Source organism: Hakea prostrata, chromosome 5 (assembly GCF_041222555.1).
Source record: "Hakea prostrata isolate BN-2017 chromosome 5, UWA_Hpros_2, whole genome shotgun sequence".
Classification (NCBI taxonomy): domain Eukaryota; kingdom Viridiplantae; phylum Streptophyta; class Magnoliopsida; order Proteales; family Proteaceae; genus Hakea; species Hakea prostrata.
The window spans coordinates 38889779-38961867 of NC_142604.1; the positions used below are offsets into that span (position 1 = coordinate 38889779).

Below are 72089 nucleotides of genomic sequence, written 5' to 3' on the forward strand. Positions count from 1 at the left end.
ATATCTATACATCTCTTCTGCTATCCAAGTACGAGTTTCTTTAAAGAATTCGTTAACAACATTCTGCTTCCAAACATCTAAGACACTGTCCCACTTTTGAGGGTCATGGTATCCTAGGTTTAATAATCTGTCTCTTCCTGTAATGGAATCTAATCCTAATCTTACTGGTGATTCTACAGGCATCTCCCTTCCTCGAGGCCTGATTATATCTCCTGGTCCAATCTTTTCAAGGTCATAATCTAGTTTTTCTATCTTTAATCTGGGTCTGTCTCCAAATCTCATATCTGAATTGGTTGGTCTGTATGGCTGGTTAGGATCATACGGGGCTCCTTGCATATTCATACCTATAAGGTTATCTAATTCTTCACCAATATCTTCTAAATAGGAAGGAATTTGATTAGTACCTTCATCTTGTTTATCCATTCTAACTCTTATACTAGCATTGGATGATTCAGGAATTGATTCTGTCTCATCCCTTTCAGCTATCTCATCTTCAAAGGAGTATCTTCTAGTATCGTTTTCAAAGACAATGCCACGTCTTTTGAGAACTTCTTCTGCCATCAATCTCATTCTTTCATCTCCTCTTTTTAAAGCTCTTTCTCGATTTCGGAGAGTTTCCGTTTTCTTTGTCCATCAAAATCTACTCGAATTCGATCTTATGCTACTACTATCTTCATCCCTTCTATCTGTAGACATTCTCTGTTGGGTTTCTAGATAGTTATGGAATCTAAGCAAGGTGTTACCTTGGGAATCTTGGTATAAGGTATTCTCTGTAGGAGTAATTACTTTATTATCTTTTTGGTGGATGAGTTGTGTAACATCCCATTCTAATCCTGCCAATTTGATTGGGTCAATCATGGCTGGTTTCTGCAAAGATATATGTTTTGATGCTATTCCTTGGATAACATCATCTATCTGGACGTTAAACTTAATTGTAGAATCATTGGAGGTTTTTCCCATAAATCCTACACAAACTAAAAGGTTATGTCCAACATAGCTTTCATAACCCTTTGTCATGATCTTTAACCTTATCTCGGGCATCTTTAATATCTTTCATAAAATCTGGGGCAATATAGAATAATCCTATATTGTTAAGATTGGACAAGAAGATGAACTTATTACATCTTGGTGTCATAGTAATTGGCATTAAAGGATTGTATAAAATATATTATGTATACGCATATATGTATTTAGTGGGCTTCTATGGGTTTATGGGCCCGCTCTATTATCTTACCCAGGGCTGCTTTAAGGTGCTAATTAATATTAGTACCTCCGGATTCAGAAAATCATGCCGATCATTTCCTCGTTTTCAGTTCAGTCTAGTTCTACTATTGTGGGACCCACAAACGATGTCTGACCTCGTCCAACATATCAATTAGAATCTAGCCTCATTTAAGCAATTCTTTAACTACAATCGAACCATTTGATTAAACCATCATAATCCTTTAATAATCTTCAAGACTGTGACACATTCACACACAATAATAAAATAATAATATAAAAAGATGCGGTGCATTACAATATATATGTAACTCCATCAAATAATACAACTAAGGATATATTTGTCATTTACTCTAACCAATTCATGGTTCTAAAGTAAAACGGGGGATTGCCAACTTGGCATAGTTTCAAGTTGTTTGTGCTTTTCACCAATGTATCTTGAAGTGTCCATAAGAAAAAAAGGGAAAATTTCAAGGACAGCCCAAAATGTATGTCGAAAAGTATAGACAACCTAGAATTATGCCAAATTAGCATAGACACCCTAGAATTATGCCAAATTAGCATAGACATTCCTATGCATAATAGTACATCCCGTTAGTACCTCAAGAAATTGCATAATAGTACATTCCATTAGTATTTTCGGTCAAGTCATGGTTAAATTTCCTATATTATTGTGAAGTTACCATTTAGCCTAATAAAAATTGGGAGCTTATTGTGAAGGAGGAAAGAAGATGACAATGTTTAAGAGGCTAAAATGATGATTTCACAATAAGCTCCTTCTTTTTAATCCTTTTTGTTTTTTGGGTTAAAATGGTAACTTCACAATAACATAGGGGTAGTTTAGGAATTGGATAATTATTTAATAATTTCTTCACGAAAAATGTGAATGGAATGTACTATTATGCAATTTCAAGTAATATTTTGAAGTTTTTATGCCAATTTGGCATAATTTTTTAGTTTTGCTGCAAATCAATAATTTATTAACTAAAGAAATCAAGAAAAACCCTCTTAGTTGAGATTCTATTAGGATTTGAAACAAAGAAAGGTGGCGTCAACCACCAAGTACGAGACATCTTCAACTTGCGAGGGCCAAATGTCAAAAAACCCCAAGGAGCTTATCATCCCTGAAATCCATTTGGTAAATAAAGAAAATGCTAGTGCCAGTGTATAAATATTGAAGATTTCTACCTATGATAAAATGTGCATCGAATGGAAATATTGATTGCCAATGTTGTGTGTAGAGGTTGTTGTGATCTTTAGTTAATATGGAAATGTGGGTTGCATAGTGAGGTGATTGAGATTTTTACTCAGAAGTTATGCCTTTTGATATTATCTCTTTGGGGGTTATGAACATTCATAGTCAAATATTATTATAAGAGTTTTTTACATGAGCCCCCTCCATTTTCATGGAAAATAAACCGCACCCCCTCTAAAATCAAAACCTTGCAAATACCCCCTCCATCATTAACCCCGTTACTTAAGACTGTTAAATAATTTTAACATGACCATATTACCCTCAAATATGGTAACGTTGAACTTCTTATTTTAAGAATTTTTTACATGAGCCCCCTCCATTTTCATGGGAAACAAGGCGCACCCCCTCTAAAATAAAAAACCTTGCAAATACCCCCTCCACCGTTAACCCCGTTACTTAGGACTGTAAACTAATTTTAATATGACTATATTACCCTCAAATATGGTAATGTTTGAACTTCTTATTTTCAAAGCCATACTACCTCACTCCTCACAGTTACTCACGATTCCTCATAATCTATCATCACCACTGCCAATCAACGACCACAATTACCACCGGAGGAACATTTGAGGAGAAGCAATGTGTACTTCACTTGCATTTTTTTTATTCTCCTTAAGATGAGGTATGCATTGCTTCTCTTCAAATGTTGCTCCAGTGATAATCTTGGGCGTTGATTGGCAGTGGTGATGACAGATTACAAGGTATCATGAGTAACTGTGAGGAGTGAGGTGGTATGGCTTTGAAAATAAGAAGTTCAAATGTTATTATATTTGAGGGTAATATGGTCATATTAAAATTATTTAACAGTCCTAAGTAACGGGGTTAACGGTGGAGGGGGTATTTGCAAGGTTTTTTATTTTAGAGGGCACCGCCTTGTTTCCCATGAAAATGGAGAGGGCTCATGTAAAAAGCTCTTGAAATGAAGTTCAAACGTTACAATATTTGAGGGTAATATGGTCATATTAAATTTATTTAATAGTCCTAAGTAACGGGGTTAACAATGGAGGGGGTATTTACAAGGTTTTGATTTTAGAGGGGGTGCAATTTGTTTTCCATGAAAATAGAGGAGGCACATGTAATAAACTCTTATTATAAAACTTCCATTTGGATGCCTATTAATAAATAATGCACACTGTTAAAACCTTACTAAAAAGAATCTAGTGGAAAAAAAGTTTAGTAAAGAAAAAAGAGTATACATTTATAAATAATATGTATTATTAGATGTCTCGTTAAAACCTTACAGGGAAAACCCAGTAGAACAAAACCATGGTGAAGGAAAAAGTGCAACATGCATTCTACTCCTCTTAATAAAAACATTTAGTTTACACATCTTAATCTCCTATGCCAGTTTCTCAAAATTTGAATAAATGATATCTTTGTAAATAAATCAACTAAATTATCACTTGAACAAATTTGTTGAATATCAATTTTATTATTTTGTTGAAGATCATGAGTGAAGAAGAATTTTGGTGAAATATGTTTTTTCTATTTCATTTTATATATCAAAATAGATGCATAATATTGTTCTAACGTTTTTATATTGGAGAAAAACTAGATCTTACTAATATAATTACGAAAGGGATAATTCACTGTTGCCCCCTTGTACTTTGATTTTATTACTACTTTATCCCCTGTACTTTTTAAAATTACTATTCCAACCTTTAACTTTGTCAACAATTACTAATACCCCCTTACCGTTAAGCTCCATCAGTTTACTGATGATGTGGCATCTATATATTTTTCCAAAATCCCAAAAATAACCCTGCAATTATCTTTTTGCTTATTTGTTCTTTTTTCAAGTTATAATATTACCCTTAATAGGAAAAAATTAACTTTAATTTCACTTTTCTTTTTTAAAAAGAAACCACCAAATAAAGGAAAGATGTGATTTTTTTTTCTCTAAAAATAAATCACCAAATAAAGGAAAGATGTAATTAAATAGAAACTAAAATATTAAGAAATATCAAATTTAATTCAAAGCTGAAATTTGAAAATCACCTAATATATGCTGACCATTATGTATGTTACCAAATTTTCTATCAATTAGATCTTATATGCTAATTTGTTTGTAAAACTTCCATCATGGTGATTATGAAAAATTTAAGTGGAATGTGAAAGTTTCAACAATCATAAGTATGTGGTCCCACCAAATCCAAAACTAATTCTAAAATATAAGATTTTAAGGATATAATAGACATGCAATATAGTTTCTGTAAATGAGGGTAATGCCATATTTTTTACTTCTTAATTTTAAGGGCAAAATAGACATTTCATATTTGATGTTAATAGTCACTTAACACCTTAGAAGTGAGGGGGGCAATAGTAATTTCACAAAGAAGGGGGTTTGATTAGTAATAAAACAAAAGTATAAGGGGGCAATAGTAATTATCCCTTACAGAAAATATTATATTCATTCGTGTACTATTAACAAAATGCCTATGTGTCTTAATTACACTAAAATATGATACGTCAGAGCTAAAAAGTTTATATCTTCATCGTGGTTGAAAACTTAAAATGGGTCTTCATTTATGGAGTAATTTAGCATAACTTTAGTGTCCATGCTTATTGGACATACATTTTTGATGAATCCGGATCTTCTCCTCGTCGGGGGAGCACATGGCTTCCTGACCACAAACATCAGTGGGTCCCACTGGTGAATTTTTTTTTTTTCAAAAAGTATTTTTCACCGTGGGCCCCACTGATGTGTGTGGTTAGGAAGCGTGGGGGAGCACTTTGTACTCCCCGTACGGGTCGCTGATCCGGACTCATTTTTGATATATCCTTGAAATTCTCCCACAAAAAACGACAATAAAAGAAAAAACAAAAGAAAAAAGAAGAAAAGAAAAAGGACTGGGCCGAATTATTTTTTCTTTTTTTTTTGAAATTTTAATCAAAGGTTGGGCCCGAATTCGATATACTCCTCTGCACGCAATGCTGTGGTGGCTCTTTACTTGTAAAAATACCCTTTATTTTCAAGTTTATCTCCCTCGGTTGCTCATGTTCTTCGAGAACCTTTCTTGCTTACACCGTCTCCAACATTAATTTTCGTCGATCGCAGGAATTTCCTGCGCTCTCCAATAGTTAACCCTAATCGGTAAGCTCGGTCTATTTTTTCTGACTTCTGATCGAACTGTCATGCCTTGCCTTTGCTGCTCTTTCTTTCTGTCTTTCGATTTATTTGATTGATTTCTTCGGTGACTATTGCTCTGTAGGATTTCGGAAAAGGTTGATAAGGCTATTGCGTCAACCGCAGGATTTCAGAATTGAACTGTCTGCAAGCAAGTTGAAGTGGTTGGTTTTACTAACTCTTTGTTCTATGTTTCTTTATTAAGGTTATTGAGTACAGTACCTTAAACGTTGATTCGTTTGAATGGAATGAATTGCTTTATCTACAACCTTGAACAAATGCTCTTTGGTATTTTAATACATTTAGGTGGTGAGTTTAATCTTGGAAACAAATGTGGTTTCAATCAATTGAAGGCTTGCTTCCGAACATAATCTGCCTCTAGGGTTTGGAATACGGTTTAATAGGTTGACTAAGGAAAAAGCATGCACGCTTTTAATTGAAGGTTTCGGCAAATCATTGAATTTCTTAGTTTGGACATGATTCTTGTTCTTTATTACCATTCTGTGAATTTCTGCACTGTTTGAAAACTGAAGAGATATGAGAATTTTTGGCTTTTATCGTTTCCCATGTTTTTAGCAAAACCCTGCAGCGAAGGATCTGGTTTCTGTGGTCCAAAGACCAAGGATTTATCTTTCCTCTCCCATCCAATCCCCATCCCCAATGAAAAAAAAAAATCCTGAGACTTGAAAGGATTCCATGTGGTAGGATGACGCTTTTGTGGGTGATTGCATATATACGAATCTGATCGGGAATATTCTGGTTGCTTAACAATGGCAGTGGTCTGCTAAATTTGAGTATGGTTGTCAGATAGAGATATTTTCATACTTTAAGAGACAATGCTTTGAGTTATAATGCAAAGAGAAAGGATTTTCCCTTGCAAATTATAACAGAAATGAAATCTGTCGAAGAAGATGCAATACCTGAAAATGCAGATTTGGTGAACTAGGGGGAAAACTAAAGAATCTAATTAAATGATTGAGTAACATTCTGCCAAGTCGTAGGTATCTAGGCGATGCCTAGGTGTCCAAGCGGTCAGTTTGTTGTTGGTCTCTCCAATGCCATTTCTGCCTTACCATGTGCCAAATCTTACATGATTCAAAAAGATTGTGATTGATATGGTTGGCTAGGTGTGACAGTAAACATCATCACTTCCATTTAGTATTGTAAGTTCGCAACGTCTTGAGGTCTATTGTAATTACTTCAGGGCCGTTGAATATAAATATTAAATTTTTTGAGGAAGGTAAATAAAGGCTCAAAGTTGTAAAATAAGGGGTGTTATTTCAGTAAGCTCCTTAGCACAGTCTTCATAGGAATATAAGTCTCTCTTGAATTCAGTTGAGATTTATTCAATCTCTATACCTCAATCTGCTCCCGAAGATGCTATTGTTTCTAGCTAGCCCACTTTTGCTTGTGCATGCTTACAATGGTTGTTGTCTTACGTAATACTGACTAGTAATAGCCAGCGTGAGGACCAGAATAAGAGATTTCAGTGTATCAGGGTTGCTTTCAAAGAAAACCATTGCTAGTTAGCATTCTGCAATTTTTTGATCTTCTAGTTGGCTCCTGTTTGAGGAAGTTAGTCCGTCCCATGCAATTAATCCCAATGATGGCCCAACCCATGCATATCAACCCTATGTTGTTTCCTAATAAAAGAAGGCCTTCTTGGTGCTTCATCTGCATCACGGCCTCTTGTCACCAGTCCCCTTCTTTTCTTCAGCTTGCATTGTCTTTCTATATTGAATCCTTGTAAGTTAGCTTATTGGAATCTGAACAACTTCCAATTAGCTTATTGGAATCTGAACAACTTCCAATTAGCTTATTGTAATCTGAAAAAATTCCAACTGTGCCTAACAAATAGTGTGTATCTCTTCTATATTCTTTGCTTTGGGTGGCTATATTCTATACGATCTGATTCCAAATAGCAGAATGAAAATGTTATCTAACATTCCTTGTCAAAATACTTGCACATGCCTTATATAGGCAATAGGTTACATCAAATTCTAATGAAATGCCACGAAAAGCAAACACAAATCCAAATGAAAAGCAAACGTAATAATGCATGTATTATGTCATTGCTTGCATCATTGTGCAATACAAGTACTGTATCTTATACAATATAGAGACAATTCCTCGGATACTTATAATCTGTATTATAATCCCAATCAAAACGTAATCGTATGCAGTTTGGCCATCTAGAAGATGGTCATGGTCCACCATGTAGTCATGCCACATGTTAAGTAGGTAATCGATATTTGGGTCCTGGAGAAGTTGATTTTGTTCCCAAGCATCATCGATTCCCATTAAACAATTTGGGATACTTCAAGGATCAATGTTGCTATATTCTATCATATGGTGTTGGAATGGTAGCATCATCGATTCCCATTAAACAATTTGGGATACTTCAAGGATCAATGTTGTTATATTCTATCATATGGTGTTGGAATGCCTACCATTCTTCAATCTCGTTCATATGGGCATGATAGAGATCATAATCCAAGGTCGTGTGTACGAAATGTTTAGCATGATAGGCCAGATATTAGTTATCATCAGGGGGAATTGGTTCTATAAGAAAAGTGGATATGGTCAGGATCTCGGTGGAATACAACAATAGCAAATTCATCGGTCTGAGATTCAAGTGATGTGTGCAATATTCCGGAGACTGGAATTCTTCAAGCAGTTTGGCCAGATATCGTTGATTTGGGCAGACAGGACCTTAAGGAGGACCATAGCCGTTGCGGTTGTGGATATAATGGCTAATAGTTTGGGTAGGGAAACAGAGGGCTATCTTGTAGACAACAAAAAGGTTCCAAAAGAACACATAATATTCTTTGTCGAAACCCCAAAGTTTTTCAATAGTTAACAAGGTAAGGTAAATGGTTAACAAGGTAAGGTAAGGGTAGGAAGGATGGCATTTGAACCATTTGCAGGAGAGACCATATTCAGAGATCAAATCGAAATGATGTCTTTGTAAATGGATTCAGTTCTGCTGATTATAGTGCGACAGGAGATGTTGCTATAAATGGAATGGTGGAAGGTTGGACAAAGGTGGGTTGAGGTCAATGGATTCTTCGCAGTCAGAGTCATCGGGTTAAGGAGGGAGGGGGATCTCTGGAGGTCTGGAAGAAGAGGCACAAGGGGTAATTGGGAAGCACAACGGGAGGATGGGCTGGATTTCTGGTGGTGGTTTTAAGGTCCTGGATAAAAAATCTTCTAGAACATCCGTTTTACTTTTGATGTGTTTGACTGTGAATGATCACTTGCTAAACTAGTGTGCCTATCTGAGTAGTTGTGATTTAGGAAGCATCTTTTGGTTGAATTGGACCATGTTTGGAAAGGCTGTCATATCCATTTCAATCTGAAAGGTGTAGCCAATGAGATGGAACCAGAAATTTTCAATATCGCGTTTGACGGCGAGGATTTCTTTAAAATGTGCTTTGGAAGGATTTTTCTGTTGTACTGAATAGGCTGCTTTTGTATCCACAGACTTGTCGCTTTCCGTGAAGTTCTTCCAAGAGAACTGTTGACCATAGGTTATTGCGTGCATTTGTCTGCAATATCCGAGTACCTGTAAAGGGGATTGCCAAAGGGTGTAGGGATTGTGCAATCTGCTTGATTTTCTTGACAACATTAGTGTGCTATTTTGTCCAAGGTGGAGCATTCTTCTTGAACTGGCCATAGAGGAACTGAGTGTACCGGCCTTGCGGGGAATGAACTCTGTCATGTAATTGATGATCCTTAGAAATTTAAGGAGTTGAGGGAGGGTGAGGACATCTGGGAAATCAAGAAGAAATTTGCTGATTTGGGGCTGGAGAACGTAGGAACTCTTGCTGATGGTAACACAAAGGAAGTTAATTGATGGAGCTGCCAAGGTGAGCTTTGTAGGAGATAAGATGACATCAGCTTCCTTTGTAATGTTGTAAAACTGTTCTAGCAACTGCGTGTGTTCTGCAGGGGAATCTGAGAATAGTAAGATGTCATCAATATAGATCAAAGCATTGGCCTCAATTGGAGCTTACAACTTCATCATTGCATTTTGGAATAGTTAGGGAGCTGTTTTGAGACCAAACAGCATGACCGTCCACTGAAGATGTTGACCAGGAATGCAAAATGTTGTTTTGTACCTATCTTCAGGATGAATGCCTGATTGCCAAAATCTTCTTCTAAGATCAAATTTGCTGAAGACCTTGGTTGATGTGAGTTGTGCCAAAAAAGTAGGCATGTGTGGCAATGGGAACTTGTTGTCTCAAGAAAGGCATTTAGTGGTTGATAATTGATCACAAGCCTCATTTCCCTCTTGTTTGTCCAGCCCTTTTATTCACATGCCCACTGAGAAGAAGTAGGTTCTACCAAATTCTTGGACCAATAACCATTGTATTTCTTGTCTGGCTAGGGCAAGATGTTTCGGGTTCATCCTATAGTGGCTGGCCATGGTAGGATTGGCATCTTAATGAAATTCTCAGGATTTTGCCAGAGGTGGTGTGAACATTTGAGGAGGAATTTGGTGTGGTTGGTGGTACGACAATCTACGAGGAGTTATTGGCAAATGGTGCCAACAGGGATGGCAGAGAAGAGTTGAGGGACAACGGTCTAGGGGAGTAATTGTCTTTTGTAGGTGAGATGTGTTTGACCACATCTGAGGGAGGGTAAATGGCTAAGAGTATTAAAACCAATGACGAGGTCTTTGCCTGGTAGTGTGGAACCAAGGACTGGGTGATGAAGGACCAAGGTGGGAAATATATTTATTTTGATGGGTTTCTTGTTAACTAGAGTAATTGAAAAGTGTTCTCCCTAAGAATATCAAAACCAATGAGGAGGTCTTTGCTGTAGTGTGGAACCAAGGATTGGGTGATAGAGGACCAAGGTGGGAAATATCTTTATTTTGATGGGTTTCTTGTTAACTAGAGTAATTGAAAAGTGTTCTCCATTGGCTGCCAAAAGAGGTTGGTTGCAAGGTTCTCACTGATCGGAAGGGAGGATATGGGGAGCGATTATGGTGAATGATGCACCAATATCATGGTGAATTAAGCAAAGGGAGGATATGGGGAGCTATTATGGTGAATGATGCACCAATATCATGGTGAATTAAGCAATAACCTTGGTGGGTTTTGCCCTGCATAATTCCTGTATGACAACTAGGGCTAACGGAAGGGTTACAGTGTTGAGATTTTGTGGGTTTCAGTTTCAGAGAATTGGAGAGGGGGATGTTAGGAGCATCAGATTGGGTAATATCATACCTGACTGGTCATCAGATGACCATGAATCTTCGTCATCCAGTGCATCAAATTCATCATTGGGGAGATCTAACATAGAGAGGTTTGCCTCATCTTCATTGTCACTGAGGCTATACAGAGATTTGACATCTGCATCCATGCCTTCCAAAGAATTTGATTCCAGTAGGAACTGATGAGCCATCTGGGCCACCTTTTCTTTCTTTCTCTTGAGATTTGATTGCGGGCATTTTTTCGTAAAGTGCCCTTTCTGGCCACTGACATATCAACGATATGAAGTTTTTCCCTGGAATTTATTTTATCTGAGAAACTTCCAATTTTTTTGGGGTTGACGCTTGAACTCAGATCTGGATCTGAAGTGCTTGCTTGGGGAAATCTTTTCTGAAATGTAACTTCTTCTTGGTTAGACGAGTACAATTGGAGTGTTTGCACTTGATCTGAAGGTGAGATGTATTACATGAAGAGCCAAGCTTTGCAGTAATTTTTTCCCATTGCTGATTGAATGTATGCTGACGGCATAATTTGTCCAAGGAGGACAAAATGGCTTGGTAGAGTTGGACTTTTACCAACTCCAATCTAATTTTGGTATTCGCTATTGAGGACATTGGTATTACATGGCATCCTTTGTCAGATTCTTCAAGTCTTCTTCTTGCATCTGGCGCCCCTGTCTCAGAGGAGCATTCTCTCATTGTTGGGTGGTACAAACTTCTCAGACATGAATTGCTTCCTCAGTCATGGTCCTAGTCTTCCGATGAACCTTGCATGGAAGTTGTTACTGTTCATCCTACCATGATCATGCAGACTCGGCGAGCAGTGAGCTTGGTGATTACCTGATCCACTTCTTATCATCAAGAAAGGACTTACAAGCAATCAAGGAAGACATTTGGTCCTTCCGCTCAAGAATCATTGCTTTGATGCTCATTGTTTGGGAACTGTCAACTAGTTTTTTTTTTTTTTTGAGTGATGATTGGCTTTGAATGTCTTTGAACTTATGGATGTTTGTTTCCTCGTTTCTGAACTTCAAAGCTGTGGCTAGAACTTCAAGCGTCTCCAGTGGTCAAGCAGCCTCTGGTGTAATGTTAACAGTTTCACCTTGTATCTGTAGAATAATAGGAGAGGTATTCTTTTTTTAAGCATAAATAAGCAGTACAAAGGAGAAGGTATTTCAGGAAGAATAACAAAAGGAGATTGAGGAAGTATAGCAGTTGCTCATAGGACTGATAAAAACTAGGAGAGTATATCAGAATCAGCCAGAAGTGCTAAAACTTAAGCAGGGTGTCTCATTGGCACCTTTTTATCTGAAAAAGATCCAAAATTTAATATTACTCAGTTGGATGCTGGTTTTTTCCCCCCTTTTTTTGGGGGGGTGGGGGTGGGTGGGAGTGGAGGGGGTTGAGGGTGAAAGGCATGTGACATATACGTTTTTGTATATTCCTAACTCAATTCATATCTGGAGTCCTACTCAATTTCATAACCTGTTTCAGTAAACAAACAATAAATAAGCCTGGTTAATGAGTACCCTAATATAATTCAAACCCTTCTAATTAGTAATCTAAGACGCTCAACTAAATTCCTGCATTATTAGGCCCTTTTCAGACATACAAAGAAGTTAAAAGCCTAATTAAGCCATTGGACTGCCACTAACCCCTGTTGGCTGTCCCAGGCTTGTGCCTGGGCTTCCAAATTTGATAATGTCAACCCATCCACTCCAGGACTCTCAAGAAATTATGTAGCTTATGGAAGTTGACGTTCTGATAAAAAACAGAATACCGATTCTGATTGATACCATGTTTGTTAAATTGGTAACGCGACCGTGGTATTTGAGGGCTCCCCTAAGCGTGATGGTGTTGCGTTAGTGGAGAAAGTGTTCTAATATACATTTTTATGTGGTACAACTATCATATTAGAACTTATATAATACTATATATAGGATAAACAAATGTTAAAGTGATGTATCCCAGGGTTTGGGGATAGATTTTAGGATCTTCTAATTTGGAACCAGCACACAAATTGGGTTTATAGGGTGTCTCAGCCAAGGTAGAATAGGGGTTTAAGCCTGCTGGTTTTGCAGATCAGAGTGCCTTCTATTGTGGTTTCTACAACTAGAGTAGGGTCTGATTGACAAATCTCAGTAAAATTTTGATTTTTGGAAAATTCTGCAGTTCAAGGAAGAAGATGAATTGCTGGTTTTTGTTAAACTTCAGAGATAAGGCTGAAATGGGGAAGATAAGATTAGGACTGTGTTCAGTTTAAGGGCGACCCAAAGGGAAGGGAAAAGGGTTCAATTGGGGCTGGGAATATGGTTTTCCTATTAGGGTTAGGACTGTAAACGTGGGAAGAAGAAGAAGAGGATGGGAGATGGCTTCTAGGGCTTAGGGAAGGGCTGGAATTTGCAGAAAACTAAGGGGGAGGGGTGAGAGGGTATTTGTGATGGGATTGGGGCTACTCCTAAGGTCTGAAACTAAAGGGGAGGGCTTGGGATGGCTGCGGACAGCAAGGGGAGAAGGCTGGGGTTGGGGATGGGGTTACACTTGTGAATTGAAAGAATTTCAGAAAGCTCTTTGTAGAATGCTTGAATCAGTGATTGAAGACCTTGTGGTTGAAGAAACAATGCACAAATCCAGCTGCAAGGTGTCCTCTAAGGATCCCTCGACTTTCACAAGCCAATCTCAAACTCAATTTTCATTCAATGATCTAAACTAAAAAGAATTTACACTCAAAAAGTTATTTGTAGCGTGAAACAAAGGACTTTGACTCATATTGGGATACCCTGACTATTAGGGTCCTATCACAACTTAACTTGGACTCTGAAACACTTATTGAAAATAATCTAATTACTTCACGATCTCAGCCCTTGGATCTGAGATCTCACTTAAACACTTTAAATCACCTAATGCTAATTAGATAACTTTAGATCTGAGCAACCAAATTACAAACAAACTAAACCCAAAAAGAAAATAATTCTTCCTAATTTAAGTTATCCTTGAAAGTAGGACTTCTAAAAAGGAAACAATTCTTTCCTAAATTAACGCAACTTTATGATTCTTTCCAATTGGAACTTCAAAACAAATGATTTGACTCTCAGGACTTCTAAATAGACTAATGTATTGGATTTCGGTCTTCATTATAGCTCGATCCAGGGGTAGGAATTGACCATTCCAAGGTTATTAAAGCGGCAAAGCGACCAAAGCGATTAGGGCTCCGTCTTGGCAATTAGGCGACTAAACGGCGCTTAGGCGGCAATAAAGCGACCAAAGCGGTTTAGTCAATATTTTTAATATTACTACTTTTAAATTACTTTTTAATACAAATACTTTTTATAATAAACTAAAGTACTAAACAAACATTCAACAATCACATTCATAAAAATGCAAATAAAAAAAATTCAAGAATCACAATTATGAAAAATTATCCAAAAAAAGATTAAAAACATAACTTCATCTCATCAAGCATCATAAGATTCATAACAATAATTATGTAATATGTACTATACCAGTAATCAATGTGAAAAATGAAAATGAAAGTAGTAATTTTACATTCTTACTTACTTCTATGATAGTGTGACGCCAAATAAGTGTCTTGTACTCTTGTGCATAGATCAGTAATTAGAATTGATGTATCCATTTTTTCCTTTTTTTAACCAAACAATGTTGACATGATAAATTAATAGATCTCATTATTCCGATTTTCAAGTCATTGTTTATTTAATGATTCATTGATTATCAATGTTGAATATGGCTCAAGCTTCACATTCTGTTGCCGACAGGCACTTTGGGCCTCGATTCCGAAATGGCTCACATATTTAAATTTATATACGGCATTGTAGAATAAATTATGATTAAAAAAAGAAAAAAGAATATGCACAAATTACAAAATGTAAAAAAAGCGGTTATTTTAGCATCTAGGCGGCAATATGGCGCAAAAGGCGGCAAAGCGATAGTGCCTAAGCAAAAAAGCGGCAAGAAATCAGCCCGTTAGTTAAGCGGCAACAATTTAAGCGGTTAAAAAACCGCTTTGCCGCCTAGGCGGACGCTTTGATAACCATGGACCATTCTACCCCTGGGATAGATTCGTCCTCCCTGACTCACAATTTGGCTTGGGCCTTTTTTTTTTGGGGGAGGGGTCCAACCCAGTAATACATAAAGAGTCATAATAATGCAAGTGATGTAAGCAAGCCGACCCCCCGGCTGAACCAGCTATTTGGGCCCTATAACCAAGCCCATTGACGCATCAAGTGGTCTGGGCTTACCCTACCAGGGGTAGTTTGGTCATTTTCCCACTTCTTTTGTTAATTTAGTCCAGTAAGTCTTATTATATTTTTGTGAGTCCATATCTAACTTTAGTTTTTAGTTGTGTTGGTATTAAGAGTCCTAGTCAGCGATGGAGTCCCAATGGGAATCAATTTAAAATGAGATTCATTTTGGACTTGTTATTTTTGCAAGCTGTTTTTCTTTAAGATTCTTTTTGTGTGTGTGTGTGTGTGTGTGGTTATTATTTATTGAGTTGTAAAGGGGATCTTAGTGTATGAAGGATTGCTAGTTGTGAGTCAAGTTAGGTTTCCGAGTTTTAAGTACAAGTCATTCTATAGATGACCTCAGCCCTCATTTGGTCTTGTTTCTTTGATCTTCAAATGATCTCATGCTTTTGTTTCATTATAACTAAGTGTACCACTAATAATAAGTGGTGTTATCAAATAAATTTTTATTATTCAAAAAACCCTAAAAAATACGATCGAAATACGAAATGTCAAAAAGCAACCACTCAGCCCACAAGGCATCATATGGCATACAAGGTGTTGTCTAGAGACACAAAGCGCGCATTTATTTTTTGCACACATAAAGTAGGCCATCGCCTTTGGCATTCTAAAATGCTGGCTTTGATAACCATGATTGATACAAACATCTTTACTTCCATAACTCTGAACTAGGCATTGTCTACATTGTGGCAGTTCAGAAATGGCTCTTACATCATTATCTAAACCCCTAGTGTTTGGATATGCTCAAGTTCAACGTGGTCTGGAGACTTGGACTTTCGCATTGAAGATGGAAACAGAGATTGCTTTTGTTTCTTCTTCCCCAGCATATTAGTGGAGAAAGAGTCACCACTTTTATCGTTCTGATCTACCATGATAACTTCTTGGAGGTTTTCCCATTGAAAAGGTGCATAATGAACTGTCCATTCACTTGGTGTCCTAGTGCCGTTAATACAGTGGCACACCAATGGGCAAGGGAAGGGGTTTATAGATTCAGTTGTCTGACGGATTTGGTCCTTTGCAGGACTAGATTGGTGTAATTATTGTTCCTGCTTGCTTGGAAGGTTGGATTGGGCATTTTAATGGTTCCTTTTTGTCAATTATATTTTTGATTTATTGTCTTTTATCATTAATCAAAAAAAGAGGGGAAGGGGGAGAAGAGAGCAAGGATTGAGGAAGTTGTTCTTGTTCCATACAAGTTTGAGTTCATGCTTATTTTTGTCTCTCCAACTTTTTGTTTTTATTTGTTATTTCTTTTGTTTCTTTTTGTACTCTTCAGAATTCTCTGTCATTTTCTGATATTGGCCAAGCTCATTTAGTTTTCGACCTGGATCATTTTATTTGGGTCTACATCCTTGATTGTGTCATTGGTGTTAGATATGTAACTCTAAATTTTCTCTGAACTTTGATTTGAAATGCATTGTTGTATGATGTGCATTACAGGTGATAGCTTTATGTCTTTTGATAAACCCAAATTATTTCTTCTATAAACAGGGAGCTTTTTTCAGCATTCTTTTGATAAGAGACTACCACAGAATTATCAGCCATGGTGCTTGAGGTTAGCAATGGAACTGCTTTCATTGTTATAGAAGTTCTCTTATTCTTGGCTTCTGTATTTTTTTCTCCCTTGGGATTAGGGATGTTAACTTAATTTTTTGGCTTATTTTTTCACCTGTAGGCTACCATGATCTGTATAGATAATTCTGAATGGATGAGAAATGGTGATTATTCACCCTCAAGGTTTCAAGCACAAGCTGATGCTGTGAATCTGATATGTGGAGCAAAAACACAGGCAATGACCCATTTGTCACTCATCTAGCTCTTAGTAGTGAATTTTTTTTTCATATTTGATTTTGGATGCTGGGAGTATTTCTTCATGATTCTGTTGGAATTGTTTGTTGCTCATCTTTTTTTTCCTTCCTGTGATTAGTAAGATCTTATTTATTATTGCAACTAAATATTAAATTGTCTGGTTTTCAGTCTAATCCGGAGAACACTGTGGGAATTTTAACCATGGCAGGAAAAGGGGCACGTGTTCTGGTGACTCCTACCAGTGATTTGGGCAAGATCTTGGCTTGCATGCATGGTAAGTTTTTAGTTTGATTTTCATGTAAGGAGAAATGTTTTCAATTGTTAATAATTTCAGTACTTGTAATCAGCCTAGGGACTGAAAGGAAATTGAGAAAGAAGAAGAATAGGAGGAGAAGATGAAAGGGAGAAGGGAGAGTGCTCGCATGCATGAGACTCTCCCCTATTACGTTGTTATTTAAAGATTGCAAACTACTCTTAGGAAACTAAATTACAGCAAAAGGAAAAAATAAATATGCATAGATTATATAGGGTCTCCCAACTCTACTAAAAAGGAAGCTACCCTAGGGAGATTATCAACCAGCAACAAGGAAAAAAGAAGGTAAACTAAAATAGAAAGTATACCATACTAGGCAACTTTTGAACTGCACATAACCAAGATTATCCATGATATCCTGGCCATGGTAAGGTGTAATCATTAACACTCCCCTCAAGCTGGGTATACAATCAAGGGCTCCAGCTTGGAATAGCTGGAACATATTAAAAAATGTCATTTCACTTGAGCATAAGTATTAATAAAAAACGATGCTAGACATTGAATGAACTTCACCCAGGAGATAATCAATAATAATTTAAGTAGACACTCTTCATGTTGAAAGAACCTTACAACAATAAGAATATTAAGTGGTGGTGAAGATGAACCGTATCTGTAAGTATATCAGCAATAGTAACATTAAAGGCACCATCCAAGAACAGCCAGTAAAGGAATTTGCTCCAACCACACGAGTAGATAAAATATGCAGCTTCAATGTCCGCTCATGTAGGTAAAAAGTGCAGTTACAACGTCTATATAAGGGCTCTCAGTAAGAAGGCAAGTAGTAGATAGTAGGTAGTTACTGTGCACAACCAAAAGTAGAAATAGAGCCTCAATCAAAGGTCTCAAGTCAAATATAGGTTACTGTGATTCTGTGGCGAGTAAAGAGGTGAAGGACAATATAAGTTACTGCGGACCAAGTAGGTGGTTAAAGAATAGTATGGCTTATTTCTTACCAAGTAGGTAGGTAAAAGGAAGTATGGGTTACTGCAGACCAGGTAGGTGGTAAAAATGACCAAGTAGGTTTGTAAAGGATTGTATGGATTACTTCATACCAGTATGTAGGTATAAGGCAGTATGGGTTGTTGTGGACCAAGTAGGTAGGTCAAAGTGAGGTGTCGTAGAATACCATGTTAGGGTAGAAGTCTTCACAAATAATACTCTTCAGAGGACTTGATTAAATGTAAACAAAGGCTCCAATCTCCCCCTCACGTGTAGCATTACACGTGGACAAATAATGACTGCCAATTATTAGTATCTCATAATCTGTCCTGTAGCAGTGAGGGAAGCACCATCCAATTTTAAGGTAGTGAGTGCATCAGATAAAGAACTGATAACCACCCAAAGATCCTTATAATATTCCATCTACTTGAAAAATAGCACATTTGAAATCGAGTATGGTAAACAGAGTAACCGTACCATTCAAGAAAAATGTCTGCAAACACTTGTGATACTCGAACCAGTAATAGAAGCAATAGGAAGGCAAAAATATATCAACTGAATTTTCAATAATACAGGGGCAGCAGTATTATAACTTGCAGCAGAATCCAATACGGCATTAACAGAATTTCCCAAGGCAGAAAAATTCAATAAAAAAGGGGCTGCAGCAGTATATCTTACAGCAGAATCGAATACTACATCAGTAGTATTTTTCTGAACATAAAACCTCAGTGGAACAGGGCAGTAGCAATGTAAGCAGTGGTAATATCACAGTAAATGCCAAGTTAGCAGAACGATGGCAATATCAGGATCATATCTTATCTACCAGAAGAACAATAGAGTGGAGTCAATTCTGGTAGATAGGTTATTAGCAAACGTAGGGCAGAAATAGCGCCTTGTGGGACACCATATAAAACAGTCTAGCAGCAGCAATGAAACCAATCTTGACATGGGATTAAGGTTACAAATGAAGAGCAGTAGCAGTTGAAGAAATCACATGAATTTTTCTTTTTGTCTAGGCAGTAGATGCAGTCTAGATAACCGAAATAGAGTCAATTGGAAGTAGAAATGTAGAATAGATGTATTTCAGGCTGGCATAGGGCTGTAGTAGGTTCGACAGGTTCTCGTGTGTCCAAAAAACTTCACTGATCTTTGGATTCTGCAGTAGTGGTAATAGGAGATACATAAATCACTTCATGAATTGCATAGAAGGATCTAATATTTCATTAATGCAGTGAAGGGTGGCTGTGCACCAAGTAGAAAGGGAAAAACAAAGAATTTGAGGAGAAGAAACAGTTCCCAAGCTGATTACAGATGCTCTGGTACCAAGAATTTCAGTTCCTGTGATTAGCCTAGGTACTGAAAGTATTCAGAAAGAAGAAGAAAAATGGGAAGATGAAGCCCTAGGGAGAAACAGGGAGAGAGCTCATATGCATGAGACTCTCCTCTATTATGTTTTATTTATAGATTACAAACTACTCTTAGTTAGGAAAACTTTTTGAAACTAAATTACAACAAAAAAAGAAGTAAATATGCATAGATTACATAGGATTTCCCAAATCTACTAAAAAGGAAACTATCCTAGGGAGATAGCTTTTCAACCAACCAATGAGAAAAATAGAAAGTAAACTAAACTAGGCAACTTTTGGACTGCACATAATCTTGGCCATGCTAAGATGTAATCATCAATTTCAAAATCTTTTTTGCTATAGTTTAATTGCTGAGATTTTATTGAAATACCAGAAAATTCAAGTTTGAAATTTCATGTCCAAGTATGTATGCCATTAGAGTCATAGTTTGAGGAGCCAAGATACTATATGTGCTATTGATATCCTTGGCCTCCTGGTTATCAAAGTTAATCAAGAATTTTACTTTATGTATTTGTCTGTGAGGGCTCCTGAAGCTAGACATCTGCTACAGAGATATTCTTAGTGGTTGGATAATGTCATCAGTCATCTGGAGCAAAGATTGATTTCAAGATGCCATGCCATTTTCCCCCTTTTATTTCGGATTGAAATGCTAGAGGGTTGGCTTTCCAAAGCTTGCTCAATTCTGACCAAGGGGTCATGGGTTCATGTTTGCAAACAGTCTCTCTGTGAAAGTAGGGGTAGGGCTGTGAACGTCTTGACCCTCCTCAGACCCTGTGGTGGTGGGAGCCTCGTGCACTGGGTATGCCTTTTTTTTCTTCTTCTTTTTGCTATCAATAATCTGTCAAAGACCAGTTGAAATACTGTTATTTGTCCTTGGGTCACCTGACTCACCTCCCACTTTTCCCTCATTGATGAGGATGGTCTAAGATGTGACATCTTGATCCATATTTAAGAGTAGTTTTTCCCTGGTCAATAGAAGGGGTTGTTGAGACAGGCTAAACATTAGTCAACCCTATGATGTGGCTTTGGTGGGTAATTGCCAAATTTCGGTTATTTATTTATTTATTTATTTTAAATGATGTGGCTTTGGTGGGTAATTGCCAAATTTTGGTTATTTATTTATTTTATTTAATTTTCTGTTATAGGGTTCATATTATGCCAGACAGTCCTATTTTCAATTTGTTGGTAGTTTAATCAAGTTCTTAACTAACTTGTTTTAGAATATGTTGCATTTTTTCGTTTGGAGGTACATCCCATAGGATAGTTACTTTGGTCTTCATCGTTAGTGTTTTGTTTGAAATGGATGCAGTCTGATTCATAGACGATGGTTGTTTTAATTCTTGATTTGGCTTTTCATTTCATGATGGGTCTTGATCAAACTAGATTTGGATTTCAATTGCTTGTTACGTCTGTATATTCTGGGTAATATAGGTCATATGTGTGTCCCTGTGGTACGATATGACCTGGCCCGATGGGTTTTACTCACTTACCTGTTTGGAACTCTATTTATATGTACCTCATGTAAAGTCATTGTGAGATTTAGGGATTTTTTTACCTTAGGGTTTTTGGTGAGAGTTTGTAACACCATTTGGTATCTTGAGAGATTGTCATTATAATCCTCTTCTTTGCTTCCACATAGAGTGAAAGTTGTTCTTAGCCCATGGACGTAGCACATTATGTTGATGTGAACTAAGTTAAATTTCTGTGTTAATTTGATTTGTTTCCATTTTTGTTTGTTAGTTTTGGTGTTCATTTCAACATTTTTTTATTTCGTGAAGGTAGTTCCGAGCAATCTACATGTTGATATGTATGACTAGCTACTAATGATATGCTTTTTCATTTTGGGGGTGGGGCAGGCTTAGAAATAGGAGGTGAGATGAACTTGGCTGCTGGGATCCAGGTAGCTCAGCTTGCACTTAAACATCGCCAAAACAAAAAGCAGCAACAAAGAATTATTGTTTTTGCTGGAAGGTGGAGGCTTTTATCCCCAAGTCTGTTTTATGCATTTTCATTCCCATTTAGGTTGTTAATTTCTTGCCATCTGTGAATGCTTGCAGTCCTGTCAAGCATGAGAAGAAATTATTGGAAGCAATTGGAAGGAAATTAAAAAAGAATAGTGTGTCTCTTGATATTGTGGATTTTGGTGAAGAAGATGATGGGAAGCCAGAGAAGCTAGAAGCTCTACTTGCTGCTGTAAATAACAATGATAGCAGCCACATTGTTCATGTTCCTCCAGCTCCCAGTGCTCTTTCTGATGTGCTTATAAGGTGACATGATTTTTTTTCATTTTTTTGTTTTTATTATTTTTGTTATTTAGTTCATTTCTTTCACATTTCAAATGGTGGAGTTCTCTTTATCTTTTGTGATTGGGGTGGATTTCAGCACACCTATATTTACTGGAGACGGGGAAGGAGGAAGTGGTTTTGCAGCCGCTGCAGCTGCAGCTGCTGCAGCAGGTGGTGTTTCCGGTTTTGACTTCGGTGTAGATCCCAACTTGGATCCTGAACTAGCTCTTGCCCTAAGGGTTTCAATGGAAGAGGAGAGAGCAAGGCAAGAAGCTGCTGCAAAGAGGGCCGCAGAAGAAGCTGCAAGACAAGAAAAAGGAGAACAGCCGTCAAATTCACAGGATACAACTATGACTGATCATCGTAGTGTTACGGCTCCTGAAGCAGAAAACAAGAAAAATGATACAATGGTTAGTTATATTGCAGTTTTTTTAATATGTTGATGACCTCTTTGAGGTTGACTTGATTCCAGTGGACTAGTGTTGTTTTGGGTTGGTAAGAGTCCACTTAACTTGTGCCTTGGTGCAGTTTTGATTGGAGCTTTTGTTTATGTTTACCTTTTGATTTTGATTAGCAGATGATAAACCTTATGTTTAGTAATTGCTAAGCAGGAACCTTGCACAGTGAATGCATCCACACACACACACACACACACACACACACCCCGCCCACAAAAAAAAAAGACAAAACGCCTTTCTTCTAGGACTTTTAGAACTGAAGTGGGGAGATGAAATAATTGCTGAAGGATGTAGAGGTGGACGTGTGGGAAAACCAGAAGAGACAAATAAGAAATCAACATGTTAGAAGTGATTTTGGATTGTCCTGATTCCTGTTGAAGGGGGTTGTTGTTGGAGGTGTTTATTGGATGCATGTCTGAGGAATATCAGCTTGTCCATTAGAGGAGCTGGAAGATCAAGATATGGGCTGGATATTGCATGTAAATTAGTGACAAAAGATATGCACTTCATAGATTTAAACAGTAAGTGTGTGGCTTTAAACAGAATGGCAACACGAGTAATTTGGTTGATCCCTTATTAGTTGGGAACAGGCTGAGTTCATATGAGAGAGCAGGGGGTGATTGCTACAATGTGGCCTCAGTTCAATGAGGGCCAATCTTCCATGATATGTAGGGCAAAGTCAACTTCAGGCTCAAAACAATGGCCTTTGTTGAATTCGCGTATGGCCTTTGGGGTGTATTGCCAAGTTTATGAGGTAGTTTTGGACAGATATAGAGGGTCTCCGATATGGAGTATATGGATAGATTCAAGCAGGGTTGTCAAGGCTGCAAGGCGACCAAAGTGGTTGGGGCTTTGCCTAGGTGATTAGGCGACAAAGCAATGCGTAAGTGGCAATAAGGTGACCAAAGTGGTTTGAGTCAAATTTTTTCAATACAGCTACTTTTATACTGATAAATTTCTATTATAAGCAAAAGAAACATTAAGAGTCATATTCATCTAAAAAAACAAGCATTCAAGAATTATAGTTATGAAAGATTATTAAAAAGAGAACACAAACACAAGTTCATCTCATCAAGCATCATAACATATGACTATAAACTATATCAAATTATAAGTATGAAAATGAATATAGTAATTTTTTACATTTTTACTTACCTCTATGATAGTGTGATGCCAAACAAATGCCTTATCCCTTTAATTGATTCCCAATTCCAAAATGACTAACTATTAAGTTCGTATATGGCTTTGTAGCATAAAATTTGATTTAAAAAAAGAAAAAGAAAAAAATATTATCATGTACAAAATGTCAAAAAGGTGACCATTTTGATGTCTAGGCAGCAATAATGCACAAGGCGACTAAGTGGTAGCAATTAGGTGTAAGGGCAAAAACATTGCATGTTAACAAAGTGTTCAAAACAAGGCGGTTGAAAAATTGCCTTGCCGCCTTGGCTTGCCTAGGCGGATGCTTTGATAACCATGGATTCGAGACAAGTTTCTTGAGATACTTTAAACCTTGGATTTTACAGTAAGTTTGACATTAAACAGAATGGCTACACATGATTCATCTGGCTTATCCCTTTTAGTTAGGAACACGCTGAGTTGAGTATGTTGACTTTTGGCTATCATATGAGAGAGCAGGTGGTGATTGCTACAATGTGGCCTCAATTCAATGAGGGTCCAATCTTCCATGATCTGTAGGACAAAGTCAACTTCAGGCTCAAAACAATGGCCTTTGTCAAATTCAAGTATGGGCCTATGGGGTGTATTGCTAAGTTTATGTGAGGTAGTTTTCGATGGACGCTGAGGGTCTATGATATGGAGTATACGGGTAGATTCAAGAGAAGTTTCTTATGGCCTATGGAGGCTTAATGATGTGGGTGATGAAACTTGGATTGAGTGTATGACTAATTGCCAAGTGATTCCTCACCAAGTTTCATCATGTCTGGGTGGTGGAGTTCCAGGTAATGATGGATCTTGTTTTTTGAGGGAATATGAGGTGTCAAAATCAAGAACGGGGCAGATCTGAAGTATGGCAGTTTGCTTGGGGCTGTGATTTGGACCAAAATTTAGTTGTATGCTGGTTGAAATTTGGGGGAACAGTGATGGCTGGTGATGGAGTCGTGATATTTCTTCATATAGACTGAAAAGAAGGGATCAAACCAGGGATAAGAGATTCCAAACAGAAATAAAAGGGGAATGAAAAGGGAGATGGGGTAGGCTGCCAGTACATTTGGATAGGGACCTTGTAGATGATGGGAGTCAAGTGGAGGTGGAGTGCTGTAGGCTGTCTTCACAGTTACTTCAAGTATGTATGCTTGATCTCACCATAGAACCTTGGGAGTCTCTTCGATCTTTAACCTTCACTGACTGAATTCAACAAAACTAGTATGTGGTAGCAAAGACAAGAAATAATCGAACTGAGAAGCATTATTAGTCATATCAATATTGGCTGCCTTCCCATTGAGTGCAGGGGCCTATTTATACATGGTATGCTGAAGTCCCAACCCGATTTGGACTCCAAGTTGGACTCTTGACTCAAAATATAAATAATTGTCCAACTAGGAATTAGTAATAGTAATGGGTCTTCATGGATCAGACCGTATATGGACTAGGACCCAAGATCATATTAATTAAGGAATTACTAATATGCCCCTCAAATTGAGCACAAATACGAATCTGCCTACTGCCTACCTCTAGCTAAGCTGAAAATTTGAGAGTAGAAATAGATGTTCTGCTTGGCAGATCCACTTGGTGTGGGAGGGCTTGGATCCTGCATCCCGCTGATAATGCACCAATATGATCCTTTTTTGTTTTTGGGGGGGGGGGGGGGAGGAGTTGGAGTTGGTGTGTGGGAACCTTTGGTAGACCTCCACTGAATACAAAGTGTAGGTGGTAGAGTGGAACAGTGATCCTTTGTGAAGTCCAGGGTGCTTAATGCATAGTTCAGTCATAGATCTGCAACAATTTGGTGGCTAGCAAATAACCCAAGAGCTAGGATTCAAAACCAACACATGATCCAGATGAAATGTCAAGTTCATCTCAAAAAAGAAAAGTTCAGTAACTTGGTAAAGAAAGAGCTGATTTGGTCCAAAGTCTGATCAAGTTGATTAGAAGATGTATGAGTTCTTCGGTAAATTAGGTAGCAATTTAAAGCTAGGATTTATTACTTTCAGTATTATATTTGTGAAGGCACTGCCATGTAGATGTTCAGGCAGATTTCTTGGGGTCTAGGCAGTGGTTGTGTTAGTCATATTGAACACTTGGGCCTTTATTTATGCCAAATATTATATTATTTAAGTAAATGTTCATATTTTAATTAAAGATATTATTCATCGAGAAGCCAATTGAAATAGTAAAAAAAAGTGAAATCCAAAATCCAAAAAAGATTAAAAGTAAAAATATCCAAGTTCAGGAATGCACACTGAATTGTTGACAGTAGGTGAAATATTAAACATGCTAATGTTGTTTTATAAATCTGATAAGGTAATACATCTCTGAAAATGGAAAGATCAGTAAAATATCCATTTATGTAATATATAGAAAAGTAGTTTCCTTTAGGCCAATTTTGACAACATTTGGTGCTTTGTCTGGGAAATAACTTGTAAAAATACGAAACAGACTCACGTAAAAGAAGAAAAATATCATTAAGGAGTTTAAACTTCTTAGTAAACAAGAACATTGCTCTAAGCTGAGAGCAGCTTAATTACTTAGAGGTGAAGGACATATTTTCTAATTCTAACACTAACAAAAAGCAAATTCGGTAGTAGGTATTCCATTAGTCTTTGCCAATGGCCAATTTGCAAAATAGTGTAAACAAACTATATATTTTGATTGTTTCAGACTTACAATAGCTTGCTTCATCAGTTCTACTGCTGTCTTGTTCTATGTTGATATGTATGATTTGATGTGGCTAAATATTGATGACTTTGTGTCATTTAATCTTGATTCTGGATGGCTTGATATGGCTTAGTGTATGGCTGTATGCTACTAGTCCCAAGCCCAGGTAAAGGAGGAGGGTTGGTGTGTCAAGTTGGTTGTCCACACTGAAAAAGAATCCAGCCAAACCCCTTGTAGGGTTTCACAACCTTGCATGATAAACGCTCTGCTAGGCGTTCCTTAACAAAATAAGCAATGTAGTACATATGGCCCAGGTGTATTGGTTAGTGGGCGAGGGTTAGCTAGGGCCTCCACCATAAGCAATGCACCGGATAGGTGCTTAGATGTGGTGATAAGTGGTCAAGGGTTTTGGTGCCGTGGAGGGGTGCAGATAAAGAAACTAGTTGATAAACGTAGGATTGGACTGGCATCGTGAAACAGAGGATCTTTAGCCGGCAAGAGCTTGGAATTAATACATGTTATGAGGAAAAGAACAATTAATATAGCTTGCATTCAAGAAACTAGATGGAAGGGTAAACAAACTTAGGAGTTGGATGACTTTAAACTTGTGGTGCACTAGGGATAAAAGTAATAAAAATGGAGTAGGTATAACAGTGGATAGAGATTTAAAGAATGTTGAAGATTGAGCGATGTGATTAAGTTATCATGCTTGTATTGAAGGAAGAGATCGTAAATGTAGTTAGTGCCTATGCACCTCATGTAGGACCTGGATGGATGTCTGAAGTTACAATTTTGGGAACATATGGATGGCTTAGTGCAAAGAATTTGTCAAGGAGAACCAATTATGATATGGGGTAATCTAAATGGACATATTGGAAAAATATCAAAGAGGCTTCAAAGTGTACTTGGAGGATAGGGTTTTGGAGAGAGGAATGTCAAAGGGATTTTAGTTCTATATTTTGTTGATTTTGATCTATGCATCTTAAATACTTAAAATAGAGTGGAGATTTGATTACCTTTAAAACTGGACAACATAGAAGCCATATTGATTTCGTCCTAGCTAGAATGTTAGATATATTGTTGTACAAGGATTGCAAGATGATAGTTGTGGAAGTCTAACCACACATTATAGACTACTCATAAAAGGTGTGAGGTAACTATCCTAGGATAAGGTGTTGAAATTTAAAAAGAGATTGCTTGAAATCTTTCACTAATGAAGTAGTCAAGCAAAGCAAGTGGGAATTTGTGGGGGACACTAATATGATGTGGATTGATATAGCTATGTATATTAGGAAGGTGGCTAAGGATGTCATACATGAATTAAAAGGAAAACACCATTCTTATAAAGTGACTAGGTAGATGGTGAGGTTCAAACAACTATTAAGAATAATAAAGCTAGATTTAAGACATAGCAAATGACTAGGGATGTAGATAGCCTGCAAAGGTATAAATTGGCTAGAAATGAAGTTAGGAAGAAAATTGTGGAAAAATCAAGAGAGAAGAAGTAGAAAATTCATATAATAAGCTAGGCCTAAAGAAAGGAGAAAAATTATTTATAAGATTGCTAAAATAAGGGACAGGATGAATAGAGATCTAAACCATGTTAGAAAGTGAAGATGTAAAGTAAAGTACTGGTACGTGATGAGGAATCAAAAAGAGATGGGAAGCTTATTTCTTTAGAGTACCAAACGAACATTCTTTAGGTATTTGTGACTCGGATGATTACACCCTTCACCTTGGCATTGGTATTTGGACATTAAGACGGAGAATTATAATGTCTAAAGTAAAAGAAGCTCTAAGGAGGACAGAAGTAGGTAAGGCACAAGGTTTTGACGAAATCCCAATAGAAGTATGTAACAACTTAGCAATTGAGGGGCTAGCTTGGCTAACCAAGTTGTTTAAAACATGATGAGCACAAGGAAATGCTAAATGAATAGTATGTGTTGTGTCCCAATTTACAAAAATAAAGGAGATATTAAAGTTGTAATAAATATAAAGGCATAAAGTTGATGAGTCATCCTATGAAATTATGGGAGAGTGATAATCACCTTTTATTCTGAGTTTGTACTTGCAAAAAATAGAAAGAGAATCAAGGGATCTTATGGACAACTAAATAAAATAAATCAGATATGAGACAGAGATTTCTGTTCTGGAAGAGAACTGCATTAGAATAGAGAATTCAATTAGGAAATTATCTACTATTTATGCTGGGGAAGCGTAGTAAGCTAGGTAGATTTGATTATTGTCAAGGAAATTGCAAGGTAGGCCTTGCAGGGGGAGTGATGCAGAATTGGCAGCAGATACAAAAGAGAGAAAAGCCCAAAGCTCAAGCCCATTAAAGCCTAAGGACATGACCCAAAACAGCCCATGGCTTGCATGGGCTAGGACTATTGGAGTGGGTTAAAATGAGCCCATGGTTTCATGGGCTTGGATCACTTTAGTGGAAGAAGAATATCAGCCCACTATTTTGAACTAAGCCCAAGTCTAGCTTTGAAAAGTCAACAAAAGGAGCTAGGAGGTGGTGTTAGTTAGTGGTGGGGTATAGTTGGTGGATATTTCCATTATGGTTTTGACTAGTGGTGTTGGGTAGTAGTTGGATGTTTCCATTAATGTTTGTAGTAGGTTGTGCTAGCTAGTGGCATAGTTGTCAAGGTGTCGCCTAATTGTCGCCTCGGCGTCCGGGTGCCTTCGAAGCGCCTCAAATCGGCATCGCCTTATTTTTAGGCAATAAGGCGACCGCCTTAGGGTATGAGGCGTCACCTCAAGCCCCTTGGACGCTTTATACCTTTAGGCGTCCACTTTTTTTTCTTTTTTAAATCACATGAAAGATGCCAAATTGAAGGCATATATTGAATTACTTATTAGATTCCGATTGTAAAGTATTTATTATTTGAACCTATATGCATATTTATAATGACGCTACATGTGATCAAAATAAAAACAAACAAAATCGAAAGAGAATAAGTTCTTGACTCGAATCTCACACTCTCACTCTATTCCTAATCTCTTTCTCTTTTCCTCTCTTCTTCTCTTCGATTCCCACAACGACACTCCGACAAGAAGTGGCCAGCGACAGGCGACTTCTTTTCTTGGTTTCTTCCTGCGACTTTTTATTTAGGACCTACTATGTGTGGTTTGTAGTATGTTGGATGACTTGAGGTAGGCTAATATTAGTTTTTTATTATATAAGATATGATAGATTTATAATGGATTAGAGTGAATGAAATGTACACTAAAATTTTTACTTAAAACGCCTCAACCGCCTTAAAAGCGCCTCGGAGGGCGCCTCATCGACTCATCGCCTCAACTAGCCTGAACCGCCTTGTATCGCCTCGTCGCCGTGACAACTATGGCTAGTGGTTGGATGTTACCATTAATTTTTTTGTCTCTTTAGAATGCTATATAAAGAGACTTATGTAAATGGTGAAAAAACAACTTATGAAATGAAATCAAGTTGCTTGCTAGCATTCCTCCTCTTGGAGAACCCTTGTGTTTGATCAAGGTAGATTGGTGTTTGATCCAATCGATCCACCTTGCGGTGAGAAGCCCGGGTGTTAAGACTCCTTGTGTTTGATTAAGGAAGGTTGGTGTTTGATCCAATCGATCTACCTTGCGGTGAGAAGCCCGGGTGTTACATGTTACTTTGTTGTCCTTATTGTTCTCTTAATTCTCTTATATTGTTCCATCCATTCTTCTTTATAGAATACTGCTGTTTTGAAGACCTAGTTAGTCCTTGTTCTTAAACCAATATCCTTGTTCTACCACTTCGGTTTTCAGCCTTCCATTATATCTGAATTTTATCTATTTTAAGTCTATCAAATCTGAAGTTGATTCCCTGTGAAAGGTCCTATTTGGCTACTGTTTTGATCATTCAAATACAAGATAAAATAAAAGAAGGGGGGCCCTCTTTGAAAAAAAAAAAAATTTTTTTTAATATATCTTTTTTTTTTTTTTTGTTAGAAAACAAGCTTTAAACAATCAAAATAGCAGTTGAACTTGAACAAAGAAAAGAGAGAATAAGAAGAAGAGAAGAGAGATGAAGAACTAGTAGAAAAGACCTGTGATTCTTAGCTAAAGAGACTAAAATCACAGAGCACTTTTATTTATAGCTTCTAATGAATCTAATACAACTTGAGAGACAAGTAATTGTCCTCTAGAAGAAGGAAACAAAATATTACAGCTTTAGTAACTTCCTAACTCCTAAAATAGAAAGTTCTGAAAATGGAAACTACCACCAAAATAGAAACTATGCTTTCTAAAAAACTCCCAAAACTTATGTAGCAAGATTCCCACACTAGAAATAGAAAATATAATCAAAACAACAGCAAAATACTGTTCACGTGAACTAGTAAAAACACTGTTCACGTGAACAGTAACGTGAACAGTAAACTCCAAATTTATGTATACTTTAACACTCCCCCTCAAGCTGGAGCATACAAATCTCCCATGCCCAGCTTGCAACAGACTAAAAACTTGGTCTGAACAGAGCTTTGGTGAACAAATCAGCTAGTTGGTCAGTAGAGCTCACAAAAGGAGTTGCTATAAGCTTCTTCTTCACTGCATCACGCACAAAATGACAATCTACCTCTATATGCTTCGTTCTCTCATGGAACACTGGATTACTAGCAATGTAAGTGGCTGCCTGATTATCACAAAACATTTTCATAGGGGTAGAAACTGGAAATCCTATTTCCTTTAACAATGAACGAAGCCACATCAATTCAGCAGCGGTGTGGGCCATAGACCTATACTCAGCTTCAGCACTAGATGTAGCAATGTTGGACTGTTTCTTACTCTTCCAAGTCACAAGATTTCCACCAAGAAAAGTACAATAACCTGTGGTTGACCGGCGATCAATGACGGATCCAGCCCAATCTGCATCAGAAAAGGTAACCAAGTCCATACTCCGATTTGGTCGATAGATGAGCCCTTTTCCGGGTGCACTCTTGAGGTACCGAAGCACTCTCATCGCTGCATCCCAATGAGCCTTCCTAGGAGACTGCATAAATTGACTCAACACACCAACAGAATAAGAAATATCAGGACGAGTAACAGTAAGATAAATAAGTTTCCCAATAAGACTCCTGTAACGATGGACATCATCTAACAAGTCACCATCATCACGTCCTAACTTCAACTGAGGATCCATGGGAATGTCACTAGGTTTAGAAGCAAGCATGCCAGTCTCAGTCAAAAGATCTAACACATACTTTCTTTGTGACAAACTTACTCCTTTTTTACTGCGGATCACTTCAATCCTCAAGAAATATTGTAGATCACCTAAATCTTTGGTTTGGAAAGATTTTTGTAAGTGTGCCTTAACTGTATGTATTGCATCAACATCATTGCCTGAAAGGACAATATCATCAACATAAACTGCCATAATGACAACACAATCACCCTGCCGTCTAACAAACATAGAGTGATCAGAATAACACTGTACAAAACCAAAAGACTCCACAGTCTTGCTAAATTTCTCAAACCAAGCCCATGGAGACTGTTTGAGTCCATAAATCGCTTTATGAAGCCTGCAAACACGAACATTGTCCTCCCCCTGAGCAACATACCCTGGAGGTTGCTCCATGTAAACTTCTTTATGAAGATCACCATATAAGAATGCATTTTTTATGTCAAGCTGAAAAAGAGTCCAATCATAATTCACAGCCAAAGATATCAAGACACGGACAGAATTAAGTCTTGCCACAGGAGAAAAAGTCTCAAAATAATCTACACCATATGTTTGTGTATAGCCCTTAGCCACCAAGCGGGCCTTAAGCCTTTCAACCGTACCATCAGAATGATACTTAATTGTATACACCCACCGACAGCGGACCACATCTTTCCCAGGAGGTAAGTTGACTAAAGACCATGTATGACGAGAATGTAAAGCATCCATTTCCACATCCATAGCAGCTTTCCAGCCAGGAATTTTAAGAGCTTCGGTATGATGGGTTGGAATATGAACGGCAGGCATAGACAAAGCAAGGCAACGAAAGCTAGGAGGGAGATGAGAGGTAGAAACAAAATTGGAAACAGGATAAACAATGTTAGAGTGTAAAGTGCAAGTACGAGTACCTTTCCTTAAAGCAATTGGTAAGTCATCTGAAGGCAGAGTGGGATCTCCACTAGAAGAATCCGCCGGTGGAGAGGATGAAGAAGGAACATCCGTAGGGCCAGCTTCAAGCTCCACTAAAGGAGAGCCGCTAATATTGTTAGGAGGAACTCTACTATCCACAATATGTTCTGGCAACTTATGTCTTCGCTGATAAACCTGTAGAGGAACATTGCTAGTGGAAGGAACTAAAGAGGGAATAGGAGTATCATCCAAAACATGTTCAACAGACACAGATTGACTTAGATAATAAGGAGTGTCTTCAAAAAAGGTCACATCCGCACTTGTAAATTGTTTGCGAAGAACCGAATCATAACAACGAAAACCTTTTTGAGTGCGTGAGTACCCAAGAAAAATGCACTTAATAGAATGGGGGGAAAGTTTATCCAAAGGATGTGGTATGTGAACAAAACACACACAACCAAAAATTTTGGGTGGAACTGAAAATGGTTCTCTATTGGGAAAACAATTGAAAAAGGAGATTTTTCAGAAAGCAAAGGCATAGGCATGCGGTTAATTAAATGACCAGCAGTCAAAATTGCATCACACCAGTAACTCTTTGGAACATTCATCTGAATCAAAATAGCGCGTGCAACCTCCAAGAGGTGACGATTTTTGCGTTCAGCCACTCCATTTTGTTGGGGAGTGAATGAACAACTGGTTTGATGAATCATTCCAAGAGAATCACACAAGTTAGATATATCATGTTGCACATATTCTAAAGCATTATTAGACCGAAAAATTTTAATAGGAAGAGAAAATTGAGTCCGAATTTCATGAATAAAACTTTTAAATGTAGTTAAGAACTCTGTCCGATCCTTTAAAAGATACAACCATGTAAGACGGGAGAAATCGTCCACAAAAGTAACAAAATATCGAAAACCATGCCTATTACTAATTCTACAAGGGCCCCAAATATCGGAATGAACAAGAGAAAATAAGGACTCACTACGAGAGATAGAGCGTGGAGGATAGGTGGCACGATGATGCTTCCCTAACTCACACGCTTCACAATTTAATCTAGACACTGATTTAAAAGAAGGAAATAAAATTTTTAATCTAGGTAAAGACAGATGGCCTAAACGACAATGCCACTGGAGAGCATCTACACAATCATCAGAAAGAGCCGCAATAGGGGTAGCATAGTCCAGATAGTAGAGTCCGTTCCTTTCACACCCTCCACCAATCGTCTTCCTCGTGTGAAGGTCCTGGAAAACACAATTAAGTGGGAGTAAAAGTCACAGAGTAGTTTAGTGCTTTAGTTAATTGACTAACAGATAATAAGTTAAAAGGAAAGTTAGCAACATGAAGTACGGATGATAAAGTAAGAGAAGGTGTAGGAGAAACACTTCCAGAGCCTAGAATAGGTGTGGAAGTCCCATTAGCTATGACAACAGAATTTTTAGTGGTAGATTTAGAAAAAGAGCTAAAAAGTGATGACTTACCAGTCATATGGGAAGAGGCCCTTGAATCGATGATCCAAGGGGTGGGAGTAGAAGTGAGAAGTGCTGTGTTACCTGCATGAGAAAGTGTGGCAGCAGAAGTACTAGTGGATGTGGAAACGCCAGTTTCAATATTTTGCAATCGGCGAAGGATTTGGCTTACATCATCTCTTAGAGTCTTAGACAAGTCCGTTGAAGAAGATCCAGAACCACTATAGTGTGGCAGTAGAAGTACTAGTGGATGTGGAAACGCTAGTTTCAATATTTTGCAATCGGCGAAGGATTTGGCTTACATCATCTCTTAGAGTCTTAGACAAGTCCCTTGAAGAAGATCCAGAACCACTATCGTTGTTTGCTACAGTATCAGTACCACCATCAGAAACGGCATGATTGGCAAGGTGCTTGGCCCACTCTGGTTTTCCATGTTTGGCCCAACAAGCTTCCACTAAGTGCCCTGTTTTACCGCAATGAGTACAAAGTCGAGATGTCTTATTAGACAGTTGAACACCACGACCTCCAAAAGACCTACTAACTCCCCTTGAACCACAACCACGTCCCCTTCCATAAGAGGTAGTGAAGGCTGAATTTTCTCCTTTAGAACTTTTGTTTGGAGAACTCCCTTCAGGCAAGGCAATACGTTGAAGTCTAGAATATGCTTCACTAAGATTAGGGACATGCTCACCAGCAAGAAGATGTCCTTTGACAGATTTCAGTTCAGGGTTCAATCCTGCAAGAAACTTAGACACAAAAAATTCATTCCGTTGGGCCTTTAGCTTCTCTATATCAGTGGTGAGAGGTTGAAAGACATTCAACTCCTCCATTATGCCTTTAAAGGAGTTGTAATAATCCTGCAAAGACTTGTCAGCTTGCTGAAATTGAAATAGCTTTTCATAAATACTAAAAATCCGAGTCATATTTTTAGCTTGGGAATAAGTCTCTTGCAAATCATCCCATATTCCCTTTGCAGTCTTATGGAACATAACATTCGCTGCAATATCAGGTGCCATACTATTCCACATCCAAATTTTGATGATTGCATCATCTTGGATCCAACTAAAATAGGATTTGTCAGTCTCAGCAGGAGGTTCATCCTCAATGAACTTAAGCTTACCTTTTGCAAGTATGTACACCCGAACCGTTTGTGACCACAACAAGTAATTAGAACTACCTTTGAGCTTGATAGATGTAATTTGAACATTTACATGATCTCCTTGAGATCCTTTTGATTCAGCTGTACTCATGATTGAGTCACGTGTAAGTGAAGACATTAAACTGAGGTAGATAGCACTCAAATCAGTTTTCCAAAACTTGAAGTAGAATGAGCAGAAAAAAATTCTGCAACCTTAGGACATAATAGGAGGGAGAAAAAAAAAAGAGAGGTAACAAAGGTATCCAAGTTCTGGAACGTATAAGAGTAAGGTTTTTTTTTTTTTTTTGGTAGATATAAGAGTAAGGTAATAGGTAGAGAAGATCAGTTCACATGAATATCTGATCTAACAGTCCATAATATACAGCATTAGGTGGCTGCACACCAAGATAACAGGGAAAAAAAAAAAAAAGAATTTCAGAAGAGAATATTGAGAGCAACACTATTTTGATTCAAAAAAGCTTTGATGCCATGCTAGAAAACAAGCTTTAAACAATCAAAATAGCAGTTGAACTTGAACAAAGAAAAGAGAGAAGAAGAAGAAGAGAAGAGAGATGAAGAACTAGTAGAAAAGACCTGTGATTCTTAGCTAAAGAGACTAGAATCACAGAGCACTTTTATTTATAGCTTCTAATGAATCTAATACAACTTGAGAGACAAGTAATTGTCCTTTAGAAGAAGGAAACAAAATATTACAGCTTTAGTAACTTCCTAACTCCTAAAATAGAAAGTTCTGAAAATGGAAACTACCACCAAAATAGAAACTATGCTTTCTAAAAAACTCCCAAAACTTATGTAGCAAGATTCCCACACTAGAAATAGAAAACATAATCAAAACAACAGCAAAATACTGTTCACGTGAACAGTAAAAGCTGTTTTTACTGTTCACGTGAACAGTAAAAACACTGTTCACGTGAACAGTAACGTGAACAGTAAACTCCAAATTTATGTATACTTTAACAGCTTTGTTTTGTTATATTCTTGAATTCAGTAACTAATAAAGGTAGCGTTATTGTTATCTTAGGTTAGTTCCATTCTGTGCTTGCTGTATTTTCAGAGATTGATTGCAGATTTTAAGGAGGAGGAATGACCGTTGTTAGGCTAGATTTAATGGCTTAACAGAGAGGGTGATTGAAACCTGTTTGAGACAAGAAACCACTATAATGGATAACCAATTTGGTTTTATGCCTGGTTGATCTACAATGGAAGCTATTTATTTTATTAAGAGAATTATGGAAAACTATAGTGTGTAAGAAAGATCTTCATATGATCTTTATTCACCTAGAAAAAGATAATAATAATCGTTGGAGCATTAATTTGTCAAGTACTAGAGAAAAGAAATGTTGCAAGTGAATATGTGAACATGGTTAAAGATATGTATGATGGTTCAATGAGAAGCATAAGAGCGGTCAAGGGACAAAGTGGTGAGTTACCGATTTCAGGTGGGCTACATCAAGGATCAGCTTTAAGTCCATTTATATTTGCACTTATAATGGATGACTTAACCAAAGACATTCAAGATGAGTACTTTGGTGTATGCTTTTTGCTGATGATATTGTTGTGGTAGATGAGATAGTAGGGGTTAATACCAAGTTAGAATCTTGGAGAGCAACTTTAGAATCAAAAGGCTTTAAGTTGAGGCTTTCTTTGGTATGATTTTCATTTTTTATTTTTTTACCAATTTAAAAAAAAATCTGCACTAAAAATCATTTTGGGTTAAAATGTAAAAGTTGTTTGGTAACTAATAGGTAAAATATATACGTTTGGTATATTTTTCCGCAAAATAACTTTTTATAGGTCGTAAAACTTATACTGAAAAGTTTTGAGTATATTTTATTTTTCTTCTAGTATGAAGCTTAGTTGTTTTCCTTATTTTTGTTCCTCCATCTCCTCATTGGCAAATAGATAGTCTTCTGTTTTCTTTATTTCTTTGCAACTCATGATCCAACCTGGAATTCATGTGTAAATGTTTTTTTGACATGAATTACAGTAGAGGATCTGACATCAGATTGCCATCAAATTTTGAAGAGTTGTTCTTCACCTTAGAGAGGACCTTTGACTTGAAGTCCTTCGAGATCAGACCTGCTGATTTGGTGATGCTGAATAATTCCACTTCTGCTCATTATTTCAAGATTCTAATTTCTTCGATTCCTGTAACTGAATCTATTTGTTTGTTCTGTTGGGTTATTATTGCTGAGATCTAATTCTAAGATAAGTTTTGACTAGGTGGATAATTGAGGTTTCTATTAACCTGTTATGTATAATCCGTGGTTCTCTCCCTTCACTCTGACATTCCCTCCGGTGGCACACCAATCCCACAGCCTCTCTCTAACGTCTTTTTCAGCCATGTTAATGCAACCAGCTAATAAGAAAAGTGACTGGCTTTTCATCTCTCCTCCATGAGTCTTCTTAATCTACCTCCATGATTATTTCCCTTCATTATCTGTTCGGAGAAAGTTTTCACCCTCTTGCTACTTTCTTTCTTTTAGTGAAGTATCCTTCTGTTTTACCGATTCCCTCTGTTCCTCATTTTGGTTTATTACTTTCTTTTCGTATTATTTGGATATTTTCGTGGTGCAAATTTTTGTGCAAGGTTGCTTCCTTCCCTAGCACTTAAAAAAAAAAATAAATAAATAAATAAAAAAAAAAAATAAAAATTAAACGCTTGGTGGATTTCAAGAAACCAAATTTTTGTATCTCTTTCCTCACAATTGAAGTCGGTTGGTTACTTATTGGTTTCCAGAGACTAATTGGAATCAACATCTCTTTGGGTTCTTTTTTCTCTTTTCTTTTCTTCTCTCTCTCCCTCTCTAAGCTATATCCTTAACCTATACAGGGATCTGCTATCAATGTCGTGTGAAGATTAATACGGATTGAAGATGAAAATAATGAAAGATTAGTAGTCTGTAAAACAAACAATGCCTTGATGAAGACTGCAAGAGACAAGGAACAGCCTGTTGATGAGTCGAGTAAGAGAAGAATGTCTTCAGGTGTTGAGCAAAGAGATGAATAACGTCGGAGAACGTGGACCCAGCAAAGGTTCTGTGAAGAAATAAAATAGGAAGTGTAGGGTTTCATAAGAATACAAATTTACCTTTTTAACCTCATTTATAGACGTTAGAACCATGTGTTTTAAGAACCATCACAAAAACATTTGAAATTGGTTTTCATAGAAAAAATAAAAAATAATCTTCAATATGTTTTTGGTGTTTGTATTTTTTTCGACCCCTTTTTAGTAGAAATAGGTTGTACAAATTGTACCAAACATTGTCCTAATTATTATTATTATTATTATAAAAAGAAAAAAAAATTACTATGCTAGAGACTGCCTAAGTAGAACAAAGTCGAAATAACCAGTGTGTAACTTTGGCCATGATCAGATGGGGGATGAGGCATTCAAACTTGATGAGGAGATTTTGCAAAGCAATTACGTAGGTGCATTGTATCAATCATAAATAAGAAAGGTGATATAGAGGATGATGTTCCTCGAAGAATTAAAATAGAATGGATGATGTGGAGAGGTGTGTCCAAGGTTGTGTGATTGACATATTGCTATAAAGCTCAAAGCAAAATTCTATTGGACTGTTGTTCGACCAACTATGACATATGGTGCCGAGTGTTGGGCTATTAAGGAGCAAAATATATAACTCAAATGCAGTAGAAATGATAATGTTAAGATGGATGAGTGGTAATACTAGGATTAAAAATGTTCATAGCTGGTCTGGGAGTATGGGTGTCAAAAAAACCCTCTTGAGCCCAAGCGCACCTTGAGCCCGGCCTGATCTCGACCCATTTTTTCGCTTGGGTTACAAAATAATCAACCCTGGCAAGGTAAGGTCGGGTCGGGTTTGGGTTTGGGTTTAGCCCTCAGGCCAACACGGCCTAGCCCAAGCTGACCTTATGTTAGTGTAATTTAGTTATAAGGTATTAGTTAAATTTAAAACAAGCCTAAAAGTAAAACAAGTGCGGCGCTAGGCCAGGGTTGGTAATTATTAAACCCTGATAGGGTTGGGTAGGGTTGGGTTTCAATTTCAGCCTTTAGAATTGGTTAGAGTTCAAGGTTGGCCCAACCCAACCTGGCCCATTGACACCCCTATCCGGGAGTAGCTTGGATAGATGATAAGTTACGGTGAAGTTGTTAAGGTGGCAGTGATGTGAACACACGGACTTCCCCCATAATAAGGTACTGAAATCCAGATTCAAATGGCCAATCCAAGCTGGCCGAATGCCCCAAGGGTATTTTGATCATTTTCAGCAGTTTTTTAGGGCTCAATATAGGTCTTGATATAATCCCTTGGATCCAAGGGTTATGAATCTAGTTTCAATTTCTTATTTGAGTTAGTTGTTTGAGAGTTATATTCTAGTGTAAGTTGAGTTGAGTTGGTTATGGATAAGATAGGATTCCTTATCCAATGGGGATCTTATCTTTTAGGAGTTTATTTTGCTTAAGAGTCCTATTTTGAAGTTGGCCCAAGTTGAATGTCATTACAAGATTCCAATGCTAGGGCTGTGGTCTTGTAGTAATTTAATTATGTTTTGAGTGTTTTGGTCAAGAGTTGGGATCCTTATCTAGTAAGGATTCCCAACCCTTGTAAGAATCTTTTATTTTAGGCCATAAATAGCCTCTTCTAGCATTATAATCTTCAGTCTGGATTATTGAATGAAAAGTTATCAAGGACCAGGGTTCGTGTTGTGAGGGGGCCTCGGTGGGTTTTTAAAAGTTTCTTCAATATTCATCATCTTCATTCAAGTTTTAGCATCTTTTTCATCTTCTTCAAGCTTGCTACAGTCCAAGAACTTCCAGAATTCTAGCAGCCTTCAAGTGTTCTTCCCCAGTCAAGTAAGTATAACCCCAACCCCTTCCCTAACCTTAGCCGCCCTTCCAAACCCTATATCCATGACCCCAGTGCCCCCCTTTTCTGATTTTTTGATTTTTTTTTGCAATTTTCGGACTTTTTCCTAGACCTAAAATTCAAGGCCAGATCTACGGCAATCTAACCTTTAGATCTTTCCCAAACTTTAGGAACATTATCCCCCTAATCCTAGTGATCCGTCCCAGTTTCATCTCGATTGGACCATCTAAACCCTAAAATCCCTGGAGTCCGAAAATTCTGCACTTCATCTCGTTCCTTAGAAGAATTCTGCAGAATTTTAAAAGCTTCTAAAACCCTAAGTTTAGATCATCCAGAGTCCCAGACCACCTAAACCCTCTCACCCATTGAACCATAGTTCTGAAACTATAAAACCAGCAAAGATAGGTCCCCATCTACCCCTGCGGAACCTGCTAAAACCATAATTTCTGATTTCTGATAAAAGCCAGAACCCTCTTCACACTGTGACTAAGTTTGTGAGTGTGAAAATACCCCGAGACCCTAGAATTCTCACTCTTCTTCGCTAGAACTTCCTGAGCAACCCTAAATTGAGGGAAATTACAGCATTACCCTTGGCCCTAGATCCTGGTTTACATCACCAGGCCATGTTCAACAGAGGCCTTTAAATGTCCCTCTACCAAGAAGTAATTTAATCCATAAAAAAGAATTAAAAGAACTAGGGCAGACCTAAGATTACCTTAGGAGAAGTGATGAGAAAGTATATGATTAGGCCTTGTAATTAGTATGGCCTCAGATAGAGCTGATTGGAATGCAAAGATCCATGTAGCGGACCCCATTTAGTTGGAACGAGGCTTGTTGTTGATGATGATGATGTGGCTTAATGTTGATTCTAGTGATATAAGTATATATTGTAATATATTTTTTTGGGTTCAAATATATATTGTAATATAATAGTTTAGAAAAGATGGGAATAATGAATCACACTGGGACACCTTCGTCCCCTAGGCAACTGTCTTCATCACCTAAGTGCTTAGGCGCTTCTGTAGTGCCTTGATGCCTTGACTATTTAGATTTAGTAACCTAAGGAGCTAAAATGGAATCGAAAACAAACCAGATCTTAAAATTGTCAGTAGAGCACTTTCTAACACATGAGGAGTTTCTGCAGTGTCAAAAATGGTTTTATTGCTGAACCTTAAAATCATTGATTAGCTAACTCAGGTTGAAACAGGAGTCGACATCAGAGCTCCATGTATAATAAGTTAAAGGACTGACAGGAGAAACTACACAAGAAATCAACAACATTGAATATTGATTAAAGAAACAATGGATTGATGGAAGATTTTTATGATTCAATTGGTAAAACTTATTATAGAACTCTTCCAACAGTGAGGCTGAGAGTGGATGACTGTCCTTGATAAGTGAAAAAGAAAGGGGAATAATTGATATGGTCAGGCTTCTCTGAGAGTCCCTAATCCCATTAGGACAATTAGTCAGCTGCTGCTTCCCATAGTATGTTCTAGGCTGCATCTCATAGGCTATGATTTCTTATTTACAGCTTGAAAACAAGCTGCTTCATGGATGGAGTAGCTTCTTACAACTCAAGCAAGTCTTTACCATGGAAACTAAAATACTCCAGCTCTTACATTAGATTCTACTAGAGATAGTAACTAAACGCTGGGCTGGAATTAATGTCCTCTGTCAAGCTTTTAGAATGACCGAAATAAAGTCCCTGTGCATAGGCTAATAAACCTGAACTTATGACAGAGCCATTGGTTCAGTTTTCGACCAAACTGATTGAAGAGGTAGTGAATAGATGGGAGTCAAGATAAGGTTCTTGGACTGAATTTCCCTTAATATGTACATATATTTGAACCTTGGATCTACATCAGCAAGTCTTTTGTTGCTAGAAAAATATTGCTGTATCCTAGGCTGGTGAATTAATGGTGGTTAACTTACATATTTCCACCCTTAGCATGACACACGCTTCGTCTACAAAGGTAAATGCTAAAAAATATGCAGCTTCTAATAATTATGTCACATCCAAATTTTTTTGAAAACCCTTCTTCACCATATGTTAAATACTCTGGAAAATAGGATTTGAAGAGCAACAAAAGAGTCTTTCAACTTCAATTCACCATTTTGGGACACCAAGATGCACCTTTCATTTTCTTCAGTTAGCTCAATCAGTCAACAGTCCAAAGAATGGTTCTCCATAGCATATTGTTTTCTTTCTGTAGCTAACACAACATATCTAGGAGCGAAGGAAGAATAATTTCTAGCTTTTTGTTTAAAACGTGATTCCTATCTTTGGTATGATATGATTTGATCTCTGGTGCTGTTGTTATACCTTCTGTTTGTGAGCTAGATCCTGATTTTATTGGTTCAAGATGCTGTATGGAATGTGCCAATCATTGGAGTAGAATCTAATGGAATCTTATCAGAACTGTAGTAATTCTTCTCATGCTGCATGGTTGTTTCTAGTTAAACCCTTGACCTTCAATGATTGTCCTTACTCCGATGTGTTTTCCTGTACTTTTGCTTCAGATGGCTTCTCATGCTGCCCTTTTACTGGTGACAGGATGATGAGACTGCATTATTAGAGCAGGCTCTTGCAATGTCCATGGATGATTCTAGGTCTGGTCAGACAGCGGATGCTGATATGTCAGAGGCAACCGGAGAGGATCAAGATTTGGCTTTTGGTGAGTTTGCATATTCTGTTGAGTTTAGTTGTCAATGCATTGCCAAGTCATTTTTTGGGCACCAAGGCAATAGTCCGCCTTTTATACGTGCAAAAAATCCACGCTTAATTCTCTACGTGATGCCTTGTACGCGATATTGACATCTTGTGGGCTTAGCGACTTCACCTTTTTAGGCATTTTGTACCTGGATTTTATTTTTTTTCTTTTGGAAACTTTTAATGACTGAGTTTTATTCCATAACAACACATATTATTAGTTGTATGCTTCATTGTCATTGTAACAAGAAGCATTGGTTATTTTAAGATTACAGGATTAAAAAAAAATAATGATAAATAAAAATACAAACCTAATTGTAAAAGAGAGCAAATCAGTTGGGACTTACTTAGAAATCAGAGTAGAAGAAAAAACAGAAACATCATCCATACAAGTCTTTGAAATCATAACTAGTTTCTTACATCACAGAGGGTACTATACTTACTACTTTCATTTTCATATTTTCATATATTATAATTATATGTTATTATGCTTTGTTATTTGTCGAGATGAACTTCTGTCTGTCTTTTTATTTGCTGATAATCTTGCATTATTATGAGTCTTTACTATTTGTTTCAATTATATAAGCTTTGGTATGCTATTTGTGAAACATAAATTGTCATATTGAAAAAATGTATACTAAAACGCTTTGTTTGCTAAGGTGGCATCTTGCAGCCACCTAATCAGCATGGCTCTTGAAGGCCCCCAAATGCATTGATTGCCTTGTTGCTTTGGCAACTATGCTGTTGAGCATTTCAGTTGATTATAAATTTCAGGATTATGAAATCTGCTGAAGGGTTTTATTTTACCATGATTGGGGATCTAGGCTGTTATTTTCTGTATGTTTGGTCCCATTACGTTCTTTTTTCTTAATTTTGTTGGCCTGAGTGAGTTAAAAATACAAAGTTGAAATCCAGTGTAGTGATACAAGTATACAACAACAATAGTGATAATAACCCCTTAAGAACACTGAGCTCTCTGAAATGTATAGCATGCATCTACACTGAACTTACACAGCCGCACCATGAGGGAATGTTGAGGCAGATGAGGTTGTTCAATTGAGTCTTGTGCCTCAGAAATCTTTATTTTTGGTCTATTTTTTCTATAGGCATTGGGCTTTTTCTTCTTCCGGTTTATCAGTATAATGGGCTTAATATATAAGCCCACAGTTTTTCTTTTTGGGTGGGGGGGGGGAGTGGGAGGGGATATTGGTTCACAAGATTAATAATTAGATTAGGATACATAATAGCTATATAGTACTACGTTTACATCAGATTATGTTTATTGGCTTCTAGGTGGATCCTTTCCAATCTAGTACTACACTATATGTCATGCATGAAACAATTTTCTTTGAACAATTCACTATATTCTTTGTGCTCTTACATGTGCCTCTGTTCTTCTATGTGGTTACAGTTGCCTTTACTGTAAATTCTCATTAACACACAACCCCCCCCCCCCCCCCCCCCAAAAAAAAAAAAAAAAAAAGGGGCACAAAATAACCCTTGGGTTTGGTGTTACCATCATCGAATCTTTTCAACTGTTACTAGTTGATGCAACTCCAAATTTTGTCTAAAACAATTTAGACAGTCGTCTTATATTCCAAGACAAGAAAATGTGGCAACAGCAGTTGTATATCACTATGCTGACCATTTATTGGGCTTTCAAAATGGTCATTGAAGTGGCCAATGTTGGATTCATATGGGCTTCATATTTGGGTATTGCATTAACCCTTTCCAGTGCCATCGTGTCCCAGTTGCATAAGGTACCTATTGAAAAAAAAACTTGTCGGCCTTGATTGGGGAGCTTTTTGAGTTAATTCGTTTTATTATCTTGCTGATGAGTTTGATTTTTGTTGGACTGCATGAGTAGAATTGCTGGAATGAGGGGGAATGTTTAGAAGAAAATACAACTCTGAGGGTAAAACTGCTAAGGATAGATGATACCAAGTTTAAGGCTTCAAGCATAGCTTTATAATGTAGGAAGGCCTAGAATTTTAGATTTCTAGGTTGAATCCTAAGGAATAGGCTTGTGGGAAAAGGGCTAGGGTGAGATATAAAACTGTCTGTCAAGGCATAAAAATGTGTGGGGAGGCTATAGTTTTTTCAAATCCATCAGTACATATTTTATCAATGAGCCCCTTGCAAATAAACGAAAAAAATCTCTCTTTTGTCTACTCCTATCCTGAAGAGCTGAAACCAAAGTTCTCAATTTTTGTTGAATAGTTGTTCAAGTAAGTCTTGAATGAGCCCCTCGAAAGGTTGATGCAAATAAATGAATTTTTCTGAAGAGACAAAACAAGAGGAATCATCTATTACGATAACTATTAGATTGCCAAAGTATTGAATACTAAATTCAACCACCCAAGTAAGCCTCATGTCCTTTTTTAAAGTGAATGTGTTTACATTAAGCCTGTATTTAATGCTTGAAATCTCAACTTAAATGTGCCATTCCCTCCACCCCCCCCCCCACCAAAAAAAAAAACAACGTTATTTTGGACAAGCTGACCAAAATGGTGTACAGTTTTGAAACATTACTGAAGCATTACAATTCTGGATCTAAAACCCCAAATTTCAGTGCATTTTGATTTATTTTCTTGAGGCGGTGTTGGGACCTGCAAAGAGAAGCCTGCTCTCTGTCACTCACTGACACTCTGTATTAGTGTTTATAAACTATAGTTGGTTTCTCTTGTGTTGTTCCAATTGATAGGGCCTTATTGTATTGATATGTATTGAATGATAAACTGGTGGTTTTGCATCTATTTGGAATCTCGAGAGACTAGATGTTCAGAATGAACCTTTTTCCTGTAAATAAGTTGAGGACCTTGTTGGTTGTTTATTTGATAATTTGAGCGAGATAGATTTCATATAGTTTTTAACTTGTTATCAGCAACCAAGATGATCTACAGTTTGATTTAAGTTACTTGAAATTTTTTTTATACGAAAATATTTATTTGTTTATTTCATTGGATTTTGGAAATTATTTATTAATTAATGCTGAACACTAAATGTTAAATATAAAAAAAAATGTATTGGGATGATCAGCAATTGAACCCAAAATAGGCGATTAATTTTCTTATTATCAATCTAGGGTTCTAAATATTTATTTTCCTTGTTTTGTGTAGAACAGCTTATATTGGTAAATACAGTGAAAACCTACATGGTATAGTCCATTTAGTGTTGGATCACAAAGCCATACCATTTCTAGATGTGTTTTTGTACTTGAATAATGTTTTTTGAGGTTGTAATGCAAACTTTGATAATTGCCCATGGATAAATGCCTGTTACCACATCCAGATCCAATTCTGTACATTTTATTGAAATATTTTACTTTCAGTTGGGTGTAAAAGTGGGACCATCTTCTAGATTTGAACATCTCTTGTTTGTCATAAGGCTATTTGGTTTCATTTTTGTTTTGGTCTGCTGCATCTTAATGCTAGAAGGCTGTGGGCTTTTATGATTATGCTTTATGGGTTTTTATGATTATGCTTCTGCACTGAGCATCAACCCCTGCTTCTTTCTTGGCTTTTTGGCAGCAGTTGGAAAAACACTGGTGGAATCGCTTTTGTAAACAATCCCAGCCAACACATATATTTATAACAGACCAAGAGTGAACAATTGGAGAACAAGGCTGGACAATAGGATCTATATTCTATTATGCCAGCCAACACACAATAAACCAACATAGATTTAAGTAAGGAATATGACTCCTAACTCTTATCTAACTAAGCCTAAAGCTTAACAATAACCTTCCTTAGACAGACATTGATAAGTAAAGCCCTAAAGCAACAAGAAAATGAAGATAGGGGGAACAGTTGGTTTGAGGGCTCTTGTTGCTGAGACATTGAAGAATAAAGGCCGGACGATTCCCCTTATCAATTTATGTAACCTAATATTTTCATGCATTGATATTCTGTAAAAATTAGTCACTTATAAGAGAATTTTAAGCCCCTTGCAGACCAAATAAAACCAATAAAATCATAAAATTATGAACTTGTGATTAAAATTAACTCAAAAGTAGAACAAGAAATTCCTACTCGGGAGTTCTGTATAGATCACAGAATCAGTTTGTGATTTTGATGTTTGAAATCATGTGGACCTGTTGGGTATCAACACCAGCTTGCACAGTTGAGTTTAAAACAATAGACATTGTTGGTCCTATGTGACCTTATTTATTATAGGCCATTTGTTTGTTGATCCCTTACCCTTTTTCTCCTGCATGAAGCTCTTCGAATGTCTGTGCAAGAGAATTTGAATGATTCAGCAACTCAGACAGAGATGAGCAAGGCATTGGGCGACCAGTCTTTTATGTCATCTATACTTGCTTCGGTAATTACACATCACTCACAATTAACATCTCCAAAATGGATCAGTATTCCTTACCTGCTTATTGATGTTGCATTTTCCCCCCCTCAATCCCAGCTTCCAGGAGTTGATCCAAATGACCCCTCCGTGAAAGACTTGCTTGCATCCTTGCAGGGACAATCCGAGGTGAGTTTCTGGACCTCAATGATAGGTAAATCTAATAATGTTGGTTACATATGGCTTAGGCAGGTCTGATCAAAAGATTAGCTATTAGTGATTTAGTGTACTAGATAATCTAGGTAACGTTGGGGGTAGGAGTAGTAGTAGAAGGTGTTAGCTAATTCATCCATGGTTTTTCTTTTGCCTGTTACTTGTCGAGACTAAGATAAGAAAAGAGTGAAGGGGTATGGGTGTCGCGTCTATCTTAGTAGATTGTCGTTTTGGATTATTACTAAATTTAGTTCATGTTTACAATCTCTCTTTCTTTTCTTCTTCGTCCTCCCCCCACCTCTGTTTGAGATAAATCGTTAGACTTAGTTTTGATTTACCCATAGATGCTTCACCACCATCCAAGGGGCTTTTGTATGTTCCAAAGTTCCTCCTAATGTCCATTCCTGTCCTCTCCTCCCCAACAGTGAATGAGATCTCATTCACAGTACGTAGTGGGAAACTCAATCACATTTGTTTGTTTTTATGGAATAAAGATCAAGTTCTGTTATCTTTTCTGATTTGTATTTTCATATTATATTCAGAAAAAGGATGAAGAGAAACCACAAAATGAAGAAAAAAAGTGACAATGCTTGATAGCTGCTGATTCTGAGGTATGTTTTCAACATGAAGGCCTTATGGATGTTAGATGATTTATTCTTTGATATTTCCATGTCTTGGCTATATTTTCTGTACGGAAACTTGATTCCCCCAAAATTTTCACATTGAATTGATTGGTCAAGTTTTAAGTACAGTTGGCATCTTCTTTTCCAAAATAGAAATTCAAAAGTTGGTCCAAAGAATGATCTTTTATACTGACCCCCAAAAAAAAAAAAAAAGAAGAAAGAAAGAAAGATAAGGAGACTGTCCAGGAGCATGACAACTGTGTACAGACCACATGTGCTGAAGTTCCCTCCCTTTCCTTCAGTGAGAGATGTAAACTCCTCTCCTGTTCATTCATTTGCTTAAACTCTACTCCTTGCAGGATCCATGCTCCTAGACAGAAAGCCCGTCCCCCTGTTTATGGTTGGTGGGTCATGGTGGGAAATTGGCTGCCAAATTGGATATGTGGGCTAATTCGGAGTATAAACCAGCCATGCAAGTCACGATGACCCAGTGAAATCTACTGTGGCAAATGAGATATGAGGAATGGCTTTCTTATTCATGGACAAGCAGACACTAATTTTATTATCATATTATTTGTATCATCAAGGGAAAGGAACCCTGAGAAGGTAGTGTGTCCCTTGCACTTAAGAGACAAAAAACACAAATATTTAAATGACGACCCAGCTCCTGTGGTTGCTTCTCCACACATTACCATTGATCCCCCTACTGGTGGGTGTAGGGGGGCCACACTGCTTTTCAGGAAACCCTAGCCCTCGTTATTTATTTTAGGAGGTTGCCAGGCTCTCCTAATGCTCATTGCTTACTCAACAAATAGCTTATATTAAATTTATGATCCTACTTGAAAAAGTATGAACCTGAACCCTTTGAGCTTGTTCTTTTTCTATAGTTGTATGGGCCTTAGTGTTGCTTAAATTCAGGGAAGTTGCTTCATTTACTCATTCCGAAGGGAACACTTTTTTCATTTGCTGGGGCCTGAAAGCTGTGAAACATTCTAATTCAATGCTGTACAGGTATTCTGTGGACGGACAAGTCTTCTTTCATGCTTAGAGACAGACAGACTGTATGAATCAGAATCAGAACCAGTGTGTGAAGTTTTGTGATGCAGCAACTGTTGCTTTTGCTTGTTTCTGTTAACATGAAGTTAAATGTGGAGGTTGTTCCAACTGAATATTTTGCTTCAGTACAATCATCTTTACGTGCTGGTTCGATACTGTAATTTTTCTACTCTACTTATGGTTATTTAGTTCCTGCTAATTTCGTTAGGTGTTAGTAGAATTATATGGTTTCCCTTCAATTTAAATTTCTGGGTAGTGGGCCTGATGATCCTAGAGCCTGTAGCTTAGTTTCGCAATCAATTTTGTCTCCACTCAACGTTTCAATTGACAAAACTAGCTAAAATCAAACTTTAGTTTTACAAAACTAACAAAGGCAGTAACTTTTCCTTTCTTTTTGGACATTAACTACTAAAACCAATTGTACCGTCACGTGGGGGCAACCATGAAAACTATGAAAAAATGGAGGAATGGATGGACTTTCTTGGGTCAGGGTTGTAAGAACAAGATGATGGTTGTTTAATATGACCGTATGATTAGTCTTTAGGCAAAATTGTCCAAATAAGAGAAAAAAAGAATCAATTTTTTAGTTAGTTTTGTAAATTTAAATTTATTTTAACTCATTAATTAGATTTGTTAAGTGAAACATTGAGTGACTACTTTTGTAAAGGAAAATCGAAAAATAGGTAATCATGTAATTTTTCCTTATGTACCAAATTAAAAATTTTATTAAATAATATATGTTAAATTATTTGCTTGTGTCTAAAAATGCTAGGCAAGTGTATATTTCTCAATCAAATAGTAAATAGTAAGTAGAATATCGATCTCACATATAATTTTATCTTTGACTTTCAATATAAAAGGTAGGGGCGGAATCATGATTGAATATTTAGGGGAGGGGGAGGCGAAGAATGAAAGTCCAGATCACCTTCCTGTTGGGAAAGCACTAATAATTTTTCACCATACATATTGTATGGGCCCTTATAGATTTACTGAGGGTCTCACCTCTGAATGATTTTATTATATTAAGGCATAAGCCCACGTATATTTTGTGGGGCTTACACATATTTGAAAAAACAGGTAAATTGACAATGATATTTTTCCGACAAAATATAGGTAAATTAAAGCAATAATACAAAAAAAAAAAAAAAAAAAAAAAAGACATGACTTCAACCTTAAAATTTTAGATGCAAACAAAAATTTTCTGGGATAATTACTATTGCCCCCTTGTACTTTGGTTTTATTATTAATCAAACCTCTTTCTTTATGAAATTACTGTTGCCCCCCTCACTTCTAACGGTGTTAAGTGGTTGTTAACATCAAATGTGTAATGTCTATTTTGTAAACCCTTTATTAAAATTAAGAAGTTAAAAAGTATGACATTACCCTCATTTTTAGAAACTATATTGAATGTCAATTATATCCTTAAAATCTTATATTCTACAATAAATGTTAGCTTTGGTGGGACCACACACTTTGTACAATGGTTAGCATATATTAGGAGATTTTCAATTTTCAACTTTGAATTACATTTGATATTTTCTAATATTTTAGTTTCTATTTTAAGTTTTATTTAATCTCATATTTCCTTTATTCGGCGAATTCTTTTTAGAGAAGAAAAATCAAGTATTTTCTTTATTCGGTAGTTTCTTTTTAGAAAAGAAAAATTAATTTCTATCCATAACTTGCAAAAGAGTAAATAAGTAAAGAGATAATTGTAGGGTTATTTTTGGGTTTTTGAAAAAAATATATAGATGCCACATCATCAGTAAACTAACTGAGCTTAATGGAAGGGGGTATTAGTAATTTTAGACAAAGTTAAAGGTTGGATTAGCAATTTTAAAAAGTAGAGGGGATAAAATAGTAATAAAATCAGAGTACAAGGGGACAACAATAATTATCCCAAATTTTCTTTGTTGGAGATGCAAACCAATTCTTAATTTTTTTTTTTGGGAGGTGGAGGTGGGTAGGAGATGTAAACCACCGGTAGTTAGCTACGTTATTAACTATAGACATTTCTTTTAAAATATAAAATCAAATAACAAAAATTACAGAAAAAAATAAAAAAACAGAGAATATAAAATCAAATAAAAAGAATAACAAAAAAAAGAAGAAGAAGAAAAAAAGAAAACAGAAAAGATAAATAAATTGAGAAAAGAGAGTACCTAATTGTGAAGAAGAAAATTTTTTTTTATTTTTTTTTTTCTTAAATTCCCTTTATAAAAAGGGAAGAGAATAAATAAGAAGAAAAGAGGAGAGCGAAGAGAATAAATAGGGATTGAGGAGTTAGTTTCTAATTAGAAATACATTTTGAATATCTAATAAGATTTTTTTTTTTTCAAAAATTTCTTTAACCCACGTTTATAGAAAGAGAAGATAACAAAATAAGAAAAAAAGATGAGAAAGAAGAGAGAGGGGGAATGAATAAGTATTGAGGAGTTAGTTTTTAATTAGAATACCCATTGTTTTAGCTTTAAAAATTTCTCTCAATATTAGGGGGGGGGGGGGGCATGGCCCCTTCCAGCCCCAATGTAGGTCTGCTTCTGATAAAAAGAAGACTAATTTAAACAATATGGACAAAATTACTTTGATTAATGAACTAAATAAACAAAGAACATATGATTAATCAAAAGATCATAAATTGGAGAGCATGCAATGGAAAAAACTATATTAATTGATTAATGAACTAAATAAACAAAGAACATATGATTAATCAAAAGATCATAAATTGGAGAGCATGCAATGGAAAAAACTATATTAATTGGTACGACTGTTGGGAATCAATTTCTCCTCCTCTGAATTTGGGCTGTGAATGTTACAGCAAAGCTCTAACACAAGGCATATCAGAGAATCTAGAATGAAATTGCACATGGGTATTTTCCAATCCCCATATGCACTAACATCTTAGTTCAAAACCATATATTCCTATGGTGAATTGAACTAAGGATGTGAATTACGCCTGGTTCCAATAGTGGTTACATGAGGCAGGTGAATATCCTTACCCTACCCACTAATTAGTTAAACTCACATAAAGATTAAGCTAATTCACATTATTTAACATTGATCTAGCTCCAATTAACTTTTCAATTAACTAAAACCACAATATTTATTCAAAGATGGTCAATCGATAAATGAAACTACCCAAAAACATGCATGTTAAATGCATTGATAATAAAGTGTGCTACAGAAGAGCTACAACAATCTGAATAATCATATCCCAAATCACTGAATCGGATACTCTTATCATCCCAACAAAATAAGACACTAGTTCATATTAAAGTTCAAATGCAGAGAGATAAATGTAGCAATTAAAATATATGTGTCTATTCCATAATATAATAAAATAATTCATAGGTGGGACCCCCAATGGGTCTTATAAGGACCCACACAATATGTGGCTAAAAACCATTGGTGTATCCCCAATTTGGACTTCCATTCTTTGGCCCCCCCAATATTGACTCCTGGTTTTGCCCCTGGATGAAGGTAACCGGTTACTCAACAAGATCACAAACAAAAGTGCACCTGCATGCTCTTATTTTGGGCCACTATTTGAGCATTTGACCCCCCCTCCCCAACTTTATTTCTATGATTTTTTTTTCAACTACTTTTGATACCATTCTTGCCTGCTTTTTATGTGAATACCGACATTTGTGATGAAGGTACCCAGTTATTCAACAAGATACACAAACAAAAGTGCAAATGCATGCTCTTATTTTGGGCCACTGTCGCAAAAGTAAATATGAGTTACATGAGTATTCCTGATTAGTAGGTAGCCGAAAACAACGAAGTGTAATTCTTCTTCTTCTTCTTTTTTTTTTTTTTTTGGGGGGGGGGAGTCAAGCTTTTGCCAATATACACAATGTACAAAATTTTTGAAACAAAGCACCAAAATTGGGACTCCTAATATGTTAGTCTCAAGATTCTTATTCAACCAAGTCTAAAATCCTACACCCTCACGCTGATCCAACCTACCCAGGTTCTCCAAGGCTCGAAGCATCACTTAAGTGTTCAATAATAAGACATCACAAATATGAGTAAATGAAGACATTAGATCATTATAGTAAAGTTGTGCTAAGACATCTCACCAAAAGTAGATTAAGAGACACTAACATTCGCATCAACTAACTACCATCCATATCACACAACAAATCAGATTGACTACATTTCTTTTTTTTTTTTTTGGGGGGGGGGGGGGGGGGGGGGAATAACTACAAACCAAGACATTCACTCTATACATAAAAATGACCTTGCTGTAGCAAACAAAAAACCTTAAATTATATATTAAAAAAAAAGTGACTAGATAATCACAAAGAGAGACATCAAAGAACATATTTCAAACAAATAAAATACACAAAACCATTGAGACTCTATAGAAAACACACAAAACGCCACAACATCCACAAACTTAAACTGAGCATAGAACATCTACAAACTTAAACTGAGCATAGAACAAAATCCACAACACCCCCAAACTTAAACTGACCCGTGCTCTCATAGCTCTAAAATAATTCAACATATAAAAATTAAGCTGGAGAACTAAGTGAAGAACAAAACAGGTAGAGATGATTACTCTCATACCAAAACTCCAAATTGATTGTTAAAGGAAATGCAAGAAACATCTACAAAGACAAAAGATTTGAGATACTTAGCTGCAAGTGATTCTATTTATGTGAGAATATTGTTGCAACATCAAGCAACAATGCCAAAGCAAAGCCACTGCTAGACTTTCCTGCTTACTTGACATCGTGTTATAGCTGGATGAAGGATAATGAAATAGGGTTTGGGGTTGAAAGTGGTATGTCACTTTTGGTGATGGGTTATGTTTGTGGGTTTAGACTTTAGGTGGTTTGGGTCCATTTGACAAATAAACTTGGGTTGGCTCTTGCTAAGGTCCATTTGGTTTGGCTTAAGCTTAGGCTTGGGCTTAATGTGGTTTGACTCTTATTTTTTTCTTCTTCTTCTTCTTTTTTCTTTTCTTTTCTTTTCTTTTTTTTTTTTCAAAAGCCTTAGCAACGCTACAACATTGTTATAGCTTCACATAACATCTACTAGTCATAGAATGCATTCTTGTAAATTTTGTTGTAGGATCGCTGATGAGTCTTCCTGTGCAATGACAAATGCTCTGGTGATACTGCAACAATTTTGTAACATTGTGATTCTGTACATCAGTTTACTCTGCTGGTCTAAGTTATAAAATACTGATTCATCCTCTTTGCTTTCCCCATACTCTTTCCAAGTCAAAATAAATGTCATTCTTATTTCGGTTTCACTACCAAGTTAAAATTAAAAGAAAACCAAAGATTACCCAAAAATAATGAACTATATCAACTAATTGAATTGAAAAAAAAAAAAGAAAGAAAAAAAGAAAAAAAAAAAAAGAAAAAGAAGAAAAATAATAGCAATATAGATAAATTAAATATTCAGATTGGGTTGCCTCCCATAAACAATTTTTTTAAGTCGACAACCCGACTACCTCCCTTTTTTGGCATCTTGAAGCATGATTTAAGTTTGGTGATGCTCCATCGTTCTTTTTTAATAATGCTTCATTCACTGCATGCTCTAGTTGCCAAGACCATTTAATGATTTCTTCTTGCGCACATTCCATAATCAAACTCAAACTTCTTTGTTGTTCCACATACTTGTTGCAACATTCCTCTAACAAAATTTTAGGCTTGTATATTGAAGGACCCATCCCTTTGATCTCTATTATATTCCATCCCAATGCTCTTTTATATTTTTTTTCAACTTTTCAAGTAGCTTTCTTTCTTAATCCTTTGTTACCATTGCTGAAACAATATTATGAAGTATTTTTGCCTCTCCCAAATAAGCATGTTGGAGGTAATCTGAGAAAGGCTTCAACTCCAATATCTGTGAGTCTCCAATAGATGGTTTAGGAGGTTTGATCTCATGTTTAGATAACCTAAGGCACTCAAATTGATTCCCCTTAAGTGCATCAGTTGGTCTCACTTCTAACCAGCCCATATAGTTTCTTGTTTCATAATTTGATTGTTCAAACATTGTTGCCAAAGAAAGTTCTAATGGGTCTTTATTACATTCTTCCTCCAACTCTTCTAACACTACATGATCAATTACATCTACAACAGATCATTCTTCAATTGCATCTGGGGATCTCATTGCCTTGAGAACATTGAATGTGATTTATTCTCCATTAACCCTCATTGTTAGTTCTCCTTTTTCTACATCAATCAATGTTTTCCTAATTGCTAAAAATGGTCTTCCTAGAATGATGGACAAATCTCTATTTGCTTCAAAGTCTAAAACAACAAAATCTTAAAGGAAAAAATGAAGAAGATAAACTTATCTACTTTCACTAAAATATTTTCAATTTTTCATTTTAGTTAAGCAAGAGATCTATCAGCTAATTGTAAGGTTCTTGTTGTTGGCCATGCTTCTCCAACTCTAAGCTTTATGAAAATCGACATTGGCATAAGGTTGATGCTTGCCCGAAGATCACAAATAACCCTCCCAATATAATTATCTCCAATAGTACAAGGAATGGTGAAAGTTCCAGGATCTTTTAATTTTGGTGGGAGCTTGTTCAGTAAAAATGCACTACTCTCTTGTGTCATTGTGATAACTCTATGAAATAGAGTTAAGATTGGTAACTTTATACTTGAGATGGCTTGATTTAAGAGCATTTTGTCTTTGTTTTAGTGATAGTATTCATTAGATGTTGTCTTATTTAGTCTTAACATGTTGCATCTTGTTTAGTTCATTATTGTCACCCTTACATGAATTTCTCTTCAGATTTGTGGATGAATTTGACTGTTTCTCTTTCTCTTAAAAAATGAAGGTAAAAAGTCATAATAGGAGAAGAAGCTTTCCTCTATCTTTGCTATGAAGTTGCTGCAACAAAACGGAGCAGAATATTCTTAGATCCAATACATGTGGAAATGACCTGAAGGGGCTAACTTAAGAGGACATGATTCTTGTAAATATATGATTGTTCTTAGCCCTTGATCTCAGGAGGAATGTTCTAATCCTATGACCAAAATCTAACCTAATGATTGAAAGCATTTATGGAAGAAAGAGAAGAGGGGTAAAGGAGAGGAATGACACACATTCGGCTAAGGGGAGAAGAGAGTACTCGGCTAAGGCAAGGAGAGGTGGAGAACGAATGCTGGAGCTCTTGTGGAAGCAAGGAGCTGCTGGAGTTGCTGATTTGCTGGAGAAGAAGGCTGGAGCTCGTGTGGAAGCATTGAAGCTTTAGTTTCTTCTTGTTTTTATAATTCTATCTTCTTACTTTCTAGTCTCATGACAACTATACTTAGTTTTATGTATTTGAATTCTGTTATGGGCTAAATCTTTGTTGTGTTGGGATGATAGTAGTACCTAAACCTGAATTTTGAGATGTAACTAATCATGTGTTATTTAGTTTTATTGCAATCCACTTTACTGTTAATGAATTCAGCATGTTATATTGACTAATTTCAGTTCTTGAATGATCTTTCTTGAATGAATGTTATGATTTCATTAATTGGGAAATTAATGGAGTCTAGGTGTTTGTTGAATTGTGTGAGTTAGCATAATCTTTAATTAGGTTGTGTTAATTAGTAGGTTGGGTAGGAATACCCAATTACCTCACATTACCATTGATTGGATTGGGTTTAAATTGCATTCTTAATTCAATTCTTCATAGGAATATGCAGATGTTGATTTAAGATGCTGGTTTATGTGTATTGGAAAATACCATATTGCCATTCATTCTAAGTTCTTGATATATCCTGGGGTTGTAGTATTGTTTTAGTATTTGCATTATAAAATTAAGGGGAAGGGAAACTTGATTCTTAACACACTTTTCACTCACTACGTTTCTTCCATTGCTCAATCTCCAATTTAGTTCGTTAGTTTAATTAACTGTCATTTGGTCATTTAGTTAGTCAATCGCAAATCAACCTTGTTAATCTCATTTAAATCAATTTTACTTTTACATTGAAAGTTAAGGATAGAATTCTCCGTGGGATCGATACTTTACTTATCATTTATTACTTGATTGCGATACGTACACTTGCGTAATATCTTGAGATACAAGCAACAAGTTTTTGGCACCGTTGCCGGGGAATTTTGTCTTTAATAATTAGTGTAGAAGTAAGTTTTAGTTATCTACTGAAAATTCTTTACTTTGATATTAGTTTTCTTGTATTTCCAGGTGCTTTTACCTTTGTATGAACACCGCTGCTGATCAAGAGTTTGTCCCCTTTGACTTTGAAATAGAAAAGACATTTCGAGCTAAAAGAAGGGAGCAGTGAGGCCTAGTAGCAGTTCCAACAATGGCTGAAGTAGTGAGAAATGGATTGAATAATAATGAGAATAATATGGCAGCTGAGGGTGATGATAGAGATAGGGACATTAGAGCATATGCTGTCCCCATGTTACATGAGCTGAATCCAAGCATAGTACGGCCAGATATTCAAGCACTACATTTTGAACTTAAGCCGATGATGTTCCAAATGCTTCAAACTGTGGGACAATTCAGTGGGCTGCCAACATAAGATCCTCATCTCCATCTTAGACTCTTCATGGAAGTAAGTGACTCTTTCAAGATACCTGGAGCAACTGAAGAGGCTTTGAGATTGAAGCTATTCCCTTATTCATTGCGGGATTTTGTCCTTGAGCATTCTAAGAAAAGTTAGGGTGCTGCCTCCAACCGGGATTATAGGTGTTGTTGGAATATGGATTATTTGCCTTGTTGAAATTCCTAACATGGTAGGTAGATTATAGGTTAGATGGATAACTATCAAAGAAATGCTCCCCACCACAATATGTACAAGTGATTGTTGTATTTTGTTGTCATTATACAGTTGCAGCAAAGTGCATCAATTTTTACACATTAGTTAAAAATGACACTTGTACAATCAAGGCTATCATTACATCCAACTCATAAATCCCTTCGATTATTTTATTTATAGCTGCTCTCTCAGCCAACCATTGATAATTGTTGTTGGCTATTCTTTCCAAAATCTCATAAGCTTTATTGTAAGACTTTGTCAATATAGCCCCATTTGCTGAAGCATCTACTATGAATCGAGTTTGTCCATTTAAACCATTGTAGAAAGTCTCCGTTTGAACCAATGGAGATTTCTAGGGTGACGACATTTATACAGGAGTTCCTTAAATCTTTCCTACGTCAGATGCAAATATTCACCATCCAATTGTTGAAAACCAGTAATGTCATTCATAAGCTTGGCATTCTTTGTTGGAGGGAAATGGTTCATCAAGAACTTCTATACTAAATCATTCACGAGTAAGGGAATAATTTCAGTCTCAAGGCTTCTTCAGTTTCTCCAGGTATCTTGAAAAAATCACTTACCTCCATAAAAAGTCTAGAGCAAATTGCAGTAGCACCCAAAAATAGAGGCCTTAAAGCACTAACACCCAACTTTATGTTTAAAAAGCACAGAGACCCCAAAATTGGTTTTTTATTGGTTATATTTGTTCAAATTTATCATTGATACAGTCAAATCACTGTTTATTTTAAAAAATAACCCTATAATGTCTGAAAGGTTTTCAGTGACAAATTGGATAAATATATCCAATGAAAATCAATTTTGGGGTCTCTGTGCTTTTTAAAAATAAAGTGGGGTGTCAGTGCTTTAAGGCTTCCATTTAGGGTGCCAATACAATTTACTCAAAAGTCTAAGATGGAGATGAGGATCTTCTATTGGCATCCCTCTAAATTGTCCCCAGTTTGGAGTATTTGGAACATCACAGACTTAAGTTCAAACTATGACGCTTGAGTTTATGGCCTTACCATACTAGGATTATGCTCATGCAACATCCGTACAGTCTAATTGCCTTATCTCTGTCATGAACCTCAGTTGCCATATTATTCTCATTATATTGATAACCCTATTTCTCTGTTTTAGCTATTGTTTGAACCGCTTCTAAACCTCGTTGCTCCCTTCTTCTAGCTTGAAATGTCCTTTCGATTTCTGGGTCAAAGAGTACCAACACTTTATCACGTAGTGTATTGATACAAGGGTTAAAGCACTTGGGAATACAAGAAAACTAATATTAAAGTAAAGAAAATCCTAAATTAAAAACTAAAAATTATTTATATACTGATTAACAATGATAAAACTCCCTAGCAATAACACCAAAAACTTATTTGCTTGTATTTAAAAATGCTATGCAAGTGCACGTGTCACAATGAAGTAGTAAATAATAAGTAGAGTATTGATCCCGTGGAGAATTTTATCTTTGAGTCTCAATGTAAAAAGAAGATTAATTAAACAATATTGAAAAAATTACTTTGATTAATGAACTAAATAAACGAAGGATAGACAAATGAATCAAAAGATCCTAAATTGGAGATCATGCAATGGAAAAATTATAATAAGTGGTATGAATGCTGGGAATCAATTTCCCCCTTGAATTTGGGCTGTGAATGCTACAACAAAACTACAACACAAGGCATATCATAGAACTTGGAACGAAATTGCACACTAGTATCTTCCAATCCCCATATGCACTAACATCCCAGTTCAAAACCATCATATTCCTATGGTGAATTGAATTGAGGATGTGAATCACACATGGATTCCAATAGTGGTTATGTTAGATAAGTGAGTATCCCTACTCTACCCACTAATTAGCTAAAACTACATAACAATCAACCTAACTTACATTATTCAACATTGATCTAGCTCCAATTAAGTTTTCAATTAACTAAAACAATAGCATTCACTCAAGAATGGTCAATTGATAAATGAAATTACTAAAAAACATGCATGTTGAATACATTGATAATAAACTGTGCTACACTAGAGCTACAACAAACTGAATAATCACAGTTCAAATCACAAATTTGGGTACTCTTATCGTTCCAACAAAATAAGAAATTAACTCATACTAAAGTTCAAATGCAAAGAAATAAATGCAACCATGAAAAGAGTTCGACTAGAATATAAAGAAGTAGAAAATATAAAACTTAATAAAGAACTAGGAGAATGCTTCCATAATGCTCTAGCTCCCTATCTCCAGTGGCTCTTCCTCTTGCCCGAACTTCTTTTTCTTTGTGTCTTGGGTTCTTCCCCTTTACTTTTGGTGGCTCCTCCGGTACCCCCAAAATTTTCCAAAATGATAGGGTAAAAATGGATTTTAGGATTAGAACCTTCTCTTCTAAGATCAACGGCTAAGATCCTTTATGTAATGACAAGATGAATATTTAATCATGTAGTCCTTTTTAGTGATTTCATTAGATAATGCCACATGTGTCCAATCTAGAAATAATCATACTACTGCAATGCTGCAACATCTCTACTATAAACTGAGTAGACTTATTCTTTGTTACTCTTCTATGCCTCATGTCATTTTTTCATCCATTATAATTCTTTTCTACAATGCCAATAAAAAGAGGACTGATCAATTCCATCCATTAATTCAAGGGAAATATAAATGACATAAATGACATTTACAAGGTTTAAAACTCTAAGATTCACTAAACCAAAATTTATTGAAGACTAACACTATAACAAAGAGAAATTACTCTTAAATCAAGCTATCTCAAGTATAAAATCACTAGAATTAACTCTATTTCATATAGTTCTCATAAATGTAAAACTAGTTTAAGGCCCTTCAGCTAGAGATCTTCGTAGGTTACCCAAAAGGAAAAGCCGGATCTTCGTAGAACCATTAGTAATATTAGATGGTGCAACTTAAAAGCCACTTTTACTGGATGGGTTTTTTATTATTCAATGACAGTGTATCATAATGATTCTATTATAGGTTAAATATTTCTAAGTAGGGGAATTCGACCAAGAGAATTATAAATCCCATATATATATATATATATATATATATATATATATATATATATATATATATATATATATATATATATATATATATATATATATATATATATATATATTTTTTTTTCTATTAATAAGGAAAAAAGACAAACTCAAAGCTTACATATTGTTTTCCCATGCCTAAAGACTCTAAGGCGTAGTGCCAGATTTATTAGAAGAACAACAAAATAAAAAAAGCCAAGGAGTCCTAGGTCATAAGGGATATAAAGAAAGTAAAGATTGATCAATAGTCCAAGTTGATAGTAGAAGCAATTTCTTTTGCGAAACAAACTCCAATCCTTCTTTCCATGCTGCTAATTAGGCTTAAATTGGGCCTGATGTGTTGATGCATCCTTTTCGTTAGCTAAGACATCTATTACCTTGGATTAATCAAAAGACCCATCCTTGTTGCATATTTCTGATTGTTGTCCCTGCAATAATAAGGGTAAGGTGATTGGATAGTGGTAATACCATATCCGCATCCTATTATATTCAGACAGATTCGAATAATATCCTATTGATTTTTGGACAGATTCAATCATATTTGAATGATAATTGGATAGTTATTTATTTAAGTAGGTTCTTCTAAATGTGTATGAATACAAATTGAATAGAAGTTTTCGACTACCTGTTGACATCTTTACTATTTTATTTGTGAGGTTAGGTTTGAAATTTAAGAATTTAGCAACTTTGGTAGTTATTTTAGTAGAAAATTTAGAAAAGTAGTCACCTATATCAAGTAAAAAAATTACAAAATAAGAAAAAATAAATCCGAATAAATAACTTAATTGGATAATTTAATCGGACAGATAATAATCGGTAGGAAATGGGTATACCATATTCACATCTTATTAGTAATTGGACGAATTTGTATTCCACTAAACGGATGCAGATGCAAAGTCGAGAGCGGATTTCAATTACCCATTTACACCCTTGGTGAATGGCCATGTCTAATGGACATTTTTCATTTGTTTGGTTTTTATTTGCATGCAACCAAACTATCTATCTTGAGATTAAATTTATAGTTCTTATTGAATTTGGTTGTGAGTTCCTCTGTATAGTTTACTACATATAGAGGATGTTTAAAATTTGAATTTAGATTCAAATTTGAAATAGTTAATCAATCAGATAGACTTACAAAGTGGAGACACTAATCAATCAACAAGGTTTACCTAAAGTGGTGACATCAATCAATAAAAAAGAGTTAATGTTACCTAAAATGGTGATGTCAATCAATTTAAGAGTTATCCAACATGGTGATGTTAATCAATCAACAAGGTTTACTTAAAGTGTGATGTCAATCAATCATCATGGCTTACCTAAGGTGGTGACATCAATCAATCAGCAAAGCTTACTTAAAGTGAAACCTCAACCAATCACTTACCAATAGTGGATATGAGTCATATGACAAAGGTAAATGATAAGGTTTTTCATAGGTGGACGAATAGTCTCTCACAAGCAAACAACTTATTTTCGCTGAAGTTCGGTGATTTCGCCCCCTGATGAACCAAAACCAGGGGGCGAAACGATATCTGCATATCTTGCAGATATCGCTGAGAAATCGGTGATATACCGCGATATCTCGCGATATCTCGCGATTATTGGAAAAATTAATTTTTTTCATTTTTTCTGTTGTTGTGATTTTTATATTAATTCTTGCACTTTTTAGGCGATTCTATCACAATCTTACCAATTCTATCCCAATGATTCAAGACTCAAAATTTAATGTGCTAAATGTAATTAGGAGGAAAATCTACATAGAATAATTTATAAATAGGAAGACATTTTATAACAAAATCTTCAAGATTAATGAGCAATCTTACCAACTATATTCTAGTGATCTAGTCCTCAAAAGTCAACATGGCAAATGTGATTAGGGAAGAGTATATACATGAAATAATTTATGGAAACAATTTAAATTATGAAGGGATTTTGTAATAGAATCGTTGGTTAATCATTCCATCTATGTCCGAATGATTTAGGCCTTAGAAGGTAACATGTTAAATGTGGCTAGGAGGGACATTTAAATGAAAATATTTATAGGAAATAATTTAAATTTACCACATATTTGCATCAAATTAGGATGGGCATCAAATTTGGGTTCAAAATGACCAAAAATACCCCCGAAACTGGTGGGCAAAAATTACCGAAAGTCAACATGTCAAATTTGATTAGGGAAAAGTGTATACATGAAATAATTTATGAAAACAATTTAAATTATTAATGAATCTTGTAGTAGAATTTTCAGAGTGAATGGATAATCATTCCAATTATGTTTGAATGATGTAGGCCTCAGAAGGTAATATATTAAATGTGGCTAGGTATGAGAATTTAAATGGAAGAATTTTTAGGAAATAATTCAAATTTACCACATATTGGCATCATATTAGGATAGGCATTAAATTTACCAAAATTATCGAGTAAAAATACCCAAAAAATTGGAGGCTAAATTTTCTATATGGGGGGGGGGGCGAAATATCGCCGAGATGTCAATGATATTTCGCTAGTTCGCCGGGTAGCGAACCCGGCGAACCGGGCGAAACTTCGTTCCTTGCTCACAAGACAATGTATCTCATCTATAAATAATGTTCCTATTCAAAGAAGATGATAAAGAAAAAAAAAAAAATTTTGCTATGAACGTGGGTTTATTTTAATCCGAACCACGTTAAATTGTAATATCTTCTTATTCTTCTCTTCCTTCCTATTTTTCTCTTTATCATAAAAATTCTAAATTTAACTTGGTATAAAAAGCCTTTGATTTGCATCATCCCTTCCACCTATGGCTTCTGAGATCACCCACCCAACAAACCTTTCCTTTAACAACATAGTCTCCTTTCTGCCAGTTAGGGTCCGATCGAAGCAATTACCTCCTTCAAAAAATTCAATTTCTTCCCCTTTTACAAGCACACGATTTATATGACCATGTTGATGGCAACAAGCTATGACCTCTATCAACAATTCATTCCACTTCAAATGAAACCTCTGCTAATTATAATCATCCCAAATTCTATGTATTCAGCTTGGATAGCAAGATAAAATAATCCTCTCTTGGATTATTTCGTCTTTAACACAAAGCACCTTAACACCACAACCTCCTTTGTAACATGGTCTACGTTGAAGAAAACATATGTTTCACAATCTTAAGTTCGAGTTATGCAACTCAAGCTTCAATTGCAACAAAAGAAAGGTCATCTCTGTATAATTGAGATATTAGCTGTTGTTGCTAACCCAATTGCAGATCAAGATTTTATTCTTAGCATCTTATAAGGCTTAAGTCCGGATTATAAATCATTTCCTACATCTATCACAACTCAGATAGATCTATTGCCTTTAGGTGACTTTATTGGCCTCTTACTTCCAAGAAATACCAAAAAAGCAACCAAATTTTGTTATGAATTTACCATCTATTGAAGCCAATGTTGTTGCTAAACCATCAGACAACAACTATGAACGTGGATGAAATCAGCCTCACTATGGTCAACCTAACACTATTAACCAGCCAAATAATGGAGGTTCCACATGTCGATACGCCATAGATCTTGTCACACTCTTGCTACTTGTTACAGTCTTACAGATGATATAATCCAAGTTTTCAACATTATATCAATCCGTTGTAGTCTAGTTGGTTAGGATACTCGGCTCTCACCCGAGAGACCCGGGTTCAAGTCCCGGCAACGGAATGTTTTCATAATTTTTTGACCAATATTCATCCCAAAGAAAAAGAAGTTTTCAAACTCAATCAATCCCACCAACTTGCACCATATCACCTTTGATCTTGATAATTTGACTATCAACACTCCATATATTGGCACCGAACAAGTTCGAATTGAAAACGGTGCAAGTTGGCTATCAAAAGTATTGGTTCCACTCATTTAAATTCTATTTATCATTACAATTTAAATGATGTGCTACAGACATGTTTCAAGTATTACCAAAAAATTATTATTAGTAAGAAAGTTCATATATGATAATGATGTCATCCTTGAGTTTCACTCAATCTGTTATTATGTAAGGATCCACACACAAGAAACAAACTGCTTCAAAGAACCATTAAAAGTGGGTTATATGTTCTTCCCATTTCAAATTCAATAAAGCCAAAGCCTATACTACACATTGGTGAAAGAGTTTTCAAGATGTTATGGCATGATCAACTCGGACACCCCTCTAACACAAAAAATTCAGCTCTTCCAACAAAGGAGTCCACCCAAGCATATTCAGTTTGGGTTCCATGTCAACAAGGCAAAGCTCAAAAGTGATAAGCATGCATTTACCATTATTTATTTGATTTAATTCCCCATACTTATTTAATTAAAGAGAGCTAATTGAGTATTTTTATGTATTTTTCAGGAATAAGGTGATTTTGGATATTAGAGATAATATGGAGTAAAGTTGGCAAATATATTAGATATTGGTGGATTTAAATCATGTCATTCAATCTTGCTGCCCAAGAAATCATGAAAAGTGAGATCTTAGCCAAATTGGAAATAGGTGAAGGTCTAAAGAACAAAATTGGTAATAAATTTGAAAATCTGGTAAACAGACCTACCTTCAGTATTTTGGGCATATCTCTCTCGTATGAGCTTGGATTGCGGTGATTCAAGATGCTATGGAACGATATTGAAAATATCTACAACTTTCTAGTTTTTAGTTTTTCCAAAATCCGAACGAATAAATGTCAAATATACGGGTAAAGAGAGGGGATTCATTGTGTGCGGGAGACATAAAAGAGAAGCCAGCCACAGAGAAGAAAAGAAGACGGCGAATGCGGCTCTCATCTCTCATTGCTGAAGAAGAAGACCACAACTCTCTCTCTCTCTCTCTCTCTCTCTCTCTCGCTATGCTTCATCTTTATTTTTCTTATGAACTTTGTGATAATGAGTAGCTAGTTCTTTTTCTTTGGGATGTAGATGAACCATGTTTATTTCATTAATTTGATTGTTCTATCTCTTCTAGTTGATTGTGTTTGAGTTTGGCCAAAGATGTTCTATAGCTCAGCGAACTAAGCGTGCCAAGCTTCCGCGAAGAACGATAGTCTTGCGAAGATAGGACATATCTAGGAAGACCATCCCTAATTTACTTTGAAGTGTAGAGTTATATTGGTTAGGGAAAAGCATTGGGGATTCGAAATCCCAAAGATCTTCACATATTCATAGTTAACGTTTTTGCATTAATTAGTAGATTTAGGTTAAATTTAGTTTTGTTGAATTCAATATTAGTGACTTAGCCTTTTAGTTCCCCATAGTTCGACCCCGTACATTTTGCTTGCTAGATTAGTGTAGGATTTTATTTTTGATTGGTTAGCGACATGATCAAATTTTGGCGCCATTGCTGGGGAACCAAAGCACGGTTGCTAGGATCGATTTTTGTCAATTAAGCATAATTTTTAGAGTAATTTTAGTGTTTTTAATTTTTAATTTTTCTTTGCTTATTTAACTAATCTCTTTTTCTTTTGTTTTGTAGGTAACTGCAAGAGTAGCGATTCGATAATTAGTTTAGGTTATTATATTTTATTTCTTAGATATAATTGTATTTAGGACTTTTCAATTGTAATATTTGCCTTAGACTGGGTTGTTTAGGTTAATTTTATAAAATCCCCATCCCTCAGATCCCACATGTGTAACTTTTGTTCAAAAGATCAAGTGAATCAATTCACTTCAGGTATGTCCTAAACTCTCCCTTTTGCTATAGTTATTTTTTTTTAAATTTTACTTATTTAGCTTCTTATTTTTTTTCTTCTTCCTGTGTGAATGCATGGTCGTTATTCCCTAAACCTTGAGTTGACTCCACTTGACTTAGAGTTAGAAGAGACTTTGGCCAACCTTAGCAGGCAAAGAACCATGGCAAACTATGTGCCTCCATTGAGGCCCTTGAGTGAGTAGTTCATTTCTAAGATATATACTATGGTTTCTTGTATTAAGTTGCCTGACATAGAGGTGGCTCAATATGAGATCAAATCTAGTGTGATTCAAATGCTACCATCTTTTTATGGATTTGCCAATGAAGAGCCTTATAAGCACTTAGATGAGTTTTTAGAGGTGTCATCCATGGTTAGAATTCAAAACCTCTCAGTTGATGTTTTAAGGTTACTTCTTTTCCCATTCTCCCTTAAGATAAAGCTAAGCATTGGCTTCATTTTTTGGACAATGTTAAACCGTCAACTTGGGTAGAAATGCAACAGGAGTTCCTTAAAAAGTTTTTCCCCATTGGCCGTACCAATAGCATTAGGAGAGCAATAACGAGTTTCTCCCAACAAGAAGGAGAACAATTTCATGAGGCTTGGGAAAGACTACAAGAATTACTTAGAAAGTGCCCCCATCATGCTATTCCTAAATGGCAATTGGTTCAATGCTTTTATGATGGCCTTAGAGACCGACATAGGAAAATGGTTGATTCTTCTTGTGGTGGGACTTTCATGCACAAGAATGAGAATGAGGCATGGGAACTTTTTGAGACCCTTAGTGAAAACTCCCAACACCATGCTTCAGCAGCTAGGACTGAGATTCCGTCCATTGGGCAACCAAAGAGGAGCGGTCTCTATGAGATTAATCCTACCATTGAGATGAGCACTAAGGTTGACTTGCTATTAAAGAAATTGGACCATCTCTTGTCATTAGGACAACAAACCCCATCTCCACTTCCTACAAGTTTCTCCCCACTTAATCAGATTGAAGCATGTGTTTTATGTTCTAGCCTATCCCATCATGTCACTGATTGTTGTTTGGCTAAACAATACCCTGAGTTTGTTATAGAGCATGCACATTTGGCCCAAGGAGTCTCTAAATTGGGCAATGATCCATATTCCAATACCTACAACCCAGGATGGCGAAACCACCCCAATTTTTCATGGCTAAACTCAATGCCCAATCCCTCTAATCAAATACTTTATAGACCACCTCCATTTAATATGCACCAAAATGCCTATAGGAATGAACAACCATCATCTCCACAACCCTCATATAATTCATCATTTGAGGATAAAGTACTAAAAACACTTAGTGGATTAGAACAAAACACTCAATTGTTGCATTCCCATTCTCAGTCCATTAACAAATTGGAAACCCAACTTGGTCAACTAGCTGATGCCATCAGTAGGAGGGAGGTTGGTCAGTTACCTAGTCAACCAATAGTTAACCCTAATCATCAAATTTGGTCTAGGAAAGAACAAGTCCAAGCAGTCTCTATTGTGACACGTAGTGGGAAGGAATATTATGCACCTTTGCCTACCCCCAAGCCATTCCCCATTGATCTTGAGAGTTGAGAGGATGTTGATTTGACCCATGAGACCGGCGATGATGCACACAAGCCTAGTAAACAAACATCACCTGTGAGTATTCCCCATCAATTTCCTCATAAGGGGTTGCACATTCCGATTGTAGAGGATCCTACTCCTAAATCTTACACTCCCAAAGCCCCCTTCCCTGAAGCTCTTGAGTCCTCAATTCCAGATTCTAGAAAGAATGCTAAGATGCAAGAGATGATTGATTTATTCCAACAAGATCGTATCAATCTCCCATTATTAGATGCTATCAATCAAGTCTCAGCTTATGCTAAGTTTCTAAAAGATTTGTGCACCCAAAAGTGTAAGTTGAAGACTCAAACACCTAAAACTGTGCACCTAACTGAGCAAGTCAGCTCGATAATTTTCAACCAACTGCCCCCTAAACTTAAAGATCCAGGTACACCTTTAATTTCATGTGTCATTGGAGATTTATCCATAAGTAAAGCATTGCTTGATTTGGGAGCCAGTGTGAATATTTTACTCGGTTCAGTTTATGATAGGTTTGGTCTAGGAGGTTTGAAATCCACTGATGTGATTCTACAATTGGCAGACCGCTCAATCAAACGACCCCATGGGCTACTTGAAAATGTTTTGGTAAAGGTTGAGGATCTATATTTTTCTGTTGATTTTTAATCCTAGATTTGGACAATACAACTATCAATAAGTTACCACCAGTCATTCTTGGACGGCCCTTTTTAGCCACTATGATGCATCAATTGTAGATCGGGTGTCATGGACATATCATTTGGCAATAAGAAACTTAGAGTCAACATCTTCAATGCATTCTTAAGCTCAAATAGGGATGAAGAGTGCTTTGCGATTAACTTTATTGATGAGGTAGTGGCTGATTATACTCCAAACATGTTTATTGATGATTCCCTGCAATATTACATGCCATTTGGGGAATCTAACCTAAATATTGAGGAAGTCAACACATTGTTGGACTCTTCCACTTCTTTGGAGTAGTCACCATTTAGATTTGAGCTTTCACCTCCATTGGCTGCATCTCACTGAGTCTGGCTGAAAACTCTAAACTTAGCGCTTTATGGGAGGCAACCCATTTGTTTAGATGTTATTTCTTGTTATTTTTCTTTTCTTTTCTTTGTTTGTTGTTAGGTTTTACTGTTGCGTGCTCTATCATGATTTCAAACATCGGGTACACTCTTTCCTCTATTTGCTTCTATCATTTTTTTATATATATCTTGCATGCACTGAGGTCATTGCATAATTTAAGTGGGGGGGGGGGTGTGTCAACTCGAGTAAGACTTGTTGATAGTTGGTAGAGCATTGTCACAAAGATAAAAAGTACCCAATTTTTTCTGGCTTTGGTAAGATAAATGTTTTAATTCCTTGCTTAGATACAAAATGAGAGTTTTAGTGTTTTAGAAATCCCATCTAATGTAATGAACACCCTCTTGAGAGAATAGTAATGGGTTTTACATTTTGAGACTGAGGTTGAATCGGAAAATAGGAACTCGAGGTAGTCCAAAAGGTTTGACCATTTAGTTGTCTTGTATTATCTTGTGCTTATAGTGACAAGTTGAGACCGATTTTAGACTATTTAAATGTGAAGTGAATTGAAGTATAATGTGAAAAAAAGAAAAGAAAGAAAGAAAGAAAAAATATGCTGAAGTTTAAAGTTTTGACCTCCTTCTTAGTAACCGGGTCTCGGTGTCACCAACATCGTGCCTCGCATCAAACAGTTGGGGTGTCTTTGGTCCAGTCTTGGCTTGTAGCCTAGTTAGCTTGAGTAAGTAAGTTCGAGGGGTATTCTACACCTAGTCCCTTAAGGCCATCTGGCTTGAGAGTGGCTGACCCAACACTCGTTACATAGGCCATCTGGAAAGCTTAAGGGGCAAGACATTGCATGGACTAGAATTGTGAGCATTAAAGAAAGAAGTGAATTAATGTGCTTATAAAAGTGAAATGTCTAAGAAGGTCAATATTGCTTAGATCTTAAGTTCTTGGTATTATTTGGTATCTAGTTTAGTCTTATCTGAGGTAGACTGAAGATAAGAGGACTTCTCGATTGAATTGTTTGCCTAGAGCTAGACTCAAGAGAGGGTGTAAAGAGCTCAAGTGTGGGGGAGCCTATATTCCCTTTAATCTTTAGTGGAGTGTCTTTGTCTTGGAATCTATCTTTTTACTCTTACTACTGCCAGAATAATTAGAAGAGCACTTAAGAATTTTGTGTGTATATTCTCTTCAAACACTCACGAGACACAACTGTCCACTAGGGTAACCTAGGGGTTTAAAGGGTTGTTGCACATGCTAAGTGCAACCGTGATTCCTACAAAAGTGAGTTAGGTTTTTCTTTCTTTATTTCCCGTATTGCATTTATTGTTCCGTTTTGCTCGAGGACTAGCAAACACTCAAGTGTGGGGGTATTTGATAAGTATGCATTTACCATTATTTATTTGATTTAATTCCCCATACTTATTTAATTAAAGAGAGTTAATTGAGTATTTTTATGTATTTTTCAGGAATAAGGTGATTTTGGATATTAGAGATAATATGGAGTAAAGTTGGCAAATATATTAGATATTGGTGGATTTTAAATCATGGCATTCAATCTTGCTGCCCAAGAAATCATGAAAAGTGAGATCATAGTCAAATTGGAAATAGGTGGAGGTCTAAGGAACAAAATTGGTAATAAATCTGAAAATCGGGTAAACAGACCTACCTTAAGTATTTTGGGCATATCTCTCTCGTATGAGCTTGGATTGCGGTGATTCAAAATGCTATGGAACGATATTGAAAATATCTACAACTTTCTAGTTTTTAGTTTTTCCAAAATCCGAACGAATATATGTCAAATATATGGGTAAAAAGAGGGGATTCATTGTGTGCGGGAGACATAAAAGAAAAGCCAGCCACAAAGAAGAAAAGAAGACGGCGAATGTAGCTCTCATCTCTCATTGCTGAAGAAGAAAACCAAAACTCTCTCTCTCTCTCTCTCTCTCTCTCCCCCTATGTTTCATCTTTATTTTTCTTATGAACTTTGTCATATTGAGTAGCTAGTTCCTTTTCTTTGGGATGTAGATGAACCATGTTTATTTCATTAATTTGATTGTTCTATCTCTTCTAGTTGATTGTGTTTGAGTTTGGCCAAAGATGTTCTATAGCTCAGCGAACTAAGCGTGCCAAGCTTCAGCGAAGGATGATAGTCTTGCGAAGATAGGGCATATCTAGGAAGACCATCCCTAATTTACTTTGAAGTGTAGAGTTATATTGGTTAGGGAAAAGCATTGGGGATTCAAAATCCCAAAGATCTTCACAAATTCATAGTTAACGTTTTTGCATTAATTAGTAGATTTAGTTTAAACTTTGTTTTGTTGAATTCAATATTAGTGACTTAGCCTTTTAGTTCCCCATAGTTCGACCCCGTACTTTCTGCTTGCTAGATTAGTATATAATTTTATTTTTGATTGGTTAGCACACGATCAATAAGCTCTCTTTTCCAATTAATAAACTAGTAGCTGCTTCACCATTTGAACTCATCCATTTTGATATATGGGGTCCAGCACCACTGACATTAACTCAAGGATCTAACCACAGTAGATTCACATGGATATTTCCCATCATTGAACGATTAGAAGCATTTACTAAGTTTATAAAATTTTATCCTTATGTTGACAATTTCTTCAATAGAAAAATCAAATTGTTTCAATCTGATGGAGTACTTGAATATCAAAGCTTTAATAAATTCTTCAGGGAGAAATGCATAGTTCATTAATATTCTTGTCCTTATACATTCGAACAAAATGGATGAGTTGAAAGAAAACACCGCCACATTGTTGAAATGGGATTGAGTCTTGTGGCCCTATCATCTATACCAATAGCCTGTCGGGAATCAACTTTCGAAACTACAACCTTTCTCATCAATAGATTGCCAACTTCGGTATTACATGGTTGACCGCCATACCAGGTTCTTTTTAAAAAGAAACCCAATTACATGCTTCTTCACACTTTTGGAGGTTCTTGCTATCCATGGCTAAGGCCATTTATTAAACATAAAATGCAATACAGATTCACCCAATGTATTTTTACAGGTTGCAGTACTAGCCACAAAGGCTACAAATGCTATGATCCAACTCTGAGAATAACCTACATATCACGTCATGCTATCTTTGATAAAGAGTGCTTCCCTTCTTCCAACAATTACAAGTCTACTAACCCAATTTCAAAACCCCAAAACCCAAGCTAGTTAGTGGTTAGAAAAGATCAAACCCGTTGCCAAGCCCACCAACTAATCAACCTCTACGTCATATTCCAACTTCACCTCATAACCCAATAAACTATCCTTAACAATTAAATTCCTCCATAATTGAGTCTCCTATATCCACCACAACAACACCCAATTTACCCACTTCAAATCAACCTCTCATAACTGAATCACCTAATCACCCAAACCTATCACAAGTAAACCCCTTTGAACCTCTACCATTGCT

General features: G+C 36.3%; 1 protein-coding gene and 3 non-coding genes across 6 annotated transcripts; 3 read left to right on the plus strand and 1 right to left on the minus strand.

Moving 5' to 3' along the window:
• Positions 1-5410: 5410 nt before the first annotated feature.
• RPN10 (regulatory particle non-ATPase 10) lies at positions 5411-49086 on the plus strand. 3 transcript variants are annotated; one of them, XM_089156881.1, is made up of 13 exons: positions 5411-5570; positions 5689-5767; positions 16578-16641; positions 16762-16875; positions 17064-17169; positions 21371-21485; positions 21572-21781; positions 21897-22209; positions 42206-42326; positions 46581-46684; positions 46778-46846; positions 47413-47480; positions 48462-49086. In XM_089156881.1, the coding sequence occupies exons 3-12, from the start codon at positions 16630-16632 to the stop codon at positions 47452-47454; spliced, it is 1206 nt and encodes a 401-aa protein (XP_089013007.1). In that variant the 5' UTR covers positions 5411-5570; positions 5689-5767; positions 16578-16629; the 3' UTR covers positions 47455-47480; positions 48462-49086. The 3 variants fall into 3 exon arrangements, with proteins under 3 accessions (XP_089013007.1, XP_089013006.1, XP_089013008.1); XM_089156880.1 differs by having other exon boundaries at positions 47413-47481; positions 48505-49068; XM_089156882.1 differs by lacking the exon at positions 48462-49086 and adding an exon at positions 47853-48435 and having other exon boundaries at positions 47413-47481.
• An 8559-nt stretch (positions 49087-57645) lies between these two features.
• On the plus strand, positions 57646-57752 carry LOC149015938 (small nucleolar RNA R71). The gene has a single exon (XR_016173791.1). It is a non-coding gene; the product is annotated as a small nucleolar RNA R71 (small nucleolar RNA).
• A 6214-nt stretch (positions 57753-63966) lies between these two features.
• TRNAE-CUC (transfer RNA glutamic acid (anticodon CUC)) lies at positions 63967-64039 on the plus strand. The gene has a single exon. It is a non-coding gene; the product is annotated as a tRNA-Glu (tRNA).
• Positions 64040-66576: 2537 nt separating this feature from the next.
• On the minus strand, positions 66577-66683 carry LOC149015940 (small nucleolar RNA R71). Its single transcript, XR_016173778.1, has one exon. It is a non-coding gene; the product is annotated as a small nucleolar RNA R71 (small nucleolar RNA).
• Between the last annotated feature and the right edge of the window lie 5406 nt (positions 66684-72089).

What these genes read in the sequence shown, in the direction of transcription:
- RPN10 (XM_089156881.1), top strand. An exon ending in GATCTTGGCTTGCATGCATG is followed by an intron (nt 17,170 to 21,370) that starts GTAAGTTTTTAG and finishes GGGGTGGGGCAG; the next exon opens with GCTTAGAAATAGGAGGTGAG. An exon ending in ATTATTGTTTTTGCTGGAAG is followed by an intron (nt 21,486 to 21,571) that starts GTGGAGGCTTTT and finishes GAATGCTTGCAG; the next exon opens with TCCTGTCAAGCATGAGAAGA.